Raw genomic sequence first — 72,089 nt, 5'->3', positions numbered from 1 at the left:
GGCTGAGTCTCAGCGCTTAGATATGGGAGCGTGCCACCATCCTCTAGTGTACCAACATCTTGTCCTCCTCCTTGGAGTCAAACAGTACTAAGGCCTCCTCAACTACTTGGGGGGCAGAAGGATGGCTGAAGGAATACTTCAAGCTACAGCTTTACCTGGTGTCTTCCAGTTTTCCTAAGTGGACAGACTGATAGGTGGGAAGACAGTGCCATCAACATCAGAGCTGCCCTGGGTATAATTTTATCTCTGCTGCTGCATCACTAGCCACACCCTTCCGAGACAGCACCATTTCCTAGAGTCCTTCCCCTTCCATGGGACCCTGTGCTGTCCAGAGAAAGTCACCTCCAGGACCCAGGCTGGGTTCTCTCCACAGCACGTCTCTGCCCCAGTGGGGGGGAAAATCAGATACTTTCCTGACTATTAAGAACATTTCCAGCCATGGTAGACTTAAGATAAGTTTGGTGAGCAGGCTGAGCTTAGTAAACCTCAGGTTCCTTGATCTGGACACTGGGAACCAGAAAAAAGAAGGGAAGGCTTTGGGAAGCCTGCAGACTGGGATGGGCATTTGATCCCTGGTTCTTCCGATGCTAGGGTGGGACTGCTGCCTCCTGCAGCTCTAAGAGGAGAGAACCAGCCTTGCTTCCCCAAACCTGCACCAGCAACCGTCTTCGCCCGTGGAACCAGGAGTTGACGCTGAAATAGCAAGGAGGCTACGCCTCGGTGTGGCCAAGAGAGCCACCCTGGAGCACCCACCCAGCTCAACAGATGCACCCAGCACTTTCCGAAACCAAAGGCGTTGCTCTCCTTTCCCACCCGGCCAGGCCAGCACCCCTCACCTTCTCCCACTAAGTGAACATAACAAGCGAAGAAACGCGACACGGCAACTGCCAGGAGCCATCACTGGGAGGCTGTCAGACCCCGTGTCACAGAGACCAGGGATCCAATGCCCGTCCCCCAGACAGCTTGAGATATTTAATAAAGTCAAGCCCTCTGGATTCAGGAGGGCAGGTCCCCCTCCCCATGCCTTTCTCGGGCTCGCGCTGGAGCTCTTTAAAGCCTGCCTCGCGTCTGGCTCTCTCTCCAGAAAGCCTTTCATGCCGCCTCGCCAGACTGACATTTTGACAAGTTGCCACGAGTGACATCTGATTTGTACAAATTTCAAGACTAATAAATCTACCTGTCAAAGCGGAAACTTTAAAAGGAGCTAAGCCCAGCGGGTATAGTTTAACAGAACTCAAGTTGATGAAACTGGAGGATGGAGAAATTATATCTGTCACAATCCACCCACATTAGTTCTGCAGAAATGTTGGCAACTGAAACAAACGTCTTTCACGGGCGTTACCGAAAAAAAAAATTAAAAATAAAAATGTTTTTTTTTTAATCAAAAGAAGGAGATTGTTAATACCCCGAGTAACAAGTAACAGTTCTATTTGTAAACTAACAAATTTTATTTAATTTTTAAATTTCACTGCAGATGTGAGATGTGCCTCTCCTCCCACCTCTTGAGCTGTTGTGCTGGAATCTGGACTTTCCGTTCAAGCTGGGGCCCATCAATCATGGGGAGGCTCCCCCGCTCTCTGGGTGAATCAGAGGCGACGTGCACGGCCCAGGCAGGACGTGTTTCTCACAGTTTTTGTGTCTGTCATGGGGCCTTCATCCCTGGTCTCCTTCATCGGGAGACCAAGGCCCTTAGTCACTTCCTCAGCTGCCCTCTGGGTTTAACCTGGAGCCCAGAGATTCTGGGACTTTGCTGTGGGATTTTGGTTTTAAGAGTGTGGGTTTTTATCTGGATGGGGATGAGGTCAACTGAGGCAAGGGGAACCAAGAAGTTGGGCTAACTTTTAATCTTAACTTTTATCTCCTCTTCCCTTCCTGTTTCTGACAGGTCCACTTTCGTCTTGAGTTATCATCTGTCGGAAATGTCGGAGAAGTCCAGAATCCACAGATTAGAGGGAGCGATGGGTGGGGCATGGGGGCTCTCAGGATTCCCAGGCCTAAGAAGTCAAATAATTGGGAGGAGTCTGCAACAGAAGGCTTGGTTGTGTATCCTTCCCTGCCACCCACCCACCCCAAAGCCAAAAGGGAAGATCAACCACTCTCAGCCCCCTAGAAGTGGCCCCCGGTTACCTCTAAGGGGTGAGCTGTTTTCTGCTCAATGGCAATCTCAATAAACCATAACCTCCAGATAAGTCAGGCTTTAGATCCTATTTTTCCTCCAGGAAGTTCAAAATAGAATCTCACTCCTAAGATTAAGAAGCAAGTAGGCAGGGGCAGAATGGGTGATTCCAATGAGATGGGGACAGGCCCCAGCTAGTCTATCTGTGGCTTCTCTGCTCCTTCTCCATGGGGGTTGCCTCCTCCCCTCAATGCCTAAGCTTCTGATTGATTTTTATTGGATTGAGACCATATCTAGACAATTGTAGACAATTGATATTTCTCAGCCCACTTCAGGAGCTCAATGCATATGAGTTGTGACACTAAGGATGTGGGTGCTGACGATGACAAGGCTGGGTTAGGAGTGAAATGGTCTTTTGTGGTGATGGACGAGTCTGGAGGCCCAAAGCAGCTGTCTTTCCGGTTGGGGAGCTCTGTGCCAATCTCTCTGCAGAGAACTGGGGTTGCTACTGGTTCTGCCCAGCTCTGTATCTTTCTCTGGCAATTATATATCAGTCAAGCAGATGCTGTACGACATGACACTCTGCCCGGCCCTGGCATTACAGAGAAGTAGGAAGCATGGGCCTGGTTCTAAAGTCTAAAGGCGTTTGCAGTCCATAGAGGGTGTTGAAATGGTGAAAGAACACAAAGCAACATGGAGCCTGATGAAGAACCAAGAGAGTCCAAGTACCAAAAGAAAAGATGGCAAGAGCAAAAGGGCCTTAGATCCAGCCCAGCTGCTGACCAACTGGCTGTGGGACCTTGCTAGCAATGTCCCCTCTGTGAAATAAGGTGGTAGACTGGCAGATCTCAAGTTGTGTGCGTGTCTGTAGATTTGTGAAAGGAAGAGATGGAGTTCCAAGGTTATATCCCTAAAACTCATTAAGGACAGTCTAGCATTGGGCAATTGTGCGTCTCGGTTATTTTCCCTGAGGGCTCGGGCAACCAGGCCTGTCTTCACAAAGACACGAAACACAGTGAATGAAGGAGGAAAGGACCCAACAAATGAAATCATGCTCTGCTCCCATTCTCCCTATGGCAACCCCAGCCTGAGAAGCAGCTCCCAACCTCTTAGCACTCTGTGGTAAGCTCTGGGGCCTCACCTGGGCAGGTCAGAAGCAGGCAAGGCTGGAGGGCAGCAAACTGGGAAGGTGAATGCATCCAGAAGTTATCTGAGGGGAAACACCAGTAGCGCTTTTTCCAAGAGAGGATTGAGTCAAAACACAAACGGGAAGAGCGCTCTTTGGAAGTAGAAGGTCCTGCAACAGCCAGTGAGGAATCCTGTGTGGCATTTCCCAGGGAACGGCCAAGTCAGCCAAGCCTAGAACCCATAGGAGTAGGAGAGGCACACAGGTGTGTCAGGTGCACACACAGATGGGTGCCTGGGGCAAAAAGGGGGCAAGGGGGGCGATATGCCAAAATGTTTCCCATTAGATCTTACATTAGACCCACCAAGAACTCTCAATGCTTCTGTAAAATTGGGATTCACCATCTAACATACATTATCACCACTGGAGGCCCCTAACTCATGTGATTCATATATTTGGATTTAATCCAAGAAAATCTTTAGAGATGGTTATAGGGAAACCAAGGTACAGAGAGGTTGGCATCTCGTGCACAATCGCACAGCAAAGTCAATAGTAGATTTTGAAACTGCTGGGTTGAGTTTTCCTCTGAGATAGCCACTTTTTTCTTTTTCCCCAGTAAGTTGCTCCCTCCAGGGAAAAGCACAGCTATGCCAAATGTGACTAATAAAAATTTACAAAAGAACACTGTTTAAAGTTTTTTTCCTAGAATAAACATTTCACTTTATATTTTATCGGAATGATGTTTGCTAACCTCCAAAGTTGCTTGCCTAGCAAATGGGAGATCATTTCCCTCAAGTAATGAGGTTCCCCGTGATTGGACAAGGCTAGTGAAGGCCTAGGAAAGGCATGGGGCGTTCTGCAAGGTGGAACTAGCATCCCAAAGCAGGCCCAAAAGCTGAGGCTGGGTCTGGGAGCTGCAGGTTCAAGGGGCCGCCTTTCCCTGTGGATGGAGGTGGGGTGCTTTGCCTCCAGACACAGTCAGTGAGGGAACCATTCTATATAGCCCATTGCCTCGTGTCTGGGGCCCATTACCCACACAGCAGGAAGAGCTTCAGCTTGAAAGGAGAATGGAGGCCCATGTCTTTCTACTGCCTCTCGGCAGAGTTTTGAGTTTTGCAACTGAAGAGAAAAGAAAAAAGATCTTGAACTGTTTTTCAAATGTTCTGGGTCTTGGCAAACCCCAAAATGCCTTTTGCCAAATGCTTTTTCCCTTAATTTTTAAACCTCGGGTGTATTTCCAGAACAATCCAATCCATCTGCTTCTGATTCATTTACACTTAACTCATTAGGAGGCTGTTGCGTAAGGAGCAGTTTGACGTCCCCAAGATTCCAGAGTGAGGGATTCTTCTTCCCCCTTTGAAAGAGAAGGAGGCATTTTGCCAGCTGGGCATGGAGCACAGACCCAAAAAATTAGAAAGCCTGGCATGAAACCTGAAGTCCCCAGGATCAGAATAGGGTTTCTCTGGTGGCCCCACCCATCGTTCATCCTGCTCTGCTCCTTCCCATCATATAATTATACTTATTACAGCATTATTGTCATTGAGGATATGATAAACGGGCATATATTATTGTTAAGATTGTTAAAGGCTTTGCATTGTATTCCACTGTGTCCATTCTTCATTCATACCGTCCAGATTCATCTGTCAAGGTATCAAATAAACCCTCCCAACCAGTTGTGAGCTACCAGCAGGGCCTTGGGTAGAGTATCACACATACGGCTGGGCTTCAAAGACTTACATCAAAGCACCGATCCCATCCCCACTCTGACTTCTGCAAGGGTTGTGAACTCTACCAGGAAAGCCAAGAGAAAAATCATCCCATGTCCCCAGAAACCAGCAGCCTTTCCCCTTCGGGCCACCCTCTGGGTCAGGTGATGACTGTCCAATCTGAGCTACAGCTCCTATTGCATCAGCAGGAAATATCAAGGAAACAAGTCCTGCCTTGGTCATCCTCTTTTACTGGAAAAGAGATGCTTCTCTTTCGTCTTCCATTTCTTCATTATCATCATTCTCACCTCCACTTTTACTCAAAACATGAGTGTGAAATGCACTGAGTGCCTAACTGAATGCTCAGCCCTGCTGGGACCAAAAAGATGGATGAAATGACTTTCCCTTGAGGATGTTGCAGCCCTTGGGGAAACTTTTAGTTTTCCATGAGTATATGTCATTGGTAAGGCAGCTCATGGTCAAAAGAGCAAGGCAGAGAGAGTCTAAGAACTTGTCCCCTGGGGGAAGAGATTGCATGCATTGGGCTGGTCAGAAGCAATGTCATGGGAGAGGTAGATTTCACATGAACCAGGTTGAAAGATCAGTGCTTGGCTAGATGGAAAAGAAGACATGTCTTCCGAAGGAAACACGAATGAAGGCTCAGTGACGGGAAGGAACAGAGCATGTTCATGGGGATCTAAGAGCAATAATGTTGGGGAACACAGGCCAATAAATGAGAAAGTAGATTGGAGGTGATTACACTAAGAAGGCTGGATTTAATCCCAAAAACAAGAGTGAGTCACAGGAGGGTTTTGAGCAAAGAAGTAAGATGAAGAGAGCTGTGTTTTAGGATAAATTATCTGGTGTCTTTTGCAATAATTTAGTCTTTTGCAATAATTTAGATGTGCAAGGACAGGGATATAGAGCAGGGTGGTGGCAGTGGGACATGAAACGAAAGAGCAAATATCATGAAGCTAGAATTAGCTGGACCTGATGACCCAGTGCCCAGGACCCCGAAGAAGAGGGAAGAGTTAAGATTGCAGTAAAACCCTGGAGTTTATCAAGCCCAGAAATAACATTTTAAACAACCAATTACTTTTATTTAGAAGCTGTTTCGCAGTTTATTTAGCAGTTACTACATGCCAGAGACTGTGCATCTCACATAAATTATCTCATAGTCCTTACAAAAGAAAGGTAAAGCAGGTACTTTTATTCCCATTTGACTGATGAAAAACTAGGGCTTAAAAGGATTTCTTGGGCGGGCCATGGTGGTTCAGTGGCAGAGTTCTCGCTTGCCGTGCCAGAGACCCGGGTTCTGTTCCTGGTGCTTGCACATGCAAAAAAAAAAAATCTTAATTTGCCCAAAGTCACACAGGTAACCTGCAGGGACTCTAGCATTTAACCACAATAATATTCTGCCTTACCCCACTATTTCCCTAAACAAAGTCTCCATTTCTTCACCTCTTCACTGGCCCTTGCATCCTCCCCCCAGCCGTGCTTACGTTGATACCTAATTCACCTGAAATTAGATGAATTCACCTACCTAAACCTGGAAGCCTCTATCAACACTGCAACTCCATGAATCTTCTCCTTTCTCTACCTTCTATGAGATTCATTGTCAGAACCACAGACAGTAGCATCTAATTACATACCGTTCTTTGTTGACTTGGTAGTTTCATATGTTCACGGATTTCCTGGCTTTGGAGCTTGGCACTGGACCTAAGTCTGAATCCCAGCCTCGCCCCTTAAATAGTTACGTAGCCTTGGGCAAGTTAACTCATCTTCTTTAAGTCGGCTTCCTTAGTTGTCAATTGCAGATAAAAGGGTTATTGTAAGGATTATATGAGAAAACTAATGCAAAGCACCCGGTACAATGGCTGGCACATCAAAGACCCTCAGTAAATGGTCTCTGTCAGTACTATTGCTGTTGTTTCTTTCATAGTCCCATGATTAAGGGCATCATGACCAAAGCTTTGGATACATAGGAGCTCAATGAATATTCTTCTATTTGATTTCTCAATCATTTCTTGATCAAGATTTCAGGATTCACTCCTTATAGTCTTAACACTATTACACTTATTTTAGCACATTTGAAACAATTGTATGGGATGAGGGCTGTCAAAAGACATGGTAACTTCAAACCAGGGTCGGGAGTCTTGCTCCTGGTGGCAAAGCAGGACAACTTACAGCCCAGAGCAAGACATGCTCGGCCTCCTCTTGGTAGGAGAAGCCACCTTCTCACCCTGGCCAGGTATGAGGAATTTGGCCCATGCTCTCAGCTAGCATCAGGGCCCTTCGCAAAACACAGTCCCCTTAACGCCAGGAGCCCTGCTCCAAGTCAGCTTCCTGAAAGGAAGAGGTGGAGAGAGGAAGGGAAGTAGGTAGAGCTCTCAACTGGAAGTTTGGTCACATTTTCCTGCAGTGCCTTGTCTCTACCTTTCTCGGTCCCTCCCTACTTTCCTCCTCTTTGCCCAGAAGGCCATTACCCTGGAGCCCAGAGAACCTTCCCAGCAAGACAACCTTGGCTTCCCTGGCTTCTCCCTCAGCCCCACCAAACCCAGCTCCCACTAGCTACCCCTGGAAAGTGACAAGTCACAGGGAGGTATTAACTGGTAGTTGCTTAAGCATTTGGAACCAAACAGAGCCATCTGAGCAAGCAAGGTCCCAACCAAAAAATTCCCAGTAAAGAAAGGAGGTGAAGCAGATGAACTTCAATGGGGGAGAGGGGTCTGGTAATTCAGTGGCAGGTATCTAAAGCAAATATCCCACCTTTGATTTTCTCTTTTATCAATTTCACATGCACACACATCTGCAAAATGCAACAAGGGACTTCTGCCAGGGACAAAAATGGAAATGGAGACAAAAAATAAAAATGAACTAAGGCGTAACAAACAAGGGCAGGTGGTAGAGTTGCTGCAAGGTGCATGTCCAGAGATACAAGTGGGGGGGGAGGTATCCCACTCAACACAGGACTGGAGACACCTCCCATGGGTTCAGTACCCCTGACTCTTGGGAGCATGTACCAGTCAGCTGCTCATCCACTTCCTACAGCAGAAGCCCCAGTGGGGCTACCACGAGATGGGAAAGCAGAGAAAGAAGGAAAGGGAAGACGCTCAGGTCACACACTTCCCAAGGTGCTCCAGAGCCATGCTGCCCAGCAGGAAGAACAGGGATCCCTTGGCAGGCTAGCCTGGGGGGCCTGTATTTCCCCAGGCAGGGGGATGAATAGAAGAAGCCTCAGTCTCCCCAGCAGCCCACTGACCCAGGGTCTCAGAAGAGAGAGCCCCTTGCTGATGGACCTGCCTCCATCAAAGTATTGCCTGAGGTGGGGACAGCCAGGCAGTTTATTAAGCTCTGTGAATGGGCTATCAATCTTTGGTCTGATGTAGTTTCTTTTTCTTTTTAATGGGGAATCGAGACCAAAAATATATGTGTGCACACTCATCCTCAAGGGGAGGGTGGCAGGAGAAGTCAAATCCCAACGTGCATCTCAAGCTTTTCAATGCACAGGCTGTGCTTGGGGAAAATGTCACTGCTTGGCTGAGAGAATGGGGAGCACTGGCAGGCAGGGAGAGACAGAGAACAGGAACCGAATTTAGGAATGACTGGAAGGTCGACAAGAAAGAAAAGCCAACGCACAGTGTATATACATAGAAACAAGGAGTGCTTTGGAACAGGGTCCCAGCATTTCAACAGCACCCATGTTCATCTCTGAGCTTGCAGGACTGGCCTACAGGGCCTTCGCACAACCCCACACACATGCCAGGCTCATTCCTACTCCCAAATTGCTGCCTGTGCTAATCTCTCTACCTGGAATATCTCTTGGTCACCCCAGCACCATCACCAACAAATATGCATGTGCACCCACAAATCAAAAACACACACTCATACAAGCTATGCAATCTTCAAGGCTTGCTGCAGTCTTCGTCACTGTTCAGAAGCCTTCCTGCCAAACAATATCGATCTCCCATCTTCTAACCATGTATGGCTCTTTCCCACACCAAGAATTGGTGAGCATCTGAGTCTCGTCTTTGGGCCTCATCTGCCCTTCTATTGATTTCTAAGCACATCTTATTTTTCCCACTAAACACATGTCCCCCTGAGTCAGGAATGGTGCCAGGTTTCTTCCACTTCCAGCACATCGTTAGGGAAAACATTGGAGGCCTCATGTCCTGACCCTACCAAGGAGTTACATGACTGAGGAGAGCCAAGGGTTGTGCGAAACACCCACCTATCCCTAGCTCGTTTCCTCTCATGAGCACATACATGTTCTTTCCATGTACTCTTTTCTATCCAAAACTGTGTTGCACAGAGGCCCCTTCTTTTCCAGTCTGGTCAACCTGAAACCTATTTGGCTGACGGAAAATTCCATGGCCTAGAGTTGCCGTTTCATATACAAGATGTCTAAAGCTTTATACTCAAAGACTGCAGCCATGGTTGGATGAGACCAGGAGAATTTCGCTCCCTTAACTGCCATAAAATCTGGTGCAGGAGATTACAGCTGCTTACCCCAGAAGTAAACATCCCTGAGTTCTGATCAGGCCTGGAGGAAGGGAGGGTTTGTCTGGTAATTTTATCATTTTGTAGGAAGAAAAGGGAGAGGAAAAAAGGGGGGATAAAAGATGAGAGGTGATAAGCTCTGAAGTTGAGATTGTTGTGTTACAGCACATGCCAGAAATAAAAATACCCACTCTTGCAATCTTGTGGAAAGGTGGCCTGTTCAACCAGGAGGGCCACTGCCTGCTGCTTCCTAAATGGCCAGAGTTCCAGGCAAAAAATTGTGAGGAGGGAGAGGGAAGGTCCCAGAAAGAGAGATGGGAAAGACTTAGAAAGGCTGTTTGTCTCCTCTCTTCTAGAGGCTCTGCTCCCTAAGGTGTGGGAATTGTGAAATAACAAAAAGACATATGTGTGTGCATGTGTTTATCTGTGCACATGCATGTGTGTGTGTGTATATGTACTTGTATGGACATGGATATACTCTCAGACTCCAAGAATCTTTAAGCCACGGTAAAATTCTCAACCATCAAGAGGGACTGTCAACTGCAGGCAGAATGGCAGGATGGAGGAAAGAGCTTATACCCCAGCCAGGAGATAGAAGAGGAGAAGAATGTGTGGTTGGAAAGGGTGCATTTTTTGCTTTACTTCTAAAGTAAATAAAGTACTTTTGTCATATCTGTGGCAGCAAATAATACTCAGCAAGTTCTCCTGATATGGAATGGATTGTTTTTTTTTTTAATACATGGGCAGGCACCAGGAATCAAACCCGGGTCTCCAGCCTGACAGGCAAGAGCTCTGCCACTGAGCGACCGTGGCCCATCCTGGATTCTTTTTTAATAACTACAGAACACTCATTCTAACCAAGCCTCCTTATTTCACAGGTAGGGAAACTGAGGCTCAGAGAAGTAAAGTGACTTACCCAGGATCACATCTCCAGTTTCTGGCTGACAGAAGAACCAAAACCGCAGATATTGGTGTTGCAAAGAAATTATTCTTGTGACCCCAACTTTTTTCACCATTGGCTTCTGGCATGCCAAAGAGCCTCACCCCAAACCTCACCCTTAGACTCAGCTTCAGGTTTTGGCCATGAACCTTACGTTCTCAGAATAATACAGGGTCAGAGTCCTTCTTAGCAGGAAGGAATCTTTATTAGGAAGTGCTTGGACATTACAGAAAAAGTATGGGCTTTTAACATGAAGATTTTGATCTATGGCTCCTCAGCTTACTAGCTGGATGACTTGGGAAAGTATTTAACTGCTCCAAACCTCTGTGCTGTCATCTGTAAAATGGGGGCCCCATCTCTCAAGACCAGATCTCAGAGCTGTTGTGAAGAGAAATGAGACCATGTAACAAAAAGTTTGGAATTTAGAAGACAGTCAGTTATTGTTAGTTTCTCCAGTTCTATTTCTGAGAACCTTAAGCTGTAGAAAATCAAACAAAACTCACGAGGTAATCTAGTGCACATCTCATGGATGAGGCCCAGACTAAAAACCCGGTGCTCTGAGTCCCAGATGGTACTCTGTTCCCAATAAAGCGCTCCCCGGTGCAACAGGGGCCACCAAGAGCTTGCTGCCCAGCTCTGAACCTGTCTGCTAAGACACCTTGCTCACCTGGGCACTCCACATGTGGCTCTCAATTACAACACCCCATGACTTCCTTTTGAAGTGGTGGTGCCTTTACAGCCTTCCTTAAGGGAAATTGTTCTGAAATCTCAGCAACCTCAGACAGCCTGCCCCTGGTGGCCTGAAGAAATGCTTGAAGAACTGAGTGAAAGCTTTAAGTTAAACATAAGGAAAGTTTCCCTGATGACTCATGAATCAAAATGATGGATACCTGCATTCATTTCCCATGGCCGCTGTACACATGGGCACACACTCAGTGACTTAAAATAAAACAAATGTCTTATCTTGCAGCTCTCCAGGTCAGAAGTCTGAGACTGTTCTTGGTGGACTAAAATAAAGGCTTCAGTAGGGCTGCATTCCTTCTGGAGACTCTTGGATAGAAACCATTTTATTGGCTTTTCCATCTCCTAAAGCTGACCTGCCTTGGCCATGGCCCCCTTCCATCTTCAAAGCCAGCAATGGCCTGTCAAGTCTTTCTTACACTGCATAATCCTGACTTTCCCTCCCCTGTACCCTCTTTCATTCACTTACAAGAGCCTTGAGAGCACATTGGGCCCACCTGGTATTCCAGGATCTTCTCCCCAGCTCAAGGTCAGTTGGTTAAGCAACCTTATTTCCAACTGCAACATCAATTCCCCCTTGTCATATAACTTAACATATTCCCAGGTTTCAGGGGTTAGGACGTGGACATCTTCAGAGGGCTATCTTCTGTCTGCTGCAATTCTAAAGCCACCTCCCCACCCTTCTCTCTGTGTTGGCACTCATTTCTGCCTCAGACCCAGCCTCAGAATCCTTCTCAACACAATGCTTCTGACAGTCATCATCAACCATTTGAACTGAGCCTAGAAGCAATATCTACTAGCTGGCCCTGACAATGGGTGAGCAACACTGGAACAAGGCAGGGGTATCAGTGAAACACTGATCTTTGCATGCCATCTCAGAGTTTTGGTTAGTCCCAGCAAGAGTTAGGGATTCCTAAAATATGTTCCCCCATGCCATTTCTGAAATCAAAGGATGTCCATTGTCTACAAGGGCTAGTCACCATCCCCACCAGAACCTCAATTTATGGTAGAGCAGTATCCTGGTCAGTTCCTCTTGGGGATTTTCTATCTGAGTATCAAGTTGATCTATGTGGATCATTATCTCACTTATTTTGGAGTCACTGAACTGTATTTCACTTTCTACATCTATCCAGAGCTTTCTGCAGAGCCCTTATTCCTTACAAGGCAAGGAAATGCCCATTCCATTGAGGTAAACCTCACTACAGGCCTCGGGAAATATAAAGGTCCTGCCAGCTGAGCCACCCCCATCAAAAGTTTACCTAAGTGAAAAGCCAGGTCTGTTTCTCTTACCCTCAGAGGCTTAAACCCAAATATCTCTTATAACTGTAAGTCAATCCAAAGCCTTCTCAGACCTGGCTATGAGAAGATCATCAGTACACATGTCCAGACATTTCAAGTCCCTGATGCAGATTTTAACTCGACAGTGGAGAAAGACGTATATTGAAATAAAGGGGAAAGCCTGGTTAGGTAGCTTAAGTGAAGTCTTTCCTCTTCTACTAGCTGGATATACGAAGTTGAGGCAAGTCGCTTCCTGCCTCTGCGAACCTTCAATTCATCTAGGCTAAAAAAAGAACCTTAGGCCAGGTTAATTCTAGGATTTCTTAAAGCCCTTATTGTAAACAATGTGAGCGCTCACAGCCTGGAGGTGTTCCAAAGAAGAGTAACCAGCCAGTGAGGGAGCTCAGAATTGTGGATCCTGAAAATGATTGAAGATACCGGGGATGTTCAATCAGGAGAAGTGGTGGCTGTTGTCTTCCAGGGTCTCTGCCCCATGTGGATGGGATCCCCTTGGTGACAATGATGTGAACTTCACTGGCTCACTCAGCCCCCTGCCAGGGACCCTACCTCCAATATTTCTAGGAGTCCCCAGGGGTTGTCTCAGCCCTTAAGGTGTGTCACAGGCACACACCATCTATCTTCTGATCACCCACCATTTTTTTCACCTTTGTCTCTTCCAGGGCCCTGGGCATGGCTACCTCTTGCTGGTCGCTACTGTCTGGGCCACCACAGAGGTATGGAGGCCTCCCTAGAACAAAGAGCTGTAGGGTTCTGCACTGCAGGATGGGAGAGAGCCTCCCTCCCCACTGCGAGCTTCACCCTGAAGACAAGTCCCAGAGCCTGTTTCCAGTGGCTACAGCATGTTCGTTTAGTTTACAGTTTTTCCATTTTTATGCACAACTGATTTGCTCTCTGATATGGATTGAATTGTGTCCCCAAAAAGATATGCTCAAATGAGGGATTTCCAACACCACTCTCTTCTAAAGATAGAATAATGAGACAGAGGATCAATAAAGAAATAGAGAACCTAAACAATATGATAAATGAATTAGACCTAACAGACAAACATAGATCATTGCAGCCCAAAACTCCAAAACTCCAGGGTGTGCATTCTTCTCAAAAAGATCTGCTCAAGTTCCCTAGTCCTGGGAACCTAACCTTATTTGGAAGTAGGGTCTGTGAAGATGTGATTAGTTAAGGTGAGGCCAAGTTGGATGAGAATGGGCCCTAATCTAGTATTGGCTGATGCTCTTATAAAAGAGGGAAATTTGGGACAAACAGACTGGGAAGGAAACACCACATGAAGACGAAGAGAGATGCATGTACAAGCCAAGGAATGCCAACAATTGCAGGCAAATTCAGCAGCTGTAAGAGGCAAAGAAGGTTCTGCCCTAGAGGTTTCAGAGAGACTTTGATTTCAGACTTCTAGCCTCCAGAACTGTAGAACAATAAATTTGTATTGTTTTAAGCCACTAGTTTGTAGTACTTTGTGACAACAGCCCCAAGAAACCAAAACACTCTCCTTGGGTCTCCTGAAGAAGGCTGAAAGAGGCTGAGCTGTGAGACAAGTCCAGGCGTAAGACTTTCACTGTGCCACACTAGAACTGCTCCTCCCAGCTGCCATCGAAGTTTGGTTGGTCAGGTATTTGGGCCTGTTGTCTCCTACCTTCAAAGTGAGCTCTTTCCCAGGAGGCACCACAGTCTCTCATACAAATAGGCCCAGCCCAGCAGTTCACCAGGCCTGCTCAGACATGTCTGCACCATGACTGGGCTCAGCCTGAGGCTCCCTCCACATTCAGTGCATGACAGCCTGCCACATGGGAGAGGGCAGGAGCCTATGCTTTCCAGCTACAAGAAGAACAAAAGATGGAAGCTACAAAGAGACAGAAATGTTTTTCCTTACATGTTGAGCCAAAACTCTAATAGCTCTCTGTCTATAGGCATACATGAAATTTTTCAGGTGATTGTCAGTTCCCTGGAACATGAGTCATTTAGTCAGATGTCAGATGCTGCCCTAGCAGCAATATCTAAAGAAAACTCCCCAAGGGTCAGACACCAGCCCTGGGAATCTTTACAACTATTAGCTTTCACTGTAGGATGTTTGCTGGGAAAGCACTCCTGAACCACCCTTGAAAAGTAGTCCCAGCCTTAGCAACTGGCATCATGGCCCATGGAGAATAGCTACCCCCAAGTCCTCTTTGGAATCTTGTTTTCAAGGCTGAGACCTACCTGGCTTGTAGATGGAAGAGTAATGTCCAGTAGCCAGAACCTTCTGCAACTTGCAGAGATAACTCCATGTGACTAAGTCCAAGGCAGACCCACTGGATATCATCCTACCTTATGGGATCAAGTCTATCCAGAAGAGATGATTTGGTGAGTTATAGTAGCTGACTTCTAATGTACTCAGGGCTGTTTGAAGCTGAAGTTACATTTTAGAGTGGTTTCAGTTTACAGTAGGAAAAATGAACTCAGGGTTGGAGTCTAAAGACTTGAGAATGAGCCATAGTTTTCCCACTTATAATCTATGGGATTTCAGGCAGCTCATGTAATCTCTGAGTCTCTATTTCCTCAACTGTAAAATGGGACTAATAATATGTACATCAGATCGTTGTGAAAAACTAAGATAATTATGTGAGAATGCATTGTGAACTGCAATTAATAGTCCCCAGCTGAGCTTTTCATTCTTTACCCCCAATACACTGCACCCCACTTGGTACAATGCCAGTGTTTGATAAATGTCTGTTGAATGAACTTGAAGTTTCTCCAGAAAACAGAAGGCGATCAATAGGTAAAGATTCTAAGAATGGTAAATCTGCTTTTAACTTAGGTAAAGTCAATCTAACAGCCAGAGTGGACTGCCAAGCTGACTCAGAAGGCAAAGAGCCTTGTTCCATGGAGGAATCAATCACAGGAGACTTAACCACCTCTCAGGGATGCTGTAAAATCAACTCTGCTCATAGGATGTAGAAAATATCAAAGCCACTCCAAGGTATAGATAAGTCACTGAAAATTGACCCCATGCACCAACCCAAGAACCTGCCTCAGCACATACAATTCGAGATCAGGCTTCACCAAAATTTCAAATTACTCTATGCCATGGGCCTTTGGGGTACTCACAAACAATTCCAAATGGAATAAGCTTCTCACGCCAAAGGACTATTGAAAACCATGTTATCTCCTTAGACCACCCCAATCCACTAGACTATAATATTGTGACTCTTCACTTATGCATTTGAACCACACAAGATCTAAGTTCACTTATTCATTCAACAAGCATTGATGGAGCACCTAATATGAGACAGGCCCCTATTGGGGTGGGGAGGAGAGAGCTGGGAATGGCAACAGGAGAAGAATACAACATTCAGCAAAACAGACTTGGCCCTGCCTCATAGTACACATATAATTATCAGCAAGACAGACATGATGTACATAATCAAACAAATAAATATCTAATTACAAGCTGTGATAGGTGCTATGAAAAAAAAGTAATGAGGGTATCAGGGTACTATAAGGGAGGTCATATTTAAAATACAGCACTCAGAAAAACTTCTTTGAGGAAGCAACACATGAACTGAAACTTGAAGGCTGGTGTGGGGTTAAACTATATGCCCCAATTTAGGCACGTTCTTGGTCATAATGCACATCCTTATAAGTATGAGCCCATCATGAATAGTATGAGCCTATTGTAAATGAGTATGAGCCCTTATTTTAGTTAAAGTGTGGCCCAAACTGAATGTGGGCCTAATCTGGATTACTGGAATCCTGTATAAACCAAAGAAATTCAGACAGAGAGAAAGTCATGAGGAACAGCTGGAAGCAGGAAGTCAAAAGAACCCAGAAGAGAAAGGAGAGGACATCGCCCCATGAGAGGACAGCCAGGAAATCCCAACAATGGCCAGCAAGTCAGAACCAGAATGCTACATTTGAGGGAGAAAGTATCGCCTTGCTAATACTTTGATTTGTGACTTCTCCTGGCCTCATTATCCTGTTTGAGGTCATGTAAACTCTCTGAGCCTCCGTTTCCTCAAGTGTAAAATGGAACTCATAAGCTCTTCCGGTATCTTATTCAGTTGGTTTAAGCCACCCATTGTGTGATGTCTGCCATGGCAGCCTAGAAAACTAGGACATCTGGGTGCATGTAAGCCAGGTGAACGTGGAGTGAGGTGTTATTCATATGGCAGGAACCTTTTTGAGGGTCTTTGGTGGGAAAGTGGCTGCATCCGTCCAGGAGCTGAGCAGAGGGGTGTGTGGCTGGAAATAGTAAGCCAGTGGGACAGAGGTACATGTTAAATTGTTTTTCTAACTTATCCTAAATGCAAAGGACCAGTTAAGAATCTTCAGCAAAGAGTAGTTCGACTACCAAAGATTTGTGGCTTTCAAAGAGCACCCAACTGTAGAGAAGGGGTTGAAAGGGAAGCAAGAGTGAAAGTTGTACATGGGACAATGTGGATGAACCTTGAGGACATTATGTTGAGTGAAATAAGCCAGACACAAAAAGACACATATTGTATAGTCTCCCTAAGATCAACTAAGTATAATGAGCAAATTCTCGGGGTTAAAATCTAGAGTATAGGTTATCAGGAGAATGGGGAACTGGTACTTACTGTGTGCAGAATTTTTAATTTAGTTGTAAATGTTTGGGAATGGATAGAGGTGATGGTGGTACATTACTGTGTGTGTAATTAACATGCTGAATCATGGGTGTGATTATGGTTGAAAGGGGAAGTTTAAGGTCATGTGTGTCACCAGAAGAAAAGGTAGAGGATGAAACAAGGATCTATATAACATAGTGAACCCTGTTGTGGATGATGAAGGAGGTTAATAGTACAAATAAAAGAATGTTCTTCCATTAACTAGAACAAATATACATCACTACTACACGGGAAAAAAAAATACACTTAATGCAAACTATGGACTATAATTAACAGTAATATTGTAATATTCTTTCATTTCAATTGTTACAATGGTAATATACCAATGCTAAGTGTCAATAATAGAGGGAAATAAAGGGTATGGGATTTTTCTTTTTCAAGCAATGAGAATGTTCTCAAATTGATTGTGGTGATGAAAGCGCAACTCTGTGATCATACCTGTTCTAGTTTGCTAGCTGCCGGAATGCAACACACCAGAGATGGATTGGCTTTTAATAAAAGGGGATTTATTTTGTTCTTCAGAGGAAAGGCAGCTAACTTTCCACTGAGGTTCTTTCTTACGTGGGAAGGCACAAGACAGTCTCTGCTGGCCTTCTCTCCAGGCCCCTGTGTTCCAACAACTTTCCCCCAAGTGACTTCTTTCTGCATCTCCAAAGGCCTGGGCTGAGCTGTGAGTGCTGAGATGAGGAATGCTGAGCTGCTTGGGCTGTGCTACATTGCGTTCTCTCATTTAAGCACCAGCCAATTAAGTCAAACGTCCTTCATTGCAGCAGGCACGCCTCCTAGCCGACTGCAGATGTAAATCAGCAACAGATGAGGTTCACGTACCATTGGCTCATGTCCGTCGCAACAAAACTAGGTACGCTCACCTGGCCAAGTTGACAACTGAATCTAACCACCACAATACTGAAAGCCACTGATTGCATACTTTGGATAGATTGTATGATACATGAATAAAACTGTTAAAAATTTTAAAAATGGAAAAAGGTAGTGAGGGTGAGGGGAGAGGCAAGGGAAGCAGAGGCAGTGGTGACCTTTACAAAAGTGGGGTAGTAGTACAGAAGAACTGACAAACATTGATTCCACTTACAGGAAAAGGTAAAATAACAAGGGGGGGAAAGCCACCCCGTGTGCTCAGGAAAAATCATGGGAATAAATTTAAAGTAATCCTAAAGTCTTAGACAGTCTGAAGACATATAATTAAAGTAAAAAGATAGCTCTTAAACATAGAATCCACCTAGCCTCAGGCTACTACTTAGAGGAAAAAGAATAGTAGGAAATACACCAATATGTTAACAGCAATTATCTTGGATTATGGGTGCCTTTAACTTCCATCTTTTGTGTTTTTCTGTCTTCTGAATTTTCTATAAGCATTTCTGTTTCTTCGGTAATTAGAAAAAGCATCCATATTATTAATTTTCAGAAGCAATGTCATCTTCTCATTTTCTGGGCTTGTCCACGGGAAAGATTGAAAAGTGTCCACTGGAATTTTATCTCCTTCCTTCCTGCACGATAAAAAGGGAGAGACATCCAGAAACAGCAAATCCAATGTCTTAGTCTAAGCAAGTCCCCAATCCTAAGGACAAAAACACATACCTGTAATTGTGCTCTTCAACTTTCCGGATAACATTTACAATTCCCATCTGCAATAGACCTGCCTCACCTCACCGGCTGGCCTCGGCCTCCTTCCAGTCCCTCTGTGCCCCTCAACTTGGCCCCCACCTCCTGAGCTGCTGCCGATGGGACCAGAGATAGACATCTGACTCAAGCTGTACCGACTGGATTTTCTCCCTCAGGAACTTGGAATTCAGGCAATGAGATGAAGTTGGAGAACAGATCAACAGTTGTGTCCCTGAACTAAATCCCTGTTTACTCGAATTTGTTTGAGAAGCTTCTCCTCCTTATAATCAAAGAGTTTCAATGAAGACAATCTCGTGATGTTCAGCAAGAAGCCCAGTTTCTCAGCAAATTATCTACTCTACTGATTATCAAGTCTCTGCTACCTGGAGAAGGCTGTGGGTAGGGTCTCTTCCCCCACCATGGGGTTCCCTCATTCCCACCACCCAAACAGTCCAAGCCATGCCCCAGCTCCAGAAGCTGGGTGTCGCATCCACTCTTTCCACGAGCTGAGCCAACCAAAAGCAGACTGCAGTGCCCCTCAAAGCCCACCCCGCATATCCATCAGGAGGTCCTGGGACCCGATGAATGCAAAGATTTGCCCCTTGGGGAAAAGAACCCGCAGGAAGGGCCAAGAGCCAAGGGCCTAGCAGCGGCTGTCTCCAGCCACAGGAGAAAGAGGGAGTTTGAAGCCCCGAGGTAAAGCCTCTTTTTATTAAGACAACACAGCAAACTTTTTTTAACCACAGCTGACATCACTCTAATAAATCACCATCATGTCTTGCGGGATAGAAAAAGCCAAAACACTGTCACATTTGATTTTGCTGGCTACTCGTGCCTCGAGAACAAACCATGTGTTTTTAATCAACAACACTTTGTTTTGCATTTCTCAGACCCCAATACTCTTTAAATAGTTGCTTTTACCAGAGGGCTATTTTAAACCCAGGGCCAGCTGCTTGGCCGAGGACATTGAGAAACAGGACACCATGGTACCGGACACGAGGCTTATCCCAGACCCATTCTCTTCTGGGGTTATTATGTATTTTGATGTTGTATCTGCCCATTTCAGAGGGGCTTTCCTCTTCCCTCTTTGGGAATTTGATTAGATGTCTTCCCAGAAAGTTGGTGTTTTTTGGTTTCTCTAACAGGCAACCAAACCGGGTTATGGGAAAACAGCAAATTCCCAGCCAAGAGAAACAGAGAGTCACATCTGGGACTAGGATTCCAAAGGAGGGAAAGAGAAGGTGACAAAGGAGAGGGACTGCTGGAGGGGAAAGGGTCAATAAGAGTTCCAGAGTGGCACATGTTGATTTATGCATGCAAATAGGCTCTAAGACTACTCAGAGGCAGATACAGCCAGAAAACCCTGTTGAAACTCACATGATGCTCCTCCTTTAGAAACGGTGGCACCTCCAGGCAAGAGTAGGCTGTGTGAAGGAGTCTTTTCAGCAAAATGGGTTACTTTGCTCATTGACCAATATCCCAGAATCTTGTCGCTGATTATCAGCTGGGTCCACTTTGTCCAAACATCTGTCTCTAACAACACCTGATTTTACAAAGACAATAAAAAGGCACAGAGTGAGAAGATCCTAATCTACACTAGAAAAAACTCTATTATCATTTGCCAAATGGTTCCCTTAATCCTGGCTAAACAGTTCAATCAAAAATGCAGGCACGGCTACTGGATGATTCTGGTGTTAACTGTCATCCTTCAGCCATGATGGCAAAACCATTCTCCTGGGGTGAACTCCTCTGACACAGGTCAGGTCGGGGCTGTCTTCTTTTCACAGCAATCCTAGTTGTTCTGCCTCTGCTGAGCAGATCATGCATGCCACGTGTGACACACCCAGTCCCAGGCCACTGCAGGTTCAGCCCTTCCTGGGTCTGAGCTGATAATCTAACTGCAGAGTATTTTCAAACATCCAAAGTTCATCCTTTAATGAAGAGTCTTCATCAACTATATCTCTGCTTATTCCTTTTTTTATATATTATTCCAAAAATTCATGAAATATGGTATAAGTGTGACTCTCGTCCACTGGAAACCTACTCTGTCAATGTCCTCTGCAAAAATGCCTGCCCCCAAACACCTGCTGACGCTGTGTTGGGAGAGGGATGGCAGTTGATATACATCTCTGACACGAGAGGGGAAAATAATCTTCCAGGCTGAGTGCTATCTTGGAGACCTCACCCATTACTCTGAAGCCCTTTGTTTCATGGTCCACTGTGTCACCAACCAACAAATGCATCCCAGTTTCATGGTGTCCGGTGGTAGTGGCTGTCTTTGCAGCATCACTGGGTTTTGCCATGTATCATTCTCACCTCTGAAGATGGCATTTGGCCATGTAAAGGTTTTCAGCTGTTTACAGACCCATCTTAGGGATTGCTTTCTAGTTGAGTATTACAGATACTTGATAAAGCCATGCATGGCATGGGCCTCTAATGTTTTACAGAAAATGCTTTCATTCATTTGGTTGTCTGCAAAATATAAACTAGAATACCTAGAAAAATAGTGAACTATTGAAAAACATCTTCTGGTGCATTCATATGAATATTCAAGATTGGATTCAAAAAAAAGCACGAGACACTGAGAGAGTATAGGTGATTGCAGATTCCAGGACTAAATACCTGGCAGGAGAAACCTTGAGCAAGCCAAAGTGTTAACTCTAAAGTTTCTTCATGTGTTCTCCTCCACTTGCTTCCCAGGGGCTCCCACCCATGGCAGAGGCCAGGTGCACTGACATATGAGGATTAGGAAAAGATAGAGCCTTGCTGCTCAAAATGGTGTCTGCACACCACAACGTGGGCTTGCTTATTAGAGATGCAGAAGTTCCAGCTGCCCCACACTCATCGAAGCCTGCATTTTAATAAGATCCCCAGGTGATTCGGATGAACATTAAAGTTGAAGAAGCACTTATATTTCTTAACCCGGGCTACATGTTAGGATAACCTGGGGAGCTTTTATAAAACTTCATTTTAGTCCAATTAAATCAGGATTTCTGGAGGTGGAGCTCAGGCTTTGGAATTTTTACTATCCCTCCTAATTTCAGTGTACTGCCAGGGTGGCGACTACTGGACTAGAAAGAACAATCATTTATTGAGCATCTACTACAAGCCAAGCACTGATGAGGAGTTTTACAGAGGTCTTCTTTTTCCTTGCCACAACCCTAGAGGGGTTGGCACTGCTGTCCCTATGTTTGAGATGGCTTATCCCCCAGCCAATAGGTCCCATGTCAGAGCTGGCGGTTGAACCCAGAGCTTGAGCTCCAGGCATGACCCACCTGGCTTCTCAATAGCAACAGTATTCCCACATCTAAAATTACTGACAAGCTGGGAAAAGCAGCCATGAAGCGGGAGGAAACCCGGGCTCATAGAATGTCATGTTCATCTTGCAAACAAATAAGCAAAACAGGCTGCAGGGGAACGGTGGGCAGCCACAGCATGGATTTGGAAGGGCAGCCGCTGCACAGCTGGAGAGGCCCTGATCAAAGTGGGCAGTACTCCCCGTGGAAAGGAATGGAAGGAAGCCATGCCAGGCAGGTGAAAAATTTCAGCCAGTTTAACAGGTCGTTTATGAACAAAACATATTTATTAGTAAGCAATAATTACAGGAAAGAAGATGCCTTGGGTGGTGGGATGAGCAGACAACAGGGGTGCCATCTTCTAATGTCCTCCGTGAGCAAACCCCATTGGCAATGAAAACATTCCTGCTGTCAACACAGGTGTTTGAAGAGACCTGGGCTTCTGGAACATAAAGCAGTAATTTTTGATGCCTGCAGTTAATCGAAGGCTTCATAATTTACAGGGTGCTCTAACAGACACTAATGCACTTATCACAACCTCTCCGTGAGCAAGCATTTTTCTTTGTCCCATTTTGCAGGCGAGGTATCTGACACTCAGGGGATATTAAGCAGCAAGGCCCAAGGTCACACAGCTAGTGACTGGGCCACAGAGCTGGGAATTTGAACTTGGGCCTTTGGATGGGAGTTCAGTGCCCTTGATCCTTGATCCCAAGCTAATGCCATTCAGTTGAAATGCCAATCCTGCCAGAAAATCTTTCCCTTCGCTTCTGGAATTCCCTTTGCCATCAGTCATCAGAATCTATACCCCTAACCATTTACATCCAATGTGATAGCCAAACTCTTGAGACTTTTGTGGTTCCCAGGAGCAGCCCCTGTCTGAGACTTAAGTGCCCATGAGAGAAAGTAGGCCAGCCCCCAAAAAAGGCAGGTGAAAGTTGAAGAGTCTATACCTAAATACACACTCACTGAGATAGGCACTCATAGACAGCGTATTTCAACAGCAGGACATTTGCAGGGTCTTTACATTGCCCCAAATTTCTGGGTGGAAGTCATGAGAAAAAAAGATTATGAATAGCACAAACATGGCTCCAGAATTAAAAGTATCATCACCAACTTGCAGAAGATTAAGGAATCTGGGAACAAATTAGCCTGGGGTAGAAAGTGACTTAAGGAGAAGTCTCAGAGACGAGTCAAAGGAGCCAACAACTTTAAATCCTATAAAGTTTTTTAATCAAGTTACACTATTATTTGAAATTGGCAGAACACCAGTGGATTTCGTCCAAAGACATAATTTATGATTTTTTTTTTTTTTTTTGGTTTTCTTTTTTAAGGGCATTAGGGTTTTAGTTCCTTGTTTCCTTCTTTTTGAGGGTTTTTTTTTTTGGCAATATGTCGTTTCTTTGCTAAAATCTGTTTCCATCCAAAATGGAGCCGGTCCCAGGCAGCCGTACACCTCCCATCTCCTCACACCCCTAAGAAGAATTTTCTCCGTGATTAAACAAGTCAGCCCTGTAGCCACAAGCCACATAACAATTTTGTGCAAAGGGTTTTCTTCTCCTGTGTCAGGTTCTCCCTAACAGTTCAGGGAGAGAAAACGGGAAAAACCTCATTCCAGAATCACCCCCTGGATTAACAGTGAAGTTTCCCTGCCCAATGGACGCCCCCTCCACTCCACTTTCCATCCACCAACCTCCCTGCCCAGGGGCTGCACTCGCAGCTGAACTGCAGGAGCTTGCCATGCCCTTTAGGGTTTCTTCCTCCACGCCCCACCAGCAACTTGCTGATTCACTTTCTCCCTGCTTCTCCTCCTGCTTTCTCAGGGAGCCCCCAGCAAAGCCTGCCAGTGCCCTGGGAGTGTGCAAATTCATCCAACTCCCCTCCCAGAGGCCCTGAGAAATCCTGGAGATCAAAGAGCGCAGCAGCCAGGCCAGGGTCCATTCTCCTGCACAAGCCACAATTCATCAAGCCGTCCCGCCCGGCTCAGGGAGATCAAACCAGGCATCCCGCCAGCTGTGGGTTAAAGCTGGTCTTCAAGCGGCCTCATTAAATTTCCTCTCCCTCTTTCTTTCCCTGCTGACTCCTGTCCCGGGTGCATCTCTTGGATGTTTCTCACAGCTCTCTCTTCCTCTCTTCTTCCACCAGTCTCTCGAGTTCCCTTTTCCTCCATTTTCTTTCTTCACTCTGCCTTTCTGTTCTTTTATTCCCTCTGTACCCTACCCTCTCTCTCTCCCAATACTCCTTCTACTCTGTTTTCTCTGTTCAACTTGTTCAAAATTCCGTAGCCCTCAGACTCCTTTGCCTGGAGACTCCCTCCTGGGCCTTCCTACTCAGCCTCTGAAAGTTCCCGAAGGAAGTCATCTGTAGCAGTAGTGCCAGGCTGCAGGGATGTGGGACAGCGGGTTTCTCCAGCCCTAGAGGCCAAGCTCACCAATGCTGAACTGGACTCTCACCTGCCCCTCTTTGCAGCAGTCACAGGCCTCTCCAGTATTGCACACACACATGCATGCACACTCACACACATATGCATACACACTCACACACAAACAACACGTCTGGGTTACAGATCACTTCTAATGCTCAGAGGGCAGCTTCTCGCTGTTGGACCAGCTGGCTGAAGTCCTCGCTTTAGGACAGTTTGTGAGCCCCCACCCAAAAAGCCATTTTCACCAACAACAGCAAAAAAAGAAATAGGGAATTTCAAGCTCAAAGTTGGAAAATTAGTCAGAGAACCCTTCTCTGGCCTGAACAAGGAAGGATGGAAACATTGGCTCCCCCCTCCTGGTCGGCTGATGCATTGAGAATATTTACTCCAGTTGCCTAAGGATTATTTTTATATCTTTTTTCCTACAACAAACACTGGTTTAAAGAAAAAGCAAAGGCAGGCTGCACAGGACTGTCCTCTCTTTCCAGTCTCACTATATATACATACATATATTTCTAAATCTGTGTCTTTTTTAACTTGTTTTTTATTTCGGTGGTTCTTAAAGCACACAGGCGTGAGAAAACACAGATGGAGTGGAGCGGAAAGTGTTGGAGCTCTGCACAGAAAGACATCGCACCATTCTATAGATTTTTAGAAGACTTGGGAGACCTCAGGGTGTAGAGAGTTTGGGGTTGGGGTTGGGGTTTTTTTTGTTTTGTGGTTTGTTTTTTTTTTTTTCTGTTCTTCCTTATGTAGCTGCAATTATCAAGTTGGTTCCTCTCTCAGTTTTATTTCTGTATCCCTGGCATCAACCTGCTGCTGGTGGGAATCAGGTCCCCTGGCCTCAGTGACTGGGCCATCACAGCTGCCCCAGGTTTGACCCCACCTCTACCTGCCCGTGTTTCCCCAGCTGTGGGGAGGCACACCCGGTGGGAGGAGAAGCCATCCATCACTCCGCAGAGGACTGGGGGTGGGGGAGCGCCAAGGGTCAGCGCTGGTGCGCCCTTGAGCAGGTTGGAGGCGGGTGCAGGGATTACAAATTGCTGAGATATCAGCACTGGGCTTGATAAATGGTGGAGAACGAGGGGCAGGAGGCAAGCGAGCTTCAAGCGCCCACACACACCGTCCTCCGAGCCTCCTCTGGCATCATCAGCTCAGGGGACCTGCTCTCCCATCTTCCACCCGTCCTTCCATCTGCCCCCCACCCACCCACCCCTCTCTCCTCTGCTTTCTTTTCCTTGCCCGTTCACAGCCCATCAGTCAAGCTGTGCCCCGGAGCTGACCTTTTGCAGAGAACAGCCAGCCTAAGAGAACCACTTCTTGCTGGAAAAACTCACCAAGGAATTTTACGAATGCTGGCAGGCCTGCCGGGAAATGGAGAGCCCCACTGCTTCCCCAGCTCCTCACCCATGCATTTTGTTAGCGTTGGGCAAGAAGGGTGACGTGTGACCTATTTCCTTTTGCCGGGCTCCTATATCTGGGTCTCCTGGGCCCAGGAAGGTCCAACTGGGTTTTATAAATGCTCTTAACAGTCACCTGTGGAGCTGCAGGGTGCTTCTATCACTCTGGGCCTCCAACCTTCACTTCTGCATGGTCTGGTCTCTGGAAGGCAGTGCCAGGGGTTCTGGAAAGGTACTGCAGCCTCCTCTTGGAGAAAAGCTAAGCTCAAGTGAAAACTCCAGAGAATACCCGTTGGTGGCATGAACTGGGATGGGGAAGGAGGGGTCCTGGGCTGGGGCAAGGGAGGGACACGTCTTCAGGTAGTTCCTAGCAGGCTGAGCGACCTGTCCATCTCCTCGGGGCTCCTTTGCAGAGACCACACAGGTTGCCAGCTATGCCACCGTGGCAGTACAATAGAAGGGAGAGTGGGGGCGTGTTGGGGCAAACAGCTATGGAAGATGTCTCATAGAATTACTATTAGGCCTCCAGTTAATGAATCACAACTGCAAGAAATCATGGTAATCCAGTAGGCATTAGTGACAGATTAGCTTCAAAGCTGCCATAAAAGTGCCATAATGCCTACCTAACGGCATGATTAATTCTCCCAGTACATAATGGCTTTATGGGGGAATCAGGCACCAACAGAGGCTTGACAGAAAGCCATGCTGAGATCACCCCCACCCAGCCTTCTGCTCTACCTGGAGGCAACTGCCCTCACTAGATTTTGGGCCAGTGAGGCAGCTGCTTAGGTTTATCCCAAGGCCCATCTCTGGAAAGAAGTAAGGGCCAGTTCCCTGGAGCTCCTCCATGTTTTTCCCCTCCCCAAGTGCAGCTGTTCCAGGGGAACAGGAATTCACAGAGCCCAAAGCCACAAGACAAGAGCATCTTGTGCCTAGTGAGCCCTGTCCCTGTCCCCTGAGCAAAGGAAACAGCATGTAGTCATCTGGAACAAGCCCTGGACTGGAGGACCTGCCCTGACTTTGTTCCTCATTAGCTGTGTGACCTGGTAGGTTGCAGAGCCTCTCTGGTCTCAGGAGGTAAGGCTTTGCAGCCGCAGCATTAATTGCTGGACCACCTCCCCATAAAACATCTCAGTTAAGGAAACTGAGGTTCAGGGGGGTAGGGTAATAGCTCATGGGTAAATGGGTGGTAAATGTGGAACCAGACTGTAGCTCAGACTCAGTTCCTTGCTTCTGTCAATGCTCTTTAGCCCAGACACCATCAGTTTAACCTCAGGTGGAAAGCATCTTGAGGAAACTGAACCCATTTATGAAGAAGAGAGAGCCTCAGCTCTGCTGGATTGCCGCCCCACAACCACATGGAGAAACCACGACCTGGAGGTAAAAAACCCAGATTCCTCAGGTCCTGTTCTGTATCTTGGACACTTAACCACTCCCAGTTTTAGTTTGTTTCTTTTTTGTACAACGGCCATATAATATCATATCACAATAGTATCTTGCCTGCCTGGCAATGGGAAACTGAATATCTTGACTCCCTGAAGCTCAGCTCTACCTTTTCCCCACTCTAACTAGACCCAGGGCCTCTTTCCTGAAGCATATCCACACACTCTACTCCCGAACCCACCTCCCACCCCCACCCCAACCACACTCTGCCCACCATCCCATAAATACGGAGGCAGTTAGCATGAAGCCCAGGCCCAAAGGGAATTCTTGGAGCCATGTCCATCATCCTAATGTTGAAGAAGGAGGCCTGAGTCACAGCTGTGGCTGGCTGGGAGTTTCTGGTCTGATTTCCTAGGGTTCTGGGGGAGACATCCAGCCTTCTCTCTGACTGTCCCTCCTTCCAGCCCATGGCACTCCAGGAGATCCCACAGAGAGAGGACGCCCTCTGATAACCATGCAAAAGGCAAACTTGGTCCTCTGCTGCCACAAAGCATCCACAGGCTCCAATCTTTGCCAAGGTCTGTACTCCTTTCAAATTCCAGAGTCAAATGGCAAACCTTCATTCCATCAGCAAATGTTTACTCTTCCAGGGCACCTTGGGAAAGGCCAAGAAGATTCACCTCATCCTCTACAATGCTGATGGGGACAGACTCCTGAAGATTTGTGCCGGCTGGCTCTGGGTGGGTTTTCTGAAGGTGCTACCTCTCCTACTTGCCCACACATCTCTCATACCTGCTCTTGACTGAGCTCACTGCCTAGTGTTTACCAAGTGATCCTTTGTACCTCAGTCACAAAGTCATCAAATCTCAGGGTTCAAAGAGATCTTGGTGAATTCCTCTCCCACCCTTCCCATCTTGTGCCAAATATATTGTTCGTATTTCAACATGCTGTGTCCAGTGAAAGCTCAATAAATATGTATTGATGATGGTGCCAATGATGAATTAACAGCCAAAGTTATAAAAGTAAAGTTTCACTAAAGGAGAGGCCCTGATGAAAAAGAAACCGCTACACAGAGCTTGAAGTTTTTCAAAATGATAAGTGTTCTCACACACACGCACACACACACAGATGCACACACTGGGTGGCAGCACAAGGAGGAATCACATTGGAAAACAAGACATGTCCTTCTTTTAAAATCTTCTTCTTCTTCTTCTGAGACTATTTGTGGCAGGTTGAATTACGTACTCCAGAAAAAATGAATTTTTAATCTGAATCTATTCCTGCGGGTGTGAACCCATTATAAGGACCTTTCGAAGATGTTATTTTTAATCAAGGTGCGGCCCAACTGGATAAGGTTGAGCCTTAATCCTATCACTAGAGGCTTTCTGAAAACAAAGCCATGTGGAGTGTAAGTAGAAGTCAACAGAACCGAGTAGAGAATGGAGAGGGCACCACCATGTGCATTGCTATGTGACAGAAAAGCCAAGAACGCAAGAATCACCAGCAGCCAGCCCCAGAATGCCACAGTTTTAGGGAGAAAACATCGCCTTGCTGACGTCCAGATTTTGTACTTCTCCTGGCCTCAAAGCCGTGAGCCAATAAGTCCCCATTGCATGGTATTTGTCGTAGCAGCCAGGGAACTGAGACAATCTTCCTGCCTTTATGGAAGGATGTGCTCAGCTTCTCAGAGGCCAATCAGCCCAGGCTGTCTGATGCTGGATCCAGAGCCTTACTTTGTCTCCTTACCAGAATCAAGGGCCCATACAAACAAAATGGCACCAGCGAGTGCTTTATCAGGTGTCCCAGACGGGCTGAAGTAAGTGCTGTAATGTAGACAATTCAAGGAAAAAGAGCCAGGGCAAGACAAGTAGCTTGAACAGGAATCTTTTTTTTTTTTTAACAAGATCACATATACCTAGAAGGAAAGGCTGGAGTATGGCGTCATAAAGAAGGCTTAGTGGGTAGAGACCACTTATCACCAACCAATCATACCGCATGGACCCTGATCCCACCCTAACATGTTGACATGCTCGACCATGTTCACTGTTCATCTAAGAGCCTCCCGTGGCCACTTTTATAGAACCAACAGAGATAACTTTTCCTTATCTGGACCGCCTGCAAGCCCTTCAACAGCAGCACAGAGGCACAGAAGCTTATCACCAAAGTCCTGCTCAATCTCCATCTCATTTGCCTCTTCGAGCAAATTCAGGAGAGCCTGCTAGGTCAGAGTACGGAGGCAGGGTCTTTTCAAACTGAACCACAGACTGACCTGGGGTTCAGTCAAAAAAGGAGGCTTGTTCTTCCCGAAACCAAGCAAGGGAAAACCATTTACAAGCCAGTAAAGTAGGTAAAGAAATACTCAGCCAGCTTGAGAGGAGAAAAGCAGAGAAGACCTTGAAGAAATGGATTCAGCTTAGTGCTAAATACCATGAGACTGTATTCATTACTCGCTTCTGGGCCTGGTCTGTACTCTGAGAGTCTCTTCCTCTGGAGGAAGCAGCTTTAAGCATCCTGAAGTGTTCCAATGCAGTACCTGGCAGGGCTCGGGGGAAGTATAGGGTCAGAGCAGAAGCGGAAAGGGAAAGGCTACGAACACCAAAGACCAAAACTTAGGGCATTTCCATGCTACCCTTTTTCTACTTCAAGCTTTTGGGTGATGGTGACAAAAGATCTCCAAACAAGCAGGTCAGGGAGGTGCAGCATGGGGCTCCTGCTCCTCTCCCAGTCCTCTCCTGGACTCCATGCATCCTCCCTCTTCCAGCTCTTGTCTTTTGTCTACTTCTCGGGAACCCCATATTTGGACAGCATGCTGGTGGTTGACCAGACAGCCTGGGATACGAAGGCAGAAAGAAGGAGAGAATCTATCAATAACAAACTCTCCATAGCATCACCCTACACTGGGCACTCTGCTAGGCAGAGGAAACTAGGAGGGCCCTTCCTACAGGAAGATCACAATATGTCCATGGACAGAAACAGAACACCCGCTGTCCAGTTGGCGAGACTCGTTGGCCTGCCCTCAACCCCAGCCTATCTTTCCCTGCTGCTTGTTGAATGCTGCCTCATGATTCTGCTCTAATTTTTGGTATTTGTTCCTGCCCAGATGGGATGTCTGATTTTGCATACAGGGAACTGGTACACTTTTATAGGAACCCAGTGGTTCCCTGGGGCCAGACTCTAATGCTGTCCAGATGCAGAAAAACAGAAGGGCCATTCAAAAACAACTGAAATATCAACACACTTTGAAAGCGGTCTGTTAGCACTTGTCATAAGCACAATAAACAAAACAATGAAACCATCAGAAAGTACCGTGAGACAGTCAGGCTTTGGGAACTTGGCTTTGATGACTTAGAAAAGCAAAGAAAGGGGGCAGAACCAGTTCCCACTTGGGCTGAGGCTTGTTTGTTCTGCTTATCTGCAGGCAGAGCTAACAATCCTCATCATAATGAAAGGACCTAGAAGTTTCTCTCTTGCAACTGGCCTCTTTGCAATTTGGAGCCACCTTCTCCACATAGTCAGTTTCTGCACATGGTCCATAAAATACCCATTTATATATCATTCCCAATCTGTTGAAAGGCCCTTGTTTCCACTGTGTTCACAACACAGGTTAATTTGCTGGAGCTCTTAACTGGGTTGGCTCAAGGAAATAAGACCTATGCTTTGTGAGGGGGGCACTCAGGAGAACCCTGTTTCCATCATTCCCTCCTCAACAGGATAGATATCCCAACTTTGGGTTGGATTCTTCCTGAAGTCCAGCTGCAGAGACATTTCCCCTGCCCTTTGGAGGAAGAGGCTTGGAGAAAAATGTCAATTGTCCTCCTGGCAAACACTGCACACAACCTTACAATCTAAGTTGTAGAGAGGGCCGATGCCATCCCAGGTGAGATGAGGCCACCTGCTCACCACCATTGCTCACAATTGTTCCCCACTGTCTCCACTGCTCGGGCTCTGCTTAATTCCTGCAATGGGTGCCGGCCAACACATCTATCAAATTACCTGCCAGTGAGCTAAGTGAGTTTAGATCGTTTGGGTGCAGTACTAGGGAATTTGACCCTTCGTCAAGCAAAATAGAGGATTAACCAAAGGAGGATGGGTGAATCAGGCCTGCCTGTCTACCGTGAAAGGCACGCGAAGCTATTGGGAGCTACTGGTGAGAGCAGGAACCCATCAGGTCCAACCCCGAGTGCCAGTCCATCAGGTCCAACCCCGGGTGCCAGTCCATCAGGTCCAACCCCGGGTGCCAGTCCATCAGGTCCAACCCCGGGTGCCAGTCCATCAGGTCCAACCCCGGGTGCCCGTCCATCAGGTCCAACCCCGGGTGCCAGTCCATCAGGTCCAACCCCGGGTGCCCGTCCATCAGGTCCAACCCCGGGTGCCAGTCCATCAGGTCCAACCCCGGGTGCCAGTCCACTCTCCCTGGCTGTGTGATCCTAGGCCAGGTTCTTGCATCCCCCTCCCTCCGTATATATAACTAGTTGGCAGTCCGCTGAGCCCTATGGGCAGATGAATCAAAAGACTCCACTCTGTTCTCTCCTCCTAATTGGGAAAGGAAAACAAAGCAAAACAAAATGAGATGTCAGAACAAAGGAACCAAACATACGTAGAGCAGGAACTCTCCCATCTCCGTTCCAGGTCTGGAGACCGAAGTGTGTGCTGCCATAATCCTCCTCCTTCACTGCAAAACCTGTGCAGTCCCTGCCAGTTCAATCTGAACCCATCTGTTTCTCAGGAACAAAGAACAATTCAGCAATCACTGGTATGAATTCATTAAACACCCTTGATGTGCCTAATTCACTGCCTCATTAACAACTTCAAGCATATGAACAGGTGGGAATGACCTTGGAACCAAAGCTTCCACTTCCCCAGATCCCTGCCACCCTACTATGAAAACAGCTCCTCGCACCGACAGCCCATCTCCTCTTCATTGCCAGAAGGCCTCCTAGTCACGGGGGCACAAAAAAAGCAAGAGCCCAGGAAGATTTAGGTTCAGATACCTTCCAGAATGTCCATTGATGAGCCTCCTGTGGCACAGAAGAAAGGGCATGGATTTTTGTTGTCAAAGACCTGTGATTCAAATCCCATCTTTTGCACTTGAGCTCAGGGTAATGAAAGCTAATTCCTGTGACTGTCGTGAAGACTAAATAAGATCACGTTGTGCAAGGTCCAAAGCTGAGCCTACCCAGCACAGAGTATGCCCAATAACAATTAGTTGTTTTAGTCTCATCTCTACCCACATATAGCTGCCAATCAATCAATAGATAAGTATTTGGGGGAAAACAATTAAATGCCCAGCACAATAGGAGTTCAAGGGATACAGACAAACCAGCCAAAGTTGCTGCCTTACAGGAGTTCCCAAGATAATGGAGAAGACAGATAATTTAAATATGGGAAGAAAATGAATCCATACAGAAATGCACCTGCTATAATCGGAAAGCAATAGGGTGGTTCACAGGTTTAGAGTTTTAAGTTAGAAGAATATAGCAGAGGGGTAGGTTCCATTCCAAGAAGGCTTCCTGGAGGAGGTGATGCCCCCACTGAGGCTTCAAGAATGAATTGACCTTAGCCATGTGGAGAAGGTGGGAAGGGCACTCTGGCAGAGGAAATAGCACAATGCAAGTGCCAGGCATGAACGAGCATGGTATGAGCAGGAAGCCATAAGCAATATAGGAGTTTTAGAATAAAAAGTAAGTCAGGGAGAGACAAGAGATGGAGGCTGTCTGTGGATCTGCCAGCAACTGCCAGCAACTGGGACCAAACACCACCTGAAAAATCTACCCAGGAGAGATGCAAGCCTTTGTAAAAGACAGCTTGCGTCAGCCCTCTCCCAGACCTCCAAGTCCCTGGACCTGGTCCGGAGAGCTCCCAAAGCAGTATTTCCCAGGAGCCCTCTACCCCTGGGGAATATCCTATCACATGGGACCTAACCCACGTGTCTGCAAGATTTCTAGCCTACTTGGAGAACCAAGCAACCATGCCTATGAACTTTGACCCCATCCATCCCAACAGGGACTGGAAAATCATTTCCATCTTCAAAGGTTCTGGTAAATGTTCGCCAACAGCCTCCTCCCAGCCCCCCCTCCTCACCTCCTCCCCCTCTGGGCCACTGGGGGTCAGGACCAGGGGTCACACCTGGCCGGGCCTAGCCCGAGCCCCAGCTCCAGCCCCGCATCTCACCCGTGGGGTCATCCTGCTGGCTCTCCACTGCGTCCCCTCCCCTCCCTGCACATGCGCTTGGGCCCAGAGCCAGGGCAGATGGAGGGAGGCCCAGAGCGCCTTTGAGGGGCCTTTCCATAAACAGAGCCTTGGGTCTGCCACGCTGGAAGCAGCGCTGGGTTCTGGGTTAGGGTGGGGAGTGGGACAGACCCTTTGGAACCGGGTCAGCAGCTCAAGTCACTGCCCCAAGCAGACAGGTTTCAGTGACCTCTCCCTGACCCCAGTAAGCTCCAGTGGTTCCTCTGATCTCCTCTGAGCAGGAGGCCTGTTAACTTTTACCAGACTCCTTTGACATGGCCAGCTAATAAGAACCTGGGAGGGAGGGTCATGCAAGTGTCAGAGCCCCAGGCACTCCACAGCCTCACCACCTCCACCCAGCCCTGGAGCTGCAGCCCAGAATACTAGGCTCCTTCAGGCCATGTGCAGGGATTCCTGGGCTCAGCTGAGAACCCTGAGCAGGGGCCGCCTTGCCATGGACAGATGAGCACATCAGAGGATGCCCTAAGAATCAGGGCCTGGCTACGGCACAGCTAGGACTGGGAGCCAAGGATTGGTCGTGCTGAGCTTTGCAGCCAATGCTGGTAAAACGGACCCTGGGGTCTGGGTTACAAAGAAAGGCCAGTCTGAGCCTTTGCTATCCTACCCTTTCCATTCCTGCTCCCAAGCAAATTTCTACAAAAGCTGCCAGCTAAGGAGAGCGGGCACGGGCAGGTTTCTCGGTCTGTGAGGGTCAAGGGGGTGGGTTCTTACCTCAGCCCTACTGACAAGGAGCCCTGTGGCTTGGAAAGATCATTTACCCATTCTGTGCCTCAGTTTCCCCACTTGTGAAACAGAAGTGGGAGAAGGTCTCTAAGATTGCAGCTAGTCCTTACACTCTCTGATTCCATGGTTTCACTGCCTCCGGGTTCTTTCTACCAAACCCTGAGAGAGTCTTCTGCTTTTACTAGCAAATTCCGTAAGCCAGTGGGGATCATTCAGCCCAAGCCCTTTCCTTAAAAATGAGATCACAGAAACCCAGGGAGATAAATCGGCTAAGAGACCTTGAGTGGGACGCCTAAAGGCAGAGGCAAGTCCAGAACTCAGTCTTCTAGTCCTTTGTTCTTTATGCTGTGCCAGCTCCCCTTCAAATCACCCCTGAACTCAAAAAACCCCAGCTCCGCCCCACCCCCACCTCCTCAGAGGGCACAGATCAAAGCCTTTGCCTGGCATTCAAGACCTAGGGCCCCACCCCCACCCTGATGACAGCACCATTCTTTAGTCCGACTGGCTCAGTCCCTCCAGGAGATCCCGCTACCGGCCTTGCCCCCAGCCTCTGCTCAGGTAGCCCCTCTATCCTACCACTCACCCCGAGCTCTACCCTCTCTCCAAAGCTTAGTGCCTGACAATGCCAGTGCACCCAGCTCTACCCTCCTTCCCTGACAGCCCATTCTCTCTGAGCCATGCTTGCTCATTTTTGTTCTTCCTGCCTCCTTCCTTATGTGTGGTCTCACTGCTTTCTCTGCACACTTCACGGGCTCTGTAGGCCACTGGTTGAAAGCTAGACTGGATGTGGAACCCGACTGCCTGGGGGTTGAACCCTTCTTATACCTCCAACCTTGGGCCTGGACTCAGGCACGTGACTTAACCTTCCTGTGCCTCAGTTTCTTCATATGAAAAGCAGGGATATAGGAGTTCCTATCTCAGGCGTTTATTGTTACGATTTACTTCTGTTAACACAGGCAGATACTTCCAACAGTGCCTGGCACACTATGTATATACACATACATATTTGCAACGTTTATAAATTGTGTGCCACGAATTTATTTTTCCCAATTGAACTGTAAGTTTCTCCGAATGCAAATTCCTCTTCTGTGTTTTTGGTGACTCCTAGAACAGTTGCGATATGGGTCAAGGGAGCGTTCAAACATAGATGGATAGAGATACAAGAGACTCAGGCTTTGGGAGTGACTCGGTATTTTCATTGGCCATGGTTACAGGACCTGGGACCGGCATGTGTTTTCTCCCACCAGGGTATCCCCCAAACCATGAAGATGCCCCTTAGAGTTCTGCATGCCCCTTCCCATGCATGCTTCTTCCCATGTCTAGCCACAAGCAGAGCCCCTTCAATCCTGTTGGTCATCTGCTCTGCTTGGTGCCTAGCCCCACCCCCTCCAGCTCACCCTACAGACGAAAGGCTTGTGGGTGATTGATGGTGACAGTGACCTTCCACTGACCTTTCCCACCTGGATCCTGCTGCCCATCAGGCCCTCCGTGTCCCCTGTAGCTGTTTAAAATGTAGACACCCCCTCCCCCAACCTGTTGAGGCTGTGGGTTTTCCTCTCCTGTAAAGTGCTGTATCCCCTGGGCCCTCTCCTCACCTCTAGGCACTGTGATCCCTGCACAAAGCAACCCACCTTCCAGACTCCTGCTGTGTGGTTAAAGGAGTGAAGCCAAACAGAGCTGGGTTCAAATTCTGACTCTGCCATTTACAAGCTATGTGCCCTTCCTACCTCTGAGCCTCAGATTCCTCATTGTGGAGCAGGAATAAAAAGGCATATCCTGCAAAGGCATTGGAGGAATTAAATTAGGTAACATGGAGAGCTTTGGGCACAAAACAGGCACCTGGTATTTACTCCATAAATGGTGGCCATGGTGAAGTGGAGAATTAGAATAACATGACAACCAGGCAGTTGTATACAAGGACTAGCTTTGACTTTCTTGTGCTCTTTTTCTTATGAAAATCTCCATGCTCTTCTTTCCCTCAGACTGGCGACAACCTAATCATTTCTTTCTTTCCTTTTCATATATACACACACCCGTACTTTCACATCCTACTTTCTCCCTGCCCAGAATTTTTCTAGCTGGCTGTTTGGAGCAATCTGGCTCCATGCGCTGTCGCTTTCTTGCTTCTTAGCATCATTGGTCATTCGTGATATTTGCTGACTAGGCTTGTGTCCTCTACAGCTGATGCCAGGGACTCGCTGTCTTTACAGAAAAATCTGTCTCCACTAAACCACTGAGCATTTCACAGGTCATAATTTTAAAGCCATTTATGTACTCATTTTCTTTAGCTTATTTGCCCAGTTCTCAAGAAGCATTTGGTTGAAGTGTCTTCCTCTAACAAATTTTACTGCCCCACTAAAAGTATCAAACCATCCGTACTTGGAGGTGGACTTGTGGCTCGGGCAGACCACCATTTTGAAACAAACAGCAGACCAAAAGAATGTTCAGTTGGGCCTCTCCTCTGCAATTTTAAACAGATTTCAGTGAAATGTGATCTATGCAGAACAGTTATCTGAAGAGGTGATTGCATGGAGGTCTGAGGCTGAGGAAACTTCTAGTGCCAATGAATGAAAGTGTCTCATACCCTTGCAGAGGGGAGTACAAGAAAGAAAATTAGAACTCCACCAGTATCCCCACTCCCCTGAGGCTTCTCACAGGGTATAAAAACCTACTCAAGGAGAGGGGGTGGGTGACCAGAGAAAGTGGAAAGTAAAAATGGTGTTTGCATGCAACAGGAAAGGAGATTCAACTGACCTCAGAGTTCTAGCTCCAGAGGCTATAAGGCCATACCTTCTCTCTCCACCGAACCTTCTCCCTCTCAGGGACTCTCCCTCCTGGGGGCTTCGATGACATCAGAAGCTGGACTTCCTAAGCTCTTAATTATAAGGGGATGAGATGGGGCAGGTGAAGGATCAAGAAGAGAGAAAATTCTGCGCTGGAATAAGATAGCCCTATTTAAAGAAAGCCAGTAAACACCTCTGAAAAACAGCAGACGCTGGAAAGGCAAGAGGGATTTTTCCAGGTCTTAATTTCAGGAAGTTCAGGGGACAAAAGAATTTTCCTCCCAAAGAAGCCCATGGATAGATGTGACGGCTTCTCTTCTTTCAGGGCCACGGGAGGATGGGGCACCACTGAGGGTGAAGAGTTTTCAGAAGTGAAGTAAAACAAGGAGTATCGGAAGAGCTGGTCTCTTCCCCCTTGAGCCACATGAACCCAGGGGGAAGGAAGATGGGATGGGGGAGCTTTCCAAGTCGAAGGAGTCACTGAGTTAAATTACAGGGGCCTGGGAGCAGTGATTTACAACCCTCACGGTTTTCTGCTTCACAGCCATTACTCACTCCAAACCTGGAGCTTCTCGGTTACATAGCTCAGCACAGGCCGACCATTTTTTCCATTGACTGAAAACACATTCTGACTGAAAACAAACTTTGGATCCCTGAGGCTTGGCAGGCCCTGGGTCCTTCTCCATATTTAATCAACGGGAAGCTAAACACTTTCAATCTGTGATGGCTCATTTGGACGGGGTCTCGGGGCTTTTGCCTGGTGCCAGATATAATAACTCTCTTCTCTCTTTTCTAAGGCCTATTTTATAATTTTGCTGTTTTTCAATGTCAAGCCCATCTTTTGAAGAATTTTTATTGGATTTCCTGCTAGACTTCAACGAGGATTTTTCTTTCTTTGGCAGAAATCTCAAGCGGAACAGGGGAAAAACTCAATCATCGTCTTGGAAAGTCGTGATGGGATTGGGGGAGAGTCCTTTGTCTGTGTTCACGCAAACAGGTTTGTGGAAGCCTGGAGCCCCAGTTGTCAGCTCTGCAGTGGGACGACCTCTAGCTTCTAATTCGTGGAGTGAAAATAGGCACGGCAAGGCGAGTGAATGTAGGAAGAGAGGGGAATTTGGAATAGGATGAGGAGAAGAGAGGCAGGGGGATGTGTGAAGGAGGCTAAGCCCAGGGAAGTTTCCAGTCATGGTCTGAGGCATGAGCAGAAACATGGCATCATGGGGCACGCCTGTTCATGCATGTGGGGCACCAGGGGACAAGATGACACCCACTCGGGGCAGACTCACACCCCACGGCAGGGCCCACCTAGGGCCCCAGAGTCTCAGCCATGGGCTCTGTGCAGAAGCTGAAGCCTGCTGAAGGCAAATTTCACATCTTTTTCTTCGCAGAGGTCTTTCCCCAGAAGAAGTGTCTTGCCAGAGAATGGCAGCTCTTTTTCGGTTCATGTTTTCCTCTCTTCCTGGAGTCAAGTTTCAGAATACGCCAGGATGTTCTCTCTTATGTGACTTTATTTTCATTTTGGTTTTTGTTTGAGGGAGACTGTTTTGGCGGAAGGGGTGGGGGGGGTGTCTCTGCAGGGTATTATTCAATGATAAGAATTAGGGTGTTTTTTTACTTTGTTTTGGTTTTTCCTAATAGTGAGAGAAAGAGAGAGAGCCGTTTGATGAATTTTACGTTTTGTGTTGAGATGTTGTGTAATTGTATTTCACACCTCCTCGGACACTTCACACCTTTCACTATTAGCTTCACAATTTACAAAACATTTTCACATATCATCTCATCTTTTCTTCCCACAACAACCTTCTGAGATAAGATAAGGCAGATATTGTAACTGCAATATAAAGGTGAAAAAACAAGACTCACACAGGTCAAGAAACTTGTCCAAAGTCTTGTGGGTTGTGGCCAAACCAAGATACGAAAACAAAATTTAGCACTTTTTTTTCTATTGTACTATCAAATGTATTTGCCGCAGGGGAGCTCCCTGGTTCTTTTAGCAAAATCACTCCCTGTGCTGGACAGTTGTACCCCACTGTAAATTCCCTGAAACAGGATGTATTGAAAGATGAGTCTTCTATGATTTTTTTTTTACTCTATCCACAAGGTCAGAGAAATAATTTCTCTTCAGACCAAACTCCAAGACCTGGCTTCCAGGGCATCTAAGCCACTGCTCATTCCTTCTACTTCCAACATAAAAAGGGATGTGAATAGACCAGATAATCCAAAGTGCTCATGGAATAGCCACTCAGAGGCCCAGACCCCAGCTAGAATATTGAAAATAGTTCACTATGAGAAAAATATACTGTCCCTGCTTTGGAGACGTTTACAGTCCAGACGAGGAGTTAGGATGAATGGACATAAAGAATGTTATAACTGGAAAGAACCTCGGAGCTCTTCTACTCCGACCCCTCACTGAGGAACTGGAATTGATCAGGGGACAGGGAACCAATAGAGGTGATACAAAATAGTGTTTAATTTCATACTTAAGAGCATGGTATGGACTGCAAACTGGTCAGCAAAGATGGAGTGGCCAAGCACATATTCTAGGAGAAAATACAATTGGAATAAAACCTGAAAGACAGGTAGAGAGGGGCCACAACAGCAAAGCAAGGAGGCAAATCGGAGTCTGGTGCATTCCCAGGACTGACGAGGGTAGGGAGCAGAATTGAGAGAAGGGGACAAAGGGGAAAAATCAAGGCTGAGTAATGTGGATGAAGTCAGATGGTGATGGAGGGTCTTAAGTATCAGGAAGAAAGTTCATGCCTAGCCACTGAGATATGTCCCATATGGGACAGTCATGGCTTCAGCCCTTGCTGGCTAGTGAAGCCCTGGTCCTATATTTTCTAAACTCCAGACCATTTCCTCCATCACAACCCAATAACTCATTTAACTTTTCCCCACAGAAGTCTGGGGACAGGTAGAGGTCCCAATTCATGCTATCCTTTGTGTCTGAAGAGTGTGGCAACAGCTGCAGGGTTTGCATGTCCCAGCACACCCATGGCCCCTGCCTCCCCGCAGCCTCCTCTCCTGCAGCCACCACCCAGTGGCCTCTGTGAGTTCCCCATCTCCCAGTCTCTCTTCCATGGCCATCCAGCATGTCCCAGGACCCATAGGGCTGGGTGGGAAACACGGAGAGTGATAAAGCAGGAGCGCAAGTAAGGGTTGCAACTGGAAAACCAGAGAGGAAACCTCTCTCCCCAAGACATCAGAGGAAAGCAAAGAAAATTGGAATGGGGTGCAGAATTTTCTCCAGAATGTGGATGCTAAGGGGAGGCAATTCATAAAAGCTAGATGGGTAACCTCCCCTGTGCCCTTGTCCTCCTGCTTCTTCTCTGTTCCCTGAGCAACTCCATCCGCCTTTACTCCTTTTTATGAACCAACCCTAGTGTTTGACTTTGCCCAAGTTGGCCTAAAACAAGAATCTGTGACCTCTGCCTTCCTTTTCTTTCTAATGGAGACTGAGATAGAGACGAACCAAAACTTCAAAGACTTACAGTGCTTCAGGGAGCAGGTGTGGCTGTTGTTACAGCTCAAGTGGCCACAATGTTGTTACTATGCCTCCAAAAACAAAGGTTGTCTGCCCTCTTGAACAGCTCTTTGTTCTTCTGGCAGCTCAGACCTGAAGGGAAGCACAAAAAACTCTTCTGAACTTATTTCCCTCAGGGAAGAAAGACCAGCCCGATTGACATTCATTTCCCACTCAAGGGCACTCAAGAATGAAGCTTGCCCACCCCACCAACCGCTCTTCCATTCCCATGACAACTTTTCTTCACCCCCTCATCAGCTCTGATTCTCTCTAGGAAATCCAACCTCCGTAATCAAAGTCTCACCCAGGTATCTGATCAATCGCCTCTTTAAGTTTTTCTTCAGGCCACAACCCCAAAACCCACACACCATACCTCAGAATCATGGTGTTCCCATAAGCAGGTACCTTGTCCCAGCCCGAGAAACCATCCCTGCTCTTCGTTCACCTCAGCATTGCCACAAAGTCTCCGAGAGCTCTCTTCCCTTCCTTCTTTTCTTTCTCTTTCTTTGTTCCTTCCTCTGCCCCACCATCTTCATCTCCCTCCTTTGTTGTTTGAAGTTAAGAAGCATGCTGTGGTATGCCATAAATCACTTGGTGAGAGTGGATGACAAAAACTAAATGTAATTCAGATTAAGGTCACCCTCCAGCTGAAATGATAGTTTATGAAATAAATGGCGATACTGCCAATCAACGTTGCTGGCAACTGGTCCTCGTATATTAATCTTTCTGGAGGTGATTTAGGATCCACCTGGACCCTCTGAGAAGATTCTCCCATCATTTCCTTCCCATCTCTCTGGATCAGGCTGCTGGGCTTGGCGCAGTTGACAAATTCCCCAAGTAATCCCTCAAAAGATTGGAGAAATGCACCGAACGCCCCATTAAATTTATTTTCCATGCTTTAAGAGACCCAAAACTATGTCCAATAAATAAGTGTTCCCTGTGATTTACTGAAATGCTCCTCTGATTTAAAGTTATAGGGGGAAAAATATAGAGCCCCTGGGAGCCCCAGGCCAGCCTTGCAAGTGAGACCAGATGTGAGATTTCTATCCGGGGAGGGCGGAGAAGGGGGGAGACAGCCCAACGGGTGGAGGCTTGAAAGTGACAATGTCTGAACCCCGGTTCTCGGCTTTAACATAAAAGGTCCCCAGTTGGGCATTCTTTCTCACAAAATTTATTGTGGTTGTAGTTAGAGGGGGAACCATCAAAAGAGTAATTCTGGCCCTTGTTTTGCAGAGCTCTTTTGATAAATATGATACTTAGAAATATGCCTCCCACTAGACAGAAAAGCCATATAGTTAAAATGAAGTAATCTGTCAGTAAACTCACTAGAATCAAAGCCAAAATGAAACCTGTAAAAGGAGAAGGCAAAGAAAGAAAGGAAAAAAAAAAAACCCTCCACTTAGAAACGCTTGAGTCAAGCAGAGGAGAAGGTGGAGATTAAGAATTGTCCTTTATTCAGATATTTTTATCTGCAGAGTTAAAAGAGGAGATTTATTTTTAAAGGGGGCTATTTATGTTCCAATCTCCAACAGATGGGCCTGTGTTCCCGCCTCTCTCAGGCAGCCCAGGCTCAGCAAAAACAGCTTCTCTTTTGAGCTGAAACTTACCCAAAAGAAGAAGGAATAAAAAACTTTTGGAAGCAAATGTAACCTTTGGAGCTGCTTGGTAAATATTGGCTCTATGTTTACTACAGAGACCCAGATGTGCCAAAACTGAGAAACAAATGGGAAGGGGGAAAAAGCAAATGTTAGCACTAAAATATGTATGTATATATGTGTGCTGATATCTACATTACATATGTATGTGCGTGTGTATGTGTGTATATATGTGTGTGTGTGCATATTCATGTATGTATATATACTGATTCCCAAAAGGCTGGAAAGCCCAGGCTAAGACACTTCCCAGTGGGAAAATGCATCATCATTGGGTTTTCCCAAATAGCCCTATCTTTGGAATCCACTTTCCTAGAGGGCACCCTCTACTTCCTCCACTCAATAAATCACCTGCTGAGACTATGTCCTTCTCATGGGTAGTGATGAAAAATACTTGGGGTAAAACCTCCAATAAAATTACCCCTAAAGTGCTTTCTTGTTCTTCTTTGTTCTGTACCTGCACTAAAAGAAAGGTACATGGCTCCATGGCTCCATCAGTTCTTGGGGGATCACTTTGGAAAGACAGAATTCCCTAGCCTTCATGAGTGGCCAGCCTTTCTTAGGAAAAACTGTCCTACTCACTGAACAAAAGGTGCTGGTAAGGGGAGCTTCCCCAAGGTCTCCTCCCAGGAGGAGCCTCCTTTGTGTCTCCTTCTCAAGGAATTCCCCATTCCTGTCCTCGGAACAGTGCTTGAGGCAGCCAGCCTAGTGTATGGGAAGCCCTCGCCACTTCCATTCCAAGATGGGAAGCAGCAAGAGCACCCTTTGTCCTATGTTCTACATTTACCCCCAGAAGATTTTACCCTAAAAAAAGAACCAAAAGACTAAGACTCACAGCATATGTGCAACCCCAGACAAATGATCCTACTCCAATTCTTCCAATCTTTCTCCCCCCATCTGAATCATAGAGAAATGTGTTTACATTGAGCATGGGAAAGGGAGAGGAGAAAGGGGAGGTGTCATGGAATAAGATTTAAATATCATATGACCTTGGCTCTGCTGTTAAGCATCTGTATGACCTGAGACCAGGCTTCACCTCCCCGAACCCCAGCTTCAGTTTCTATATCTCTAAGATGAAGAGTTGAACCAAATGACCTCCTGTCCCCAGAGGCAGCTCCCTTTCTCATGCCCCAGAAGCCAGCCTCTCTCCAGGTACCCGCACTGGTCTGAACAGGGCTGGTGGATGTGGGGTTTGAGCAGCACCTGTGTTTACACTGAGCAATCTGCAGTTTACTGTAATAAAATCATTTAATACAGTCATAATTTTTTGGCAAAGGTTTGTATTTATGGTGAACAAGACAGAGAGGGAATGATTGACTACAGACTGATTAAAATGATAAATCAGAAACAAAGGAGGGGGGACGTAAGAAGCGCAATGCCACAGGCAAATCGTTTGACTCTCAAGTTTTATGCCTTTGTGGGAACAGCTCGGAGGGATGATGGAACCAACCATAGGGGTGGGGGTGTCACAAGATCCAACAGCTCATCTCAACTTGTCCTCTTGGGGTAGAGAATTAAGAAAATGGTTTCACAAGAACTAATTTCCTTGGGTCATCATCTTCAAAAGACTTGGAAGAGAGCCTAGGAATGAAACGATGTGTTTGTGCATGCACACTGTGTGTGTGCACGTATGTGCATACAGATGTGTACCTAATTAGAATAATCTGAGCAAGACCTAGAAGGACTTCCCAGATTCAAAACTATCCTTCAAATACACTATCTGATATGGCGTATCTCTCTCTCTAAGCTGACATGGCGGGCGAACTCACCACCCTCCCCCCTTTACGTGGGACATGACTCCCATGGGTGTAAACCTCCCTGGCAACATGGGACAGAAATCCTAGAATGAGTTGGGACTCAGCATCAAGAGATTGAGAAAAACCTTCTCGATCGAAAAGGGGAAGAGAGAAATGAGACAAAATAAAGTGTCAGTGGCTAGGAGATTTCAGAGTCGAGAGGTTATCCTGGAGGTTATTCTTACACATTATATAGATATCCGTTTTTTAATTTATGGTGTCTAAGAGTGGCTGGAGTGAAGCACCTGAAACTGCAGAGCTGTGTTCCAGGAACCATGTTTCTTGAAGATGATTGTATAATGATAAAGCTTTCACAACGTGACTGTGTGATTGTGAAAACCTTGTGTCTGATGCTCCTTTTATCTACAGTATGGACAGATTAGTAAAAATTATGGATAAGAAATAAACAAATGATGGGGGAAGAAAGGTTAAAATAAATTGACTAGACTGAAATACTAGTAGTCAATGAGAGGGAGGGGTAAGGGGTATGGCATGTAAGATTTTTCTTTTTTTTTTCTTTTGCTGGAGAGATGCAAATGTTCAAGAAGTTAATCATGGTAATGAATACACAACTATGTGATGATATTGTGAGCCACTGATTGTAACCATGTCGAGAACATTTGTATGTCAAGAATGTGTATATGTTTTTTGTTGCTAAAAAATAATGCACTAACTGAAACTCTACGACTAGTAAGGTTGACTTGAGGTTGCAAACACCTCTGACCTTGCAAACTCCTTCAACAACAGAGTACCTGCTGCCTTCTAGGCACTATGCTAGGACTAAAACGTTACAAAGGATTCTTCCCTCAACAAATGCTGACCTAGTACTGGTATGGTCCAAGCACTGCCCCGAGTTCCAGGGATATAGCAGTGAAAAAAGACCTCAAACCACATGGAGCTCATATTCTCATGGCTTGTACATCCTCCTGAATGAAGCACCGTATGTATGCCCAAGCAAAGATGCTTACAGGTAAACAGTTCTTCATAATACAATGAGATAAGTGCTATAATACATAGATGTACAAGAGGTCCAGAGCAGAGAAGGTGACTTATGTTCTGGTTCTTAAACGATAAAAAGAACCAGCAGTTCACAGCCAGAAGGTAATAGTGCTTCAGGCAGCAGTCAGAGGTGTGAAAAGACCTTCTGTATTAGGGCAGGCAGAGAATGTAAACCCCCTGGAAGGGTTAGGTATTAAGCCAGTTGTCTGTTTATCAGCTGTGCTAGTTTGAAAATGTTATGTACTCCAGAAAAGCTGTGTTCTTCCCCCTAGTCCAATTTCGTGGGGGGCTGACCTATGGTTGGGGGGAGATCTTTTGGATTAAATTGTTTCCATGGAGATGTGATCCACCCAATTGTGAGTTGGACCCCTTAATTAGGTGGTTTCCAAGGAGATGTGTCTCCACTCAGTCAAGGTGGGTCTTAATCCACTTACTAGAGTCCTTTAAAAGGGAAACACTTTGGAAAAACTTGAGAACCAACACCAACAGAGATGTTTAGAGATGCAGAAAGAAAACATTCCCAGGAAAGCTATTCGAAACCAATGCCAGAGGACCAGCAGATGCCAGCCACGTGCCTTCCCAGATTGGCCTTTCTTGAGTCAAGGTATCTTTCCCTGGATGCCTTAGTTTGAGCATGTTTATGGTCTTAAATCTGTAAATGTGTAACTTAATAAATTCCCTTTATAAAAGTCAACCCATTTCTGGTATATTGCATTTCCGGCAGCTTTAGCAAACTAAAGCATCAGCTAATGCCTCCGACAGTCATTTAACAGCTCTCTGAGAATAAGTCTTCAGAGAAAAGTCAGAGTTCAGGTTTTGGGAGGAGGAAGAGTCACAGAATTTGGAGGCAGTGGGGTAGTGGGCTGGATGGAGATGTAAAGATAAATTCATTTTTTCCACACCTAGGAATAGGATGTCTAGGATGGTGTGGTAGAGATGGTTACTGACCCCTAAAGATCCATGCTCCCACTCCAGAGAGTGGCTGCCCAGCCAGAGTCTACAGTTTCCAACCCTCATACCAACGCCCCACTCCTTGCATTCAAGTTAGTTTATGTAACTAGTCCTCATCAATGGAGTGGGATCAAAAGGGTTATGAGTCACGTCCAAGCCAAAGTGGTTAAGTATCCAGTGTACTCCCTCCCCCTTCCATAGAGATGTTGAAAATGATGGCAACACAGAATGAAAGGAGCTTCTCAAGTCAGCCTCCCTTAAGAAAATAACTTCATTGGACTTTACATGGATGAGAAATTCACTGTTAATGCATTAAGTCACCAAGATTTTGGCATTATTGGTAATAGTTAGTCTAGCCTGACTAATACAGGAAGTACTTTTCTAGATGAAGAATCCATTTATAAGCTTTCCTATTGTAGCTCAGATTCCCCAGGGAACAGACTCAGACAAAGAGTTGTGCACAGGAATTATATAGGGGTGTTCTTGAGATCAAAACCTACTATAGAGTGAGGAAAGAAGGACTGGGTAGGGAGAGGAATTTAACTATGATGTAGTAGCAGCAGAGGACTGAGAAAATTCCTTGGGGAGCTCTAAAGCAAGGAAGGCCATTCAACAATCTCTTGCATTGAGGTACCTCTGCATTGACCAGTTATTAGATTCAAGCTATCCCTGGGGAGGGGATGTAACCTTGGGACAAGTACAGCAGAGGACAATTTCTGGAGAGGGAGACTATAAGCCATCTGTAGCCAACAATCCAGCAACTGGAGATAAGGAATTCCTCAATCCAGAGTGGGGAATATGGAAGACAGATCTCAGTATCCATTACAGGCCACTCACTGTGCCACTTAGATTCACTTGCTTCGCATAATAAGTTCACACCATTTGGGAACAGCTCCTCTGGGATTCTGGTTGGTTTCCTTTCCTATAGAAATCAAACTACAGCCCTCATCACAATAGTTAGTCTTGAGACTGCAACTGATATGAATCAGGTCCCTCTCCTACTATACGTTCTGGAATCTCCTCATCCTCCACTAGCACTTCTACCAGTCTAGATGGCTTATTCGATGGGGTGACCCAGACCCTCATCTTTCAGAGACCTGAGCCCCTGATCATCATGCCCTTCTTAAGAGATGGCTGCTATATATGTCCATTCACCACCAAAGTTGGGCAGGAGAATATCAAGTGACACCTACCGATAAACACACTCTTCTCTGTTCAAACTGCCTATCAGCAGTCCCATCTTTCTCAATGATCTTGGCAATTATACCTAACAAGATATTAGCTTTCTTTTCTCTTGAGAATTTTCCTGAAGTGACCAGGTGGTAGCCATATTTAGAAATTAATAAGATTCTTCCTTTATTTCCAGGTGGAAGCCTTCCCTTCTAAGAACCAATACCTCTATCCCCACATAGAGATATAAGGATGGGAAGCACAAATTCCCCAAATCGGTCACTGAGAGTTGATAAAAGCAGGTTCACATCTATTTTCACCCCTTAGCTCCTGGTGAAACGTTTTCTATCTACTGGGGATATGCACCATATAATGTCATTAATTTAGGATACACACTGTATCATGGAGAATATACCTTATCCTTTGAAGACAGATAGCATCTTCATTGGCACCTCAGCTATGCCCTCAAAAGGTTGTTCCCTTTCTTTAACAGGCCAGCAGCAGCTTCTGGATAGGATGATATAATGTGTTATAGGACCAGTGGATATCATCATCTCACGCCCACTTATGTCCCTCCTTCACTACCACATGGGCCTCTTTATTCAGTGCGAAAGTATACAGGATATTATGTCGGTGAATCAGACTCTGTAACTTTCCGTTAATCTCGTTGAGTCAATGGGTTCAGTGTTTATGGCAATACCAGTCAGATGAATCACTGGGTAGAAGAGGTCCAATATAATCAACTTGCTACCAAGTCCTATAGGGGAGAGTGCTCTGATGAGCTCAATATTGAAATGCTTTGTGACCAGTTGGGACATTCATCAGTAACAACAGCTAGATCAGCTTTGGTAAGCCCAGGTGTAGTCTCCAACTCTAACCACTGTGGCTACTCAGTTTAAGTGTCCATTGTGCCAGTACAGTAGGGAGAGGAGTGAAAAGGAGATGAGATGAGAAAGGATCAAATGACTGAGTCGTTCTGTCAACTTGGTTAAGTGCTTCTTCCCAGGTGAATGCTCTCTAAAGGGCTTTAGCATATGATACATGCCCATTCTCATAGCTCTATCCACATGCCTCTTCCCCAAAATTGGTTGTCCCTCATCTTCCAAGATTTCCCCTTCCAGGTCCATGACCAACTAGCCAAGTCATTCACCATTACTTAGGGTCATAAATATTCCTACCTCCGACCACTTCTCTATCCACTCAAAATGGGTCATCACGTGTCCTGCCCAAAGGTCTACTGTTGGGAGGATTGCTTCTTACTACTCTTTCAGGGATTCTCCTGAGTGGAACTGTAGCTCAGCCATTTTTAGTTATATCCATATACCAAGTTAACCTATCCATGAATCAGGCTTGGCTTTTGCCTCTTCTGTCAGTTGGTTAGAAGGGAACCCTCCCTACCCTTCAGCCACAGCTGTGAGGGAAAGTCACCAGTGCAACAATTGTGATGACATGGGAGTTTAAGCTACCTGCTCAAGCAGCTTACTTGTATCCTCTGGCACTGCTTGTGCCCATACCTGGATGTCCCACTTCCATTTTAATTTGAATTGCTACCAGCCTCTCCAATCTTTGCCATGATGGGTCTAACAGAACCCAGCTCCTGGTAACCAGACTCCTTCTCTACTAGAGCATATTAACATGTCAAGAGCTAAATTTTTTTAATGGTAAACAATTCTCTGCTGATGATATCATCTTGCTCCAGAAACCTATGAATTTATATTGTGAATCTCATATTGGGAGAATGACAACTTTTCCCATCAGAAATACTTCTGGGATCAAAGAGACTTTCAGACCACACAACCCAGGAGACAGGGCTGCTTGTACCCTCAAGCTTCTGTAGACCCGTTTCCTACTCTAGCCTCCACTCAAAGCGGAAGTCTTCCATGCCACTAGGTAAATTAATCAGAGCTATATTCCCAGGTGTGGATATATTACCTCCAGAACCCAAGCAGGACTACGAAGTGCTGTGCTTCCTTTTTAGTGATAGGGAATGAGAGATGCAATAATTATATGATGATGTCCCAGTGTTTCCCAGACCACTAGATTCTTAAAATCTTCACTTATATGGAGGGCTGTTGAATATTTGTTATATCTCCCACTGTCTATATATATATCTCTTACCAAGATCTCCAATACACTTACTACTCCCTGTTAATCCCTAGTATGATTACCAAGAGGTCATTAATATAGTGGATCAATGTGATGTTTTGTGGAATGTCCATATGGCAGAGGTCTGTTCAGACTTTATTATGACAGAGGGTAGAAGAATTAATGTAGCCCTGGGGCAAGGCATAAATGTATTATGATGTCCACCCCACAAGAATGTGAACTGCTTCTGATCTGCCTTTTGATAGGGATGGAAAGAAAATGTCTTCACCAGATCTTGGCCACATAACATGTATCTGAAGTCATGCTAATATATCTAGCAAACATATTATATCTGGTAAAAACAATTGCGATTGAGGTTCCCATTTGCTTATTTGTGGTAACTCACTGTCATCCTCCAGGATCCATCTGGATTTTGTAAGGATCATGCTGGTCGGTTAAATAAGGACATGGTAGAGACCACCACCCCTGCATCTTTTAGGTCTTTAAAGACCAGCATTAATATCTACCATTCCTTTCCTTTAAGATGCAATATTGGTTTTGATTCACTGTTTGGGCCAGGTGATGAGAAAAGATTCACTTGGCCTTTTCTACTCCAATAGCTCTTCCCAACATTCTAAGGAAACAGTGTGGGAGTTCTGCCAACTATCAAGTAAGTCTACCCCAAGTGTACATTGAGGGACTAGGAAGTGACCATTGGGTGTGTCTGCTATGAGCCAAACTTGGCCAGCGGGGGTGCCATGCTGATGCTCCAGGTTCCTGGGCATAAATATCAACTCAAACCCTGTGTCCTAAGTCTGGGTGCTTTTCCCCAGGGTATGGTTACCCAAATAAATAGGTATATGTCCCTTTGGGGAAAGCCTGAGAAAATTATTGCCATTGTTTACTTACTATGGTATTACATGGTCCTATCTCCTGAGGACCTAGCCTCTATTTTAGTTGATGGGATCCAGGTCTAAATACTGGCTCAGATCCAGAAACTGGACAAGGAATCATAACTTTTTGGAGGCAACTGCCCTCAGCCTCCTGAGCATTCATCCTTAATTTCTCTTGGTTGTATGGATGGAACAATCCCTATGTTGGCTGCCCATCTCTCTCACCCCTAGGGACCATGTTCTATTAACAGGTTCTCTCTGCAGGTGGAGCCCCCTGGTTGCCACTCTGACCTTTCTCCTCAGGATAACTGTGCCTACCTTACTTCTGATGATTAAGCAATGCCACCTAGCTTCTCTTATTTGGGGATCCCATTGCTATAAGGCATTGAAATTCTCTAACAGCCTCTCCTATCATCAGTCCTGGCCTGTAGATGAGGCCAACACTGAGCTTCTCAATGACACCACTGTATTCCTCATTTTGGTGAATGGGGGGATGGGGAGAGGTCCTTAAGCCCTCTTAGAGAATAATCAGTGGTGGGTTTTCCAGCCTTACATTATAGCTCCACTCTAGCATGGCCATTCCTTTAAGGCTATTGATTCCTTCTCCCACTGTCAGCCATGGCAGTTCTGGAATTTCTACTTCACTTAGTGTGGGCTTTCACTTTCTCCAAGTTTCTAAGAGTCTCCCTAACAGCAGGCTAGTACTGGTCCCAGGGTCCTTGTCAGGAAGTTAAATCTTGAATAAAAAGAGACTACTCCCATATCAAACACAACAACAGTAAAAACAAATAAATAACACTCTCCCTTATACCCTAGTATTTACCTCCCTTGATCCTCACTCTCAAATTCCAGCCCCATACATCCTCTTTGCCAGCTCTTGAAAGCCCATGTTGACTATCTTGCAGCTTCGTTGGAATATAGTCCCTTTCTTCCCTTAGAAGGCCCAGCACTTTTCTGAACAGATTGTGTTGTGACAGTCACAGTTATTGGCTGGTCATCAGGAAGAGAAGGGCAGTTAAATTCTGAGGAGGGCACAAGCAGAAACCTCTGTATTATGTGAGAGCAAGGGAAGAGAGTTAGCCTTCAACAGAGAAGAGTGGGCTGCTTCTCCAGGCTCAGAGAATTTAGGAGAATCTGGAGATTCGAGATTTGGGGCCATATACATCCAGATGTCCCCACCTAAAGTGTCAGGGCCTGCTCTCTCACAATTAAGTCCCTGATTTTGTCATGGCAGACTAGTTGGGGTTGGCAATCCAACCTTGCCTGGAACTTTGCTATCCTAACAACTAAGTCCTGGGCCCAGTCCTCAGCTTTGTCTGCTCTCCAGCTGCAATAGTAAGATCCTCTTTTTATGCTTCCAAGGAGGTCGTTAGTGTTAAATCAATGATTAATTATCCTCAACCTTTCATCATCTTTCTCCAATCGTCAAGAGCTCCCAGCAACAGGTATGGTCCTTAGTCCTTATACCACCCCCAAACCTCTCACACCACTACGATATATCAGAAAGTGCATTTCCTCCCATCAATACCCCATCCCACCAGTGAACATTTTAACAATTGAATTGCTGCAGCACCAAAGTTCTATTCCAGCTACCACCAGAGATGGAGTTCTAATTTGCCAGTTGACTTGCAAATGATCCAGTTCCAATTTCCCATTTTAACATCTGCTTCCTAGCACCTCTTCCAAGACCAAGTGTTGTAGGTCCATTTTCCCAGGAAACAGACTTAGAGACAAATTCGCCTGAAAGTGATATATTGGGAAATGCTCTTGAGAGGAAAGGTAGAGAGCAGGATTGGCCAGAAGTTGAAGTTGGACTGCAATGCAAACTGCAATAGAGACCTTAGCCCATCCCATGGACAGCCCTGGAGCTGGGAGGCCCTCAGAAATGTCTCACATTGAAACAAAGGGACCAGAGGTTTGTAGCCAACATTGCCGAGATCCTGGGTTTTCGGAAAGGAGCAAAACCTTTGGTGAGGCTGCTCCTTTCAATTGAGGGCAATGCCTGGGGAAGGACTCAGCTGTGAGCCATCAGTGCAACATTTCCAGCAGCTGGGAATCAGTGGTCTCCAAAGAGGGTCTGGGTAGAACAAAATAACACATCATTACAACAACCAAAACTCCCATAATTATGGAATAAGTTCATGAAGACTTTTTGCCTGACCCCCTTGAGCCAGAAGAGACCATGTGGGCCATCACTGTCAAGGATATACTGGCCAAAGGGGAAAGGGCAGAGCAGAGGATCATGCCTCGCTTTCATCTTGCTGTGCAAAGAATATTTGTCCTTCAAAACAATATTATATCACTTGGTTCTCAACCTCAAATCATCACCTAAACTGGAGTGGCCAAATATTTACCAAATATTTGCAAAGTAATCTTGGCCCATGCCCAACTGCCCAGCCAGACATAGAACAGGGCAGGGAATGGGCAGGGTCACTGGAGAGAAGAGTTATTGAGTGAGCATTCCACACTCCCAAACACACCCACAGACACACACACAGACCACCCTACACTCAGACACAACAACAGAGGTGAGAGTAGGGTACCTCCTAGAAACAGGAAGAAGGAGAAATGCACTTGTTGAGTATCTTTTATTTAACAAGCATTACACTAGACCCTTTAAATACCCTCTCCTAGCTAAACCTCATGACAACTCGATAAAGAAAGCATTCCCTTTTTGAGGCAGAGGAAACAAAAGCTCAGAATAGACAGTGACTTGTCCAGAGTTAAATAATTAGCGAGTGGAAGATTCTACATTTGAATGCAGGTCTGTCTAACTCTAAAGCCCATGCTCAGGCCTCAAACAAAATTTCTCAAAAGATGCAGAGTCTACAGAGCCGACGACTCCTCTCTCTCCCTGCCTCAGCTCCCAGAATGCCTCACTGGGCCACCCGGGATGCACTGTTGTCCATGGCAGCTAAAATGCTACTGTTAGTGTCTTTTTTGCTTTAAAGGCAAACATCCTCATTTGCTCTCCAATACCATTTGCAGTAAGAAAAAGCTGAGCAGTCCACAAAAGATCAAAGTATCCTATACAGTAACTGAAGCACAATAGCCAAGGCTTTCTGACTATACTAAAGAGTACTAAAGTACTTGCAATTTGAAGACGAGTCAAACTGCAATCTGGAATGCTTTTCTGGTTAACAGAGAATTTATCTTTAAGAAACATAACCTTTTATTAAGCATTCTATAATTTCCACACACGCTTTCCTAATCCCTAAATGGGGGTGATAAATTACAGAGCATTAATTAATGTTTGTTTTACAATAATGACTCCCAGGGTTATTGAGTTAAATAATGCCAGGCTGTTATGTGTTTGGAGTTCTTGTGTCAGCTTTTTACAGTTTTTCTGTCTCCTCCCTTTCCATTGGTCACCTTTCACTGCTGTCACCTATATTCCAGCTTTTAATGTGCTATTTCTAAGCAATGAATTTAGAAACCAGATAACCAGGCTTGTTAGAATTGTGTGTTAAATAACAGCAATTAGCTCCTAAGTGAAGTTCTGAGAACTCTTTCTGGAGAAAACTATGGGCTTTAGTGCATGCATTCATTTACCAATCTTTTTTTTTTTTTTTTGCATGGGCAAGCACGGGAAAATGAACCCAGGTCTCTGGCATGGCAGGTGAGAATTCTGCCACTGAGACACTGTCGCACCACCTTCATTTACCAATAATTTTTAAAGCACCTTCTATGTTCCCCTATGTGGTAGGAATACAGCAAGAAACAAAACACACAATTCCCTTCCTGCCTGGAGTTTACATTGTATTGGGACCAAGGAAAACCAGTGGCATCTATTGCAAATATGCAAGTGCCCATTTTTGGCTCACTTACTAGATGCTGTTTTCTCTATGGGTAGGTCTGCTAGCTAACTGAGTTTCCCGTAGGTGGTGTGCCATTGTCCTACCAGCAGTAAGTTTATTGGTTCTGGAGCACTGTTAATAGCACAAAGCTAAGACAGAACTGTTAGCTCTATGACTCTGAGGCATTGTGGATTAAAGGGGCTTTTGTGGGCTGGTCGGGGAACCTGGCCACCATCTGTACCTCTGTTTCTATAGGAAAATATATTCCAAGTTCCAGACAACTGACTTTCAAATGAATTTTTGGAACAAAACGCATTCGTATGTTTAGGACTGCCTGTACTTCTCTATAAATGCTCCAAATAACCAGGGCATATTTGACCTAAAGGTTAGAAATGAGAATATCTGGATATCACCCAGCACTCCCATTTACTAGCTGAGGTGCCTGGAACAAATCACTGAATCTCTCTGAACTTTGGTTCCAACTCTTTTCTACTTCAAATGCCCAGGTTTACTATGATCTGCCTTATGTACTGGGTTGCACTAAAATTGTATGAAATGGAAGTTTGCTGCTTTTTTAAAAAATTGTTTGAAAAGCACTATTTAAAAGAATCGATCAATATTTCCCCAATGGTAATATACACAGAAACTCTCTTCATTGTATTAATAAGCCTATGAACATATTTATACAGTTGCATCTGAATCATGTATTCCTTCAGCTCATTGGCAAAAAATAAAAAGTATCAACCATTTCAATACATATATATCAACGTTATATGTATTGAATACATATATGTAGTGAAATGGTTGATACTTTTTATCATATGTCAATGATACATATATATATACATTTGCTAATGAATAAATGAATAAATGAGTGCAATGAATGAATGAGATTTCACCTATATTCCTAGTACACCTTGAATGGTCAGAAGTGAAAGAATTGCTTTTTCTCTTCTTTTCACTGAAGCTTCTGGCCCAAAGCTTTTTTCTTTTTTCTTTTTTTTTTAAACATACGGAACGCTTCACGAATCTGTGTGTCATCCTTGTGCAGGGGCCATGCTAATCTTCTCTGTATCATTCCAATTTTAGTACATGTGCTGCCTAAGCGAGCCCTGACCCAAAGCTTTTTTTGCATACACTTTCCCTTGTAATGTGTACTCTCGCTATTTGCTGCCCTGTGGAAGGGCTGCACATCCCCTCAGGTAGGGCTGGCTTTCTCTACCTGCTTGGGAGGACTGCCTTAGTCGGGGTTGAGAACTGGAGTGGGGCCACGTTGGCTAGGTCCACGGGCTGGACACATGGGCACCCATTAAACAGCACATGTATCCTTGGGGTGGGGGAAAAAGTGTTGTTCTGGTCCAAACACTTGTGGAAAGACATAGAAGGATTGTCCTCATTCCTCCAAATCCCAAATGAGAATCTGAGCTTCAGCAGGGCTCAGAAGAGTTGATTATGCGAGCTGATCTGATATATCATTAAGATTGGGAATTGTTGGAAATCGCTGGGCAGCGCACACTTATTTGGTTAAAGAAGGAAAAAATGTAGTCGTTGAGAAAAAAATCAAACCAACATACTAGGTTCACAAATAATCACTTGCCTCTAGGACCAGCTTCATTCTAAAGTTGTAGAAAAGACTCTCTCCACTTGACTACTGGCATCCATGTGTGCTGGCTCTGGACAAGACTTTTTGAGGGTTAGCTAGCCTGTGTATGTCCATGCCAGGCTGCTGTCAAAGCCCCTGCCCCTGGATCTCAAGGTCACCTTCAGGAAGACTCTGCTGGTCTTTTTTTCTATCTCCCTTTTCTTCGGGCTCCTCACACTTCATCCCCACCTGTCCTGCTCTGAAGAAGGATGGCTTCAGGGAAAAGCAGACGCACAAAGGTCTTCATTCATGTAGATGACACTAATGGGAAACTCAGAGAAGAAACTCCAGAATGCCTGGAGAACTATCGCCACATACACAGACAGGAAAGATTGATGTTGAAGACCAAGATGTGGACATATCAATGAATTATCTTCTCGTGCCAAGGTAAATTGGAAGGGGAAAATATGTGTCAAGGAGTAGTCCTCACAGCAGCTGGGGAAAGCAGCCCTCTCTTCAATTCTTATAACTACTAAACTATCCAGAACCAGCAATCCTTCTTGGCTCTCCCTTATAAGAATAACTAACGTGTCAAGTACTTTTTATGTTCAGCGTCTTACTTGCATTCACGACTTTAGCCCTCCAAACAACCCTATGTGGTGGGCGTTTCAGTTGTTTCCACTTCAGAGATAAGTAAACTGAAGCCCAAAGAAGGTCATTAACTTGTCCAAGGTAACACAGCCTGGAAGTGGCCAAGTCAAAATGTGAACCGAAATAATCTGACTCCAGGGGATATACTCATCCCCTCCATACCATACGGTATCTATAGGACATAGATGGGAAATTTTGAAATGTGGGACCCTGACATATCCCCTCTTTTCTTAAAGAAAGACACTTCCCAACTTTCCAATGTGATATTTGCCAGCATTCAAAGACAAAAGCTACAGGGACATTTGTAAATAAGAAACATGCCCTGATTGGTTACCCAAGAAAAATATATATATATACATACATACATATATATAAAACCATAGGTTGTATAACCAAATATAACCCAAGTTATTTAACCAAATGTACTGGTTTGAAGCTGTTGTGTACCCCAGAAAAGCCACAATCTTTAATCCTCATTCAGTATTACTGGGTAGGATCTTTTTGATTGTTTCCATGGAGTTGTAACCCACCCAGTTGTGGGTAGTATCTTTTGATTAGGTGGTTTCCATGGAGATATGTCTCCACCCATTCAAGGTGGAGGTCACTTACTGGAGCCCCTTAAGAGGGAACCATTTTGGAAAAAAAACTTCAGAACCAACAGAGCCAGTCAAGCTCACACAGCCAGAGACCTTCGGAGATGCAGAAGGTAGGCTCCCCCAGGGAAGACTTATGAAATGAGGAGAGACAGCTAACAGACATCACCATGTACCTTCCCAGGTGAGAGCGGTGTCCAGCACTCAAAGACCCCAGCAGATGCCAGCCATATGACTTCCCAGCTAACCAAGCTGTTCCAGAGGGCATCAGCCTTTCTTGAGTAAAGGTAACCTTTCTTTTTTTTTTTTTTTTTTAACATGGGCAGGCACCAGGAATCGAACCTGGGTCCTCCAGCATGGCAGGCAAGCATTCTTGCCTGCTGAGCCACCATGGCCCTAAAGGTAACCTTTTGATGGTGTCCTAATTTGGACATTTTCACAGCCTTAGAACTGCAAATTTACAACACCATTTCTGGTGTATTGCATTCCAGCACTTTTTACAAACTAAAACATATTTTGGTACCAGAGAACTGGGGTGCTGCAGTTTGCAAATTCAAAACATGTTGGAATGGCTTTTTTAAATGAATGAGGGAAGATTCTGGAAGAGTTGTGAGGAGCTTTATAGAGAAGGCCTAGAATACTTTGAAGAGGCTACTGGTAGAAATGTGGACTGTAAAGTTACTTCTGATAAGGCCTAAGGCAGAAATGATGCATGTGTTATTGCAAACTGGAAGGAAGGAGATCCTTGTTTTAAAGTGGCAAAAAATCTGGCAAAATTGACTACTAGCTTTAGATGGAAGGCAGATTTTCAAAGCAATGAACTTGGATATTTAGCTGAAGAGATTTCCAAATTAAATATGGAAAGTGAAGCCTGGTTTCTTCTTGTAACTTATAGTGAAATGTGGCAGGAAAGAGATAAGCTGAGAACTGAACTCTTGGGTACAAATAAACCAGAAAAAGATGGTCTGGAAAATTCCAGGCTTCCAAAAAGAGAGACCCAAGACAGTAGTGCCGCACATGAGGTTTTAACCAAACATGGAAGCAGTCAGCCATTATAGGACAAGTGAGGATTTAAGTTGGAGTTATCCAGAAAGGATTTGTGGAAAGTCCTTTTGTCTAATGAGCATGATCCCAGCATACTGCATAGAAAACTGACAAGAATGCTGTGGGATCTGTATAAATGCAAGACTGCCAGTCTAGACTAAATGAGACAGAAAAGGGACAGAATGAAAGATTAATGACTTCAAAGGCAGAACCATGGAAGCTAAAGTCTGAGGCCAAGAAATCTTGGACCAGGAGAGCGGACCCACCCAAGCACTTGGAAGAGTCATGCCCTGGCCTTAGAGAGAGTGGAGCACATTCCTTGGGAAATGGGGAGAGCCTTGTCCTGGAGGGGTTCAGCATATACCCCAGAGATGGCAGAGAGCCTGGCCCTGATGCTTGGAGAAGGTGGAACCAAGAAAAAGGTGGTCTCCCCAATGTCTTCCAAGGTTCCAAACTCCCTGCCAGCATTTGGAGAGAGCAGGGCCCCTGAGTAGGCCCTTGGAAAGGGTAGGACTGCTGCTTTTTAGAGCCCTGAAGATAAATAACTCTTAGACTTTGATATCTAATGGAGCTTGCCCTGCAAGTTTTCAGAACTGCTAAGGTCCAGTGACCCTGGTGTTGCTTCCAACTTCTCCTTATGGAAATGGGAAGACCTATTCTGTGACTGTTCCTCCTTTGTATACTGGCAGGAGATAACTTCTAGATTTCACAGGTCCACAACCAGAAGAGAATTTTGCCTTAGGACAGACCATGCCTGTAGCTGACTTTGTTGAGATTTAGTGGTTTATGACTTTGTATTGTATTTGTATTGTTCCTGAAATAGTTAAGGCTTTGTGATATTTTGATGGAATGAATGTATTCTGAATTTGGAATGAACATGTCTCTTGGGGGTTCAAGAGGTGGAATGTGCCAGTTTGAAACTGTTGTGTACCCCGGAAAAGCCATGTTCTTTAATCCTCATTCAGTATTGCTGGGTGGGATATTTTTTATTGTTTCCATGGAGATGTGACCCACCCAATTGCAGGTGGTATCTTTTGGTTAGGTGGTTTCCATAGAGATGTGTCCCCACCCATTCAAGGTGGGGTCCCTTACTGGAACCCTTTTAAAGGGAACCATTTTAGAAAAAGCTATAGAACCAACCAAGCCCACAGAGCCAGACACTTTTGGAGATGCGGAAAGAGGGCGCCCCCAGGGAAGACTTATGAAATGAGGAAAGAAAGCTAGCAGACATTTCCGTGTGCCTTCCCAGGTGACAGCAGTGTCTACCACCCAAAGACCCCAGCAGATGCCAGCCATGTGACTTCCCAGCTGACAGAGCTCTCCCAGATGTCATCAGCCTTTCTTGAGTATAGCTAACCTCTTGTTGGTGCCTTAATTTGGACATTTTCGTGACCTTAGAACTGTAGACTGGCAACTTAGTAAATTCCTTTTTTAAAACCCACTCCATTTCTGGTATGTTGGATTCTGGCAGCTTCCAAACCAAAACATGAAATATGACCAAAATATAATCATAGGTGCATAGAGATATATTTTTATGATCTGCTTTATTCACTTAGCATTATCCCATGACCATCTTCCTGCTTTCTGGAAGACAATGGAATATAGTACTCGGACCACAAGCTGGATCATCAGTTATCCTTGGTTCAAATCTTGGCTCTAGCACTCTGTAACCTATCGATTCACTGGGTGTGATCGACTGAATTATGTACCACAATTAGACACGTTCTTAGCCTTTTAGTCTGCATTCCTGTGGGTGTGAACTCACTGTATATAGGACCTCTTGAAGCTGTTATTTTAAATTAAGGTGTGCCCATGTGAATGAAGGTGGGTCTTAATACAGAATACTGGAGAACTTGTAAATAGGACCTGGAAGTCACAAAAGTGAGAAAGGACCAGAAGCAAAGATAGAAGTCAAGGAACCCCAGAGACTGCGGAACAATCTGCCCCATTTCATTACAATCTTCAGGGAGAAAGCTAGCCTTGCTGATGTTTTGATTTTGGACTTTCAGCTTCTGCCAATAAATTCCTCTCATTAAGCCAACCCAATGAGTGGTGTTTATGAGAGCAGCTCAGGCAAATTAAGACACTAGATCATAGCACTTTGGTTTAATGGCATAAAAATTTTCCTTGAAAATTGCTAAATAAGGGGAAAAAATCAAACATTAATCCTGCGTTTCCTATAAGAACTGTATAACGAGGTGACCAAATAGTTGATGAAGGAACGTCATTGTTTATAGAAAAATTCCAAGTAATAACTACAAAAGGAATGGTAAAATTAGAAAATCACCATTTGGCAACCCCTTTTCCAATATATTCCAATAACATGTTCTCCCTAAGCCCTCACCAGCAACACTCTCAAAAGTCCAAACTTCTACTAATAGCCCATTTGCAATAGCTTAGACTTTTTCTAAGGCAATTCAGGATTCCTCTAACATTCTCTTCACTTGCTTTTAACCCCTCACCAGCATCTTCTTTAATGTCCACCTTGCTACTAATAGTCTGGTCAAGACAATCTAGACTTTTTCTATCATGCTTCTCAAAGTTCTGCCAGCCTCCATCAACACTGCCGGATTCCAATGATACTGCCACATTTTGGTATTTGTCATGGTAGCGTCCCATTTCCAGATGACAATATCTGTACTAGTTTTCTATTGCCAATTAACAAATTATTACAATACCCATTTATTTTAATACAACACCCACGTATTATCTTGCAATTTTGCAAGTCAGAAGTCCTGGGTGGTGGAACTGGGTTCTCAGCTCAGAGTCTTACAAGTCTGAAAATCAAGCTGTCCACTGGCCACCTTCTCCTCTGGAGCACAGAGTCCTCCTCCAAGCTCATTCCTGTCATCGCTGAAATTCATTTCCTGGTGGTTTTAAGACTGAAGTGCCTGTTTCCTTGTTTACTGTTGGCCAGACCACTCTCTGCTCCTAGAGGCCTTGAGCTGGCAGATCCTTGTCCCAGGGCCTCTTCCATCTCAGCAACAAACGACCCCCTCATGCCAAATCCCACTCATTTACCTGCCACCAACTGGAGAAAACTCTGCTTTTAAAGGGTTCATATGATTAGGTTAGGCTCCACCTAGATAATCTTCCAATTTTAAGCTCATTTAATAAGTAACCTTAATTGCATCTACAAAATCCCTTCTGTCATAGAACACAGCATAGTCAAAAGAGTAGCCCCCAGGAGGTGAAGGTCATGGGGCCTGTTTTAGTTTACTAATGCTACCAGAATGTGATATACCAGAAATGGGTTGGCTTTTACAATGATTTATTAGCTTACAAATTTACAGTTCTAAGGCCATGAAAATGTCCCAAGCAAGACATCAACAAGACGATACCTTCGCTGCTGGCATCGAGGGTTCCTCTGTCCGATAGCAAGGCACATGGGCAGCATCTGCTGGTCCTTTGCTCCCAGATTTCATTGCTTTCAGTTCCTAGTTCCAATGGCCTCCTCTCTGAGCTTCTGTGGGTCCTCTCTTAGTCTCTTCAGGGCTTTTCTCTCTAAGTTCTAAGTTCTCTCTGGGTGTTTCTCTCTGAATTCTCTGGACTTTTCTTTTATCCTCACAAAGGACTTCAATAAAGGATTGATACCCACCTGAAATTGGGTGAGTCTCATCTCAATTGAAACAACCTAACCAAAAGTCCCACCCACAACATATCTTCACCCACAGGAAGGAATTAAAAGAACACGGCCTTTTCTGGGGTACATAACACCTTTAAACCAACACAGAGCACATCTTAGAATTCTACACCACACTGTCCACAAGCAGCAGCATCTGCCTTCTCAGCTCACCCTTCCAAGGACCACCCTCTTTGTCTGATGACCCACTTTCTTACCCACTCCATCTTCTAAGGGACATCTGTTGCTTTGCCTGTTTGTTGGGGGTGGGGAGGGAGTGGAAGGAGGTGTTTAAGAATAAGGGAGGAAATATTTATTTTTCTCTAAATTTTACATCTTTCTTTTAATGTCCTCTTTTTATTTAATAAATTTTTATTTTCCAAAATGTACAGTCGGTTGGACTTGTTCCTGCAACTTCACCAGCAGCTACGGCATCTCCACTTCTGGTGTTTCTGGTGTAAATGACCAGAGCTCTGTGTTTTGAAAGCAGCTTGGTGAGACCTTTGCTAAGCAGTTCCTGAAGGGCTTCCCTGGCCAGGGAGCCTCACTCTTCAGTGTCTCAGAAATGATGGCAGAAGTTATAAACTTACAGTTGGGAGCTTCCTTACAGAGTTTGTCATAAGTGGCTCTGTCAAACAAGACTAGGTTATTGAGCGTCTCCCAAACTTCGTGTTAGGACCCTGTGGTAGTTAGATTCAGTTGTCAACTTGGCCAGGTGAAGGCACCTAGTTCTGTTGCTGTGGACATGAGCCAATGGTACCTGAAGTTCAGTGACCCCATTCACGGGACCAAGGTCCCCCGAGATCAAACACTCAGACCCTCCCATGTTAAATAAAGCCCATGGCCAGGCCGAGCTGTCCCTCTCACTCCCTCTCTCATTCTCGCCTCTGTTTGCATTATTTGTTTTAACTTGCACATGGCAGGTGGAATGGGATCCTGACCAGAAGTGCAGCTGATGTTATAAATCTCATCTATCTTTTCCCAACCAAAGAAAGAGAGATTTAAAAAGGTGTCCTGTGTAATAGACCCAGGAAGCTGGTCAGGTGAGAAGACACAGTTGTTACATCTCTATCCGGACCTTCCCAGCTAAGCAGACAGACCCTCAGCCCCCCAAGAGAACAGGGCAAAGCTGGGGTTGCTATGGCCCACCATCTACTTTATTTTCGCAACTTCAGACCAAGTCAGCAGCTAAGAGGGTTTATTCTCCCCTCAAAGCAAGGGCAGCTATAGTTTTTTCACATGACTCAAGCGAGATTTCCTCAGGAGCTGCTGAAGATCTGTGTCCCCTACATAGAACAAAATGGTTAGAAAATAAATAAATAAATAATAAAAACTTACCTAAAGATTTAAAACCAAATTTTACACTGGCTTGAGGATGGACAAAGAGTGTCTCAAGGAAGGGAAGAAGCCATTATCAAATGAGCAACCCTGGGAAAGGGACAGGACAGATTGTGAAAGGGGAAGCCAATCTGAAAATGGGACTATAAGGTTAACTTCTGTGTTCCTAAAAGATGCCCTCCAGCATGATTGATTAGAAAAACCTGTCATAGTTAATTTTATGTGTCAACTTGGTTTGGCATCCAGGTGTTTGGTCAAGCACTGGCCTGCTTCTTACTGCAAGGGTATTTTGAGAAGGGATTTGCATCTATAATCAGCTTATTGCATCTACAGTCAACAAAGGAGATTGTCATCAACAAGGTGAAGAGTCTCTTCATCCAATCATTTGGAGGTCTTAAAAGTAAAAATCTGAGTACTTCAGAGGTCAAAAGAGCGCTTTGGATTCAACATCAGCATTGACCTTGCCGGAATTGCCAGCCAGCCAGCTTCCCCTGGGAAATTCAACTTCACCTTTATCAGAGTTATCAGCTTCGGGTCTGCCCTAGGGAGTTTGGATTTGCCAGCCTTCACGGTTGCATGAGCCAATTCCTTATAATAAATTATATGTATATCCTCTGGTTTTGTTTCTCTGGAGAAACCATCTCTACACTAAAGGTCCCTGCTATTATGGTGACAACATCTGGCAGCCTGCGGGCTTCAGAATTGCTCAGAGAGGGGTTTGACTTCTACTCCCATTTCTTACCATGGAACTCTAACAAGTTGCAATTTACTCAGACTGCGGTGTCTCCATTTGCTCAGATGTTAATATAAGGATATTTTCTACCTTTCAAGATTGTCATATCTGTACAAAAGCTAGCATTGTCCCTAATTTTGTAAGTATTAATTTTGTTTCCATTCGATGGAAGATGACTCATACTTTACATGACATATATCACCAAGATTTTCATGGCCCCAGGGCACCCAGGGGTACTGTGAATGGAAGCGGCATTCAGTGCACCTCTGCTGTGCCATGCGGTGATGCCACGTGTATTCACGTATTTTCACAACCACTTGGTGTAAGAAGCGTGGATACTATTGCACTTTTCTGGGTCCACCCTGCTTTGCCTGTAGAACCCACCATGCTGGAGAGCTACCTGCATCCCTGGGGCCCAGCCCAACCCTGACACATAATTATTTCATGTGAATTAATTTAAGAACATCCACATCTAGAGCTCAGCAAAGATAGTCATTTTATGGGGTCTCGAGGGGATGACTGGATTATTTGAAACAGCCTGAAAGGGATTGGGGGTGGAGGATACAAAAAAAAAGAATAAGGACAGCAAGGAGAACGGCATGTGGTGGGGGAGACAAGAAGTAAAGGAAGCACGGTGGGAGGAAGAAAGAGGAACCAAGCAAGAAGCCAGGGAGGGCAGAAAAGAGCTGCAAAGGGTTCTGGGCATGAAGGCACATTGTGTGTGACCCTTGGGACCCAGGAATCATGGGGATTTCCTGCCAAAAGCCTGACCCCTGGCAGTAGACGTTTCACATGCTGAATATCAAAGTGTTCTCAGTAACAAAGGTGCTTCCTGCCATATCTCAGATCTGCCTCCATTACCAGCATGGGAGTTTGGGATTCAAGTGGTGTGGGGGCAAGAAAAGAAACTGAGAGTAGGTGTGTGTGATGAGCCAGGTAAAATTCTCTCGAGTTTATGAATAGGTAGCATTGCTGCGATGCAGCTGACATCCCCATCGAGAAGGCTGCAGCCCCCAGCCCCTCTGCCTCCTCACTGCCCCCAGGTCCCCAGGAATGCAAGGGCAGCATGGGTTGCTTCAAGAGGGATCTGTGAAATGTTAGTCTGTGGTAAGGTGGCATCTCCACGCCACCCCCTTTTTCTGCTTATCCCACTCTTTTCCCAAAACGGGGCCTGTGGCTCCACGCCTCTGTTACACATATTGGTTCTGACAGCTCAAATTAATATGTCAGATGCTGGGATCCTCGCTGGCGACAGGCTTTTTGACCCTATCAGTGCAATCTGCTTCCCTGATTGAAAATCTCTGTGCCTCAAATTGATTCAGAGTTTTATAAACATCCTGCAGCCACGATCCAAGGAAGTCATTGGCCAACGACCTCGCAGAGCTTAATCTGCCCTCGCCTGCCCCAGGGCCTCCTACCAGAGGGCCACCAGGACCAGAATCAGCACAAGGAGTGAAAGGAAGGCTCCCCACTCCCTGCCTGCAACCTAAAAGGAAGATATGGGATGGTCCAGTGGTGGAAACTGATTAAGCCTCAGAAGGAATGGGTTATCAGGTTCTGCTACTTTCTGTCTGTATGACCTCATAAAAGTTTCTTAACTTCTCTGAACCTTGGTTTTCTCTTCTATAAAATGAAGATACTAATAACCACCCTGCTTAACTCAATGAAATTGCTCTGAGGATGGAGTGAGATGGTGCATTGTGAAAACAGGCAATGCAGAAAACCATTACTGTTTTTTATAATAGACCAAGGAGATGGATGAATAAAAGAAAATTAACAAAATGTCAATAATTGTAGACACTGGTGATAGTTTTGTGGGGATTCACTATGATACTCTTATCTAATTTTGTGTGTCTTTGAAAATTCCCAAACTAAAATTGGTTAAATGATATATATATATATCGAGCCTGGAAGTATTTAAGTCTTAGAAGTATGTGTGTGAGAGAGAGAGAGAGACCACATACTCAGACACATACAAGAAGGGACAGTCCCCAGACAAAGGTCCAGCACTGGGGAAGGGGCCTTTGTCTAAAAGGACCCTGCCATACAGAGCCTGCCCAGTTTCCTCCAAGTGTCCCCAGCACCCCTGGGCCTCTGGCATGGCACTTAGTAGGAGGAATGATACTGTATCCATTTCCCTTCTGTCTCCTGTAGAGCACCTGAGCTCTTTGAGGATTGGGGCTACAGTGCACAGTAGTCCCCTCAGCCCCTCGCACCCAGCACAGCACACCCACGTTATTGATCACATCTAAGAATCCGTTCCTCATGTCCACCACCTGGCTTGGTGATGCTAAGTCCAGACAGGTCACCTAAGACCCCTTCTGTCTGTTAGGCTGAGGAGAAGCTGAGTTGACTGAGGGTCTTAGAGGATCCAGGGAGAGTCTTGTGAGCTCACACAGTTGGAGCATCTCCACTTGACCATCACCAGCAGGCATGGCCCTCCACCCCTGAGCTTTTCAGAGTGCAGCATGCCCTCCTCTGGTGGTTCCAGAAGCAGAACCTGGCAGTTCCATTCTCCTCCCCACATTGCAACAGAAGAAACCCAGAGTTTTCTGCAAACTTCTCCAGGGCCCCACAGCAACCCTGGAGGCTCCCTCCAACCCCTCAGAGAAAGCGCCATCTGCCTCTCCTCTCTATCCCATTCCACCACCACCACCCCCAGCACTGCCCCCACCAAGCACACTTAAAATGGGCAGGAAAGAAGGGAGGTGAAGGGGAAGGAGAAGGAGAAAACTGATTGACTCCTTTGTGAACCAAGAGATACCAACAATGGGGCCCAACTTTTGGTCCTAGTCTCCATCTTAAACCACAGGGGAAGTTCTCACCAACCTCAGTTCCTCAAAGGAGAGGCCGATGGTCTAGAATTTCATGACTCAGCAGCCCAGCTGAGAACTCTCTCCCACTAGTCCCCTCCCCAGAGCTCTGGAGCTCTAATGGCCTGAACACAGTTGCCTTCTCCCTTATCCTCTTACCCTTCCACTTCCCAAGTTGTCACAACGGCAAAATGCTTGCTAGTCAGTCTCTGAGTGTAAGTGAAACCACTAAATGCAAGTTGCTTCCAAACAGACAACGACAAATAGATACAGCATTAATGTCTTCAAAGTCCATCTATCTGCAGTTGTCTGTCTCTCCATGTCTACCTGCCTGGTCCCAGGTATGACCAAGCTAATAAAACACATGACCTTGTCCCAGGGACAAACCCAGCCTTGGCACTGTAAGCTTGACAATGCCTTTCTGACCAAAAGGGGGGAAAGAATTGTAACACAATAAGGTGTCAGTGGTTGAGAAAGTTCAAATAGAGTCAAGAGGCTACTCTGGAGGCTAAAGCTTCAGCTAGATATTGCTATTTATCATGGCTTGCCAAACGCCAACCAAAACCATTGCTGCCAACCCTAAAGAACACCTGGGGCTCTATCTGATATTCTACAAAAGTTCCATGCACAACGATTACTTTCCAGAAACCTACAACCTCCAGATGCTTCCTAGGCCGGATAAGGCCTGAAACTCAGAGGGGCCAATCTCTCCAAGAACATCAACTAGTTCCATCTCCCTATCCTATATTATCAACAGCCCTTTCCAACGTGAAAAAGTTAGAATGGGTATAACCCAAGTACCCCTAAAGATTGGAAGAAAGATCAAGGAAAGGATGAGTTATAACAGAGAAGATAGAATTTATCAAATGAGTATGACTGCTGAATCGCTATATTGGTATTTCTTGTGGTCACCAGTGTCTTGGAACAGCTAGAAGGAAAATAAAATTGTGGAACTGGGTTCCACAATAAAATTGTGGATATGGGTTACAACCCATACCAAACTCTGAAATCTGTTCTATAACTACTTGTTTCAGCATACTTTGAAATTTATTGCTTTTTATTTGTGTATGTGTCATATTTCACAATTTAAAAATGTTAACAAAGAAAAAACAGATAGCCTTGGGTCCAGATTCTAGCTGCAACTACTTCCCGGCTGTGCAACCCGGGACAAATTATTTCATCTTCTTGTGCCTTGGTGTCCTCATCTATAAAATGGGATCAATAATTGTATCTACATTGGGTTGTTCAGAGCAATAACTAAGTTAATATTTGTAGAGTGCTTAGGGCAGTGCTGACACATAGGAAATGCTTGGTGTTCTTTGCATCATCATCACTACTGCTTATTATGAATCCTTGTTTCTGGCTTCCTAAAAATTGATCATTTTCTCCCCTCCCTACAAATCAAGCTTACTCAACTCTTCATTTCCCAAGAAGTCTGTTTGCACAGTTCAAATAATTTCTCAAAACTGAAATATGCTTTTCTTTCTTAAACTTTCTTCTTTATCACAGCCAAGACTCCCACATATTCATGGTGCCTGAGCCTCAAACATTGAATTCCCTCCTGAAAAAGCAACAAAAATCCTTCACTCATCAAAGAATCTGTATTAATAATCACTGCCAGAGAACAAAGCTCTTTTATTTACAATATGCCATTAATCCTTTAGAGAGACCTGGAAATGGTAAGTGATTGTCCCAGCTTGTAAGTGGCAGAACTGAAACTGGACTCGTGGCCTGACTCCAAATCCAGTGTTCATTCTTTTTTTTTTTCCCTCAACTTCAGTTGTGATAACATACATACAATCAAAATTTCCCGTTTTAATCACTGTCAAGTGTACAATTCGGTGGTTATCAATTACATTCACAATGTTATGCTACCATCATCACCAAAACTTTTCATCACCCCAAACACAAACCTGAACCTATTAAGCAATATATCCCGATTCTCGCCCCCTTTCCCAGCCTCTCATAAACTTGTTCTCTACTTTCTGGCTCCACAAATTCGCATATTTTAGATATTTCGTATGTGTAAAATCATACAATAACTGTCCTTTTGTGTCTGTCTTACTTCATTAAGCATGATGCCTTCGAGATTCATCCATGTTGTTGCACATTTCAGAATGTCATTCCTTTTTTATGCCCAAATAATATTCCATGATAAGTGTAGACCACTTATGCTTATCTACTCTTCTGTTGATGGACCCTTGGGTTGTCAATTGGGGATAATGCTGCTATGCACACTGGTGTACAAATGTTAGTCTGATTCCTGGCATTCCATCCTTTTGGGTAAATACTCTAGAAGTGGGATCACCAGATCAAACCATCATTCTATGTTCAAATTTTCAAAGGAACTGCCAAACCCAGTGTCCTCTCTAAACCTCACTGGCCTCTTATGAGACATAGGTGATGTAGAGATAAGTACACACTTGAGAACAAACACTGGGTAGAAAGGGGAAGCCATTTCACAGAAAACACTTCCCCTTCTCACACATATAAGGGTGTTAAGAACAAAGATCATAACTAAAAAACTGGTGATGGAGATGGAAAGGTGTTTGTGATACATTGTTGATTATAAAAACATGCTATAAAACATTATGTTCAAAAGGATTTCATTCTTACAAAAATACACACAAAGAAAAGGATCTGGAATTTTACACATTCAATATTAGCAGTGGCAGAATTACTAGAGTTTCTGTTATTTTATTTCATCTATATTTTCTAATCTTTCCACAAAGCACATTATTGCTTTTTTTTTTCAGTTAAGACCTGGGGAAAAAGAAATACAAATGTGCAAATGTTCGCCCAGATTGGAGGTTTCTCCTTCTTGAGGAGAAATGTACAAGCAAGAGAGGCTCACCTCTGCTAAAGACCCTGTGCTCTCATGGTTATATGGCCCCCACAGTTCAAGGAAAGCCTTGGTTCCTCCTCAGCCTCAGAGCAAGATGACCAGGAATGGGGGTCCAACATCCCCTTTGGGGAGAGAAAGAGCCATCAGGGTAACAGAGAAGAAAGTTGTCAGGGACAAGGCCCGGGATTGGGAGAGGGGAGTGCAACATGAACGACAGTGAAGATTCCTTTAGCAGAGGGATAGAGCCCCCAAAAGCCTCTCCCTACCTTCTCTGAGTCTATGGAGACAGTCATTCCACCAGTGACCAAGGGTGGTGCATCAGAAGATATTTTTGCCCATAGACAAGGTCACATCATAGCACAATTGCTTTCCCAACAAGAAAAAAAGTAAAAAGTTCTGTGATCTTGGACAAGTCACTTCCTTATTAGTAAAAAAAGAAAGTGGTTAGACCAGATGGTGTCTAACTTCCCTTCCAGTGCTGATGTTTTCAGATTCTAAGACAATGATTGTTCCTCAAAATTTTGCTGGAACTGATTAAAAAAAATTCCAGAACTGACCCCTAAGTAGGTGCTCAAATAAATTCAACTTTCTTCCCCTTTCTGCTACTTTCTTGATGCTCATCAGTTCCTGGTTCATTCTCCAGCATCAAAAGATGAGAGAGAAAGAAGAAGGAGGCATTAAGGAAAGACACAACAATTTGTACTAGAGCACAGAAACCCAAAAGGAAGATAAAAAAATATTTGTACTCATTGGTACCATTGAGATGCCCACTGGCTTTCAGAAAGCTGGGCAGGTCCCTTCCTAAAGCAGAAGTGTATTATCTACCTCAAGGGAAAGAGCCAGCAAGGCTTCCAGTTGGTTCTACCACCTCCAAGAGGGAATGCTTTGGTCTCCATCATCAACTCTGACAAACCTCTCAGTTCATAGGTGGGTTAGGCAGGGATCAGATGTACTCTCCTCTTCCCAGGCCTCCCTCTTGGTTGCCTTGTCTTAGCAGGCCCCAAAGGTGATCCTTGGAGGGCTGATATCATCTCAGTGTTCAGGAGCTGATTGTTCTCCCCAGATAAGCACCTGGGCACATCTCATGCTTCTACAAGAGCCTTCCCAGTGCGGAGGGGCATGGGGAGAAAAGGCAGCTGTCAGCTTGCCTAGCTCTTATCCCCAGATAGGGCTGAACCTCTAATACATGATCTCCATGCTGGAGGTAATGGGAGTGGGGTGGGCATGGAGGCTGGAGGGGGCAGTTTGTACACGGATAGTACAGTCAGGATGCCGTCTTCTAGGTCAGGGTGTGAGACATCACAAGGAAAGAGATAGTCCTGGGATCAAACTCAGATTTCCTCCCCCAGTAATCTACCTCTTTCAGAGAACTTGAAGGCAAGGTACATCAGTCTTCAAAGAATTTCTGCTTACATCATCTAATTTGAGCCTCATACAATCCTACAAGATACTCAAGGCAATTCTCATTCTTATTTTGCAGATAAGGAAATCTAGAGCTGTTGTGACTTGTGCAAGATCACAGAACTAGTAAGAAACAGAGCTGAGATCAGAGCCCATGTCCTGTGGGAGTGCCCTTTCCATTTCTCTAAGGTGATCCTGGTTCTAACTTTTCCGGGATTCTGAATTTGGAAGCTCAACTAATGAGCAGACCAAAAACCCTGAATAAATATGTCCCTGTTTTCAAAGGCACAAGTGGCCCCATCTCACAGCCCATAGCCTACCCCATTCACTTAGGAGCCAGTTATGATGCAATAGAAAAAACAGTAAACAAGCATCACTGGGACCCTGGCTCAGCTCCAATGCCACCACTTACTATCTGCTGATCTAAGACAAGCCAGTGGCCTTTTCTGAGCTTCCATTGCATGCAGGATTGTGTGAGAGTCAGTATAATTTAGTGGTGAGAATCTTTCATGTCAACTGGATGGGCTTGAATCAGAACTGCCATTTCTTAGATAAGTAACTTAACCTCTCTAAACCTCAATTTCCTCAGTAATGTAATAAAACTAACAAAAACAAAATTCACCTCTGTGTCCAGTGTTTTATGTAGATTAGCTCATGTAATCTGCTCAAGAACTCTTAGGAGCATTGCCCCCATGCTACAGATGGGAAAACCACATCTGAGAGGTGACAAGATGGGCCCAAGTTCATGCAGCCAGTTAAGTGACAGTGTGGGGATTTCAAACCCAGGTCAATCTGACTCCCAGTTCCATACCCTTAGCCTCTCATTTCATTTTCAAGGATTATAGACAAAAGACTAAAAGCATCTGGCATAGAGCAGGGCTTCACTGAGGGGTAGCTATTACTGCCATAATTAATGTGTAGTGTTATTTAACCTACAAACCACTTTTCTGGCTGGAACCTGGAAGTGACTCTCTAGGTGACCTCAGTGGAGGCAGGTGGCTTCCACCTGATTAGACAGTGTTTGAGCATAAGGGCTGGGTTTTATGGATCTCTGTACTTCCCACCATGGTGTACCTCCCATATCACCTTCTGCCCCTTCCTTTCATTGTCACCCACCATCTTACTGTCACTCATGTCATATCTTCCTGATTGAAGTTTTGGCCCTTGATCCCCAGTCTCTCTCCAACCCACCTACTGTCATCAGTCAAGGTGACTTCAACATCTCCTTGCATCACTCATTCCTCCACCTGGCCCTTCAGTTCCTTGACTACATTGCAATGACCTTGGCCCCCATTCTTTTTAGCCACTCTCTCCCAAGGGCCACATATTCTCAAAGTCATCAATTCACAGCCCATCCACCTTACCATTCTTTTATCCAACCTTCTAAAGCCTCTAAGTCTTTATTTACCCCATTGAGATCTACAGTCCATAGACCAACCCCTCCCCACCCCTTCTACTTTCTCCCATTACCCTCCTTCTGTCTTCACTTCTTTCTTCCTCCAGCTCAGATTCTTTGGGCCATCACTTCAACCTCTCTCTTACCAACATGCTTAACTTGGTTTCTACCTCTGGCCAAATCCACCCTTGAGGGGCCCAACTGTCCATCCCCTGTGACTTCATTGTGATCGCCAAGCATAGCTTGAGGAAATCAGATGAGGATATAGAA

General features: G+C 45.3%; 1 long non-coding RNA gene and 1 other non-coding gene across 7 annotated transcripts; both read right to left on the bottom strand.

Annotated features, from left to right (window-relative positions):
* Positions 1 to 17,511: 17,511 nt before the first annotated feature.
* LOC143669640 (uncharacterized) lies at positions 17,512 to 48,425 on the bottom strand. Of its 6 annotated transcripts, none has more exons than XR_013168953.1 (6): positions 48,205 to 48,425; positions 47,419 to 47,533; positions 40,832 to 41,001; positions 40,427 to 40,551; positions 20,057 to 20,222; positions 17,512 to 18,564 (listed from the first exon to the last, which is right to left on the bottom strand). It is a non-coding gene; the product is annotated as an uncharacterized LOC143669640 (long non-coding RNA). The 6 variants fall into 6 exon arrangements; XR_013168951.1 differs by having other exon boundaries at positions 40,832 to 41,048; positions 47,442 to 47,533; XR_013168950.1 differs by having other exon boundaries at positions 40,832 to 41,028; positions 47,442 to 47,533.
* A 6,382-nt stretch (positions 48,426 to 54,807) lies between these two features.
* Positions 54,808 to 54,914, bottom strand: LOC143670070 (U6 spliceosomal RNA). The gene has a single exon (XR_013169251.1). It is a non-coding gene; the product is annotated as a U6 spliceosomal RNA (small nuclear RNA).
* Positions 54,915 to 72,089: the final 17,175 nt, after the last annotated feature.

The sequence above is a fragment of the Tamandua tetradactyla genome, chromosome 26 (assembly GCF_023851605.1).
Source record: "Tamandua tetradactyla isolate mTamTet1 chromosome 26, mTamTet1.pri, whole genome shotgun sequence".
Taxonomy (NCBI): Eukaryota; Metazoa; Chordata; class Mammalia; order Pilosa; family Myrmecophagidae; genus Tamandua; species Tamandua tetradactyla.
Note: the sequence above shows the minus strand (reverse complement) of the source record. Positions and strands in the feature narration are given on the sequence as shown.